Source organism: Petromyzon marinus, assembly GCF_048934315.1.
Source record: "Petromyzon marinus isolate PM22_M1 ecotype Great Lakes invasive population chromosome 68 unlocalized genomic scaffold, UKy_Petmar_22M1.pri1.0 chr68_unloc.1, whole genome shotgun sequence".
In the NCBI taxonomy this organism is placed as follows: domain Eukaryota; kingdom Metazoa; phylum Chordata; class Hyperoartia; order Petromyzontiformes; family Petromyzontidae; genus Petromyzon; species Petromyzon marinus.
Genome location: NW_027422597.1, coordinates 6,013,159 through 6,085,247, shown reverse-complemented (window position 1 = coordinate 6,085,247; position 72,089 = coordinate 6,013,159). Strand labels below are relative to the sequence as shown.

General features: G+C 48.9%; 2 protein-coding genes across 2 annotated transcripts; both read left to right on the top strand.

Annotated features, from left to right (window-relative positions):
- Positions 1–5,363: 5,363 nt before the first annotated feature.
- Positions 5,364–6,717, top strand: LOC116958008 (E3 ubiquitin/ISG15 ligase TRIM25-like). The gene is made up of 2 exons (XM_076058184.1): positions 5,364–5,971; positions 6,514–6,717. The coding sequence occupies exons 1-2, from the start codon at positions 5,414–5,416 to the stop codon at positions 6,634–6,636; spliced, it is 681 nt and encodes a 226-aa protein (XP_075914299.1). The 5' UTR covers positions 5,364–5,413; the 3' UTR covers positions 6,637–6,717.
- A 29,022-nt stretch (positions 6,718–35,739) lies between these two features.
- Positions 35,740–46,109, top strand: LOC116958004 (E3 ubiquitin-protein ligase TRIM11-like). Its single transcript, XM_032980470.2, has 6 exons — positions 35,740–36,297; positions 36,846–36,941; positions 39,588–39,821; positions 39,941–39,963; positions 40,386–40,489; positions 45,562–46,109. Exons 1-6 carry the CDS (start codon positions 35,740–35,742, stop codon positions 46,107–46,109), a joined length of 1,563 nt encoding a protein of 520 aa, XP_032836361.2.
- The last annotated feature ends 25,980 nt before the right edge of the window (positions 46,110–72,089 follow it).

Genomic DNA, 72,089 nt, shown 5'->3' with positions numbered 1-72,089 from the left:
GACCCTGACGCCTGTATATTTGGTGTTTGCATGTTCTCTCACTCCCTCTGGTCATGTGGATTCCGCAGGTTTTTCACTCCATATTTAGAATAACAAAAATGCTCAGAGTAATTAGCTGCTGTAAATTTCCATTTTTTAAGCCTTCGTTGTGCTATCATATGTGCTAGGCAGGTTGCTTCATTGAATTAGCTTAATAGCTCAGTGGCTCTTACCTGGTAAAAAAACGAAAAGGGAAATAATTTGCAATGTAATTTTGAGCATTTTAAAAAATAGAATAAGCAGGGAATAGAACAAAAAGAATACAAAGAAAATCCCGTCACGACCGCAGCGGATAATGCTGAATGGGCAAATAAAGTGCAACCATACGCAATTAATATATAGCGTGAGACATATAACGTCGCAAATCAAAGAAATAATATGTAGTTAAACCGTTGAAAAACAATCAAATTGGGATGCAAGTGGTGGGCGAGTTCTCCTTGTTGGAAGTACATTTGCTCCCATCGCGTATTTCTGTGCTCCTTAACGGATGTAATTGCATTTGGTACAAGCTGAGCCAACTTGTTTTTGGCCCCGATGCAAGTTTTCTGCCCTTTGTACGACCACCATTCTCAAAGCAGTGGGTGTAGCAACAATATTCAAATATTTCACCTGGGAAATTTCCCTCTAGGTGGAACTTCATTAGCAGGTGTTGTATATATATAGGCTTTTTCCCAAAAATTTATATTACCAAAAATTCTGCCAATATATATACATATTTTTAAAATACTTATCAATCGGGGTGAGCATGGGGCATGAAAGGGTGATGCACACCCCACCCCTCACACCCAGCTGCCTTGCCACATTAAAAGAAACTCGAGGGAGGAGGCTATTAAGAGCCATTAAGTATAAACCTCCGGGGCAAAGGGAGGTTAACGATGATCTGATGAATCTCCACGGTACGAGACCAAGGGGAGAGAGAGAAAGACGCAAACTTTAAATATAAAGCAGCCGTAAGGCGAGCGAAATAACATATAGCCACGGTGGCACCCAATCCATTGCTCTGTCTTTCCATCGACACCAACTTGTGCGCTGAGCTCTGGAAGGATGAGTTTATCTCTCGATACTCATCTCACGAATGAGCTTTCGCAGCTGAGTCTCTTTTATTAATGTTAATATCAACTTATTTTGTTAAGTGTTATTTTTCTTTTTACGCGGTTTTTTAAAAGAGTAGATTCATTTGATATATTCTGTTCATTAAAGTTAAATGCCAACAGGTGAGTACAGTAGCCGTGTGCATTGTGTTTGTGCAAATAGGATGCAGGTTCACATTCCAGGCAGTGTCTCATCATGTCAATAACGACCATGCAAATATTCTAAGTATTTTACTTCCTTCTTTACCATCGCTATAAGAAAGAGGTCCTGGTCCAGCGTCTCTCTGAGCCACACAGCGAGCGATCCGTGTGAAGCCAACCACCCTTGCACCAGCCTGCTCATCCCACTCCAATAACTCCTTGCTCCCAGCATGCGCTGCTGCTCCAGTGCAGCGTTCGTCAACGGGTCTCCACAAGACTACGGGTTCCTCTGAGTGGATCTTAGAGACTCGTTCTGTTCTATGGGTCTGTGCACGTGTGGGGGTCAACGTAAATCTAGGTTGGTGGCTACTCTCGTAGCCTCTTTACCCACAATATCTGGAACATTTCAGGTAACTTCACCTGTCCCCTGCTAAAATATTGTTGGAACCCTCCTCATCAACTGTGCCTCCGTAACCCCCTTGATATATTTCTGATTGTCACCAGGTGGGTACGTGAATAGGTATTCAAAGTTTAACCTGCCGTGAACTGGAGAGACCAGAATGAGTCTCATCTGCAAGCATAAATTGGTGCAGGAGTCTGCCAGTAGCAGGCGATGATTGCAGCTGCTGTGTGTAATCACAATTGAGATGAAATCTCACCGTGGTGGTGAGATGCTAACTCCCTTGCCTAGTGTGCACGATGTCGTGGGTTCGATCCCGACCCTGACGCCTGTATATTTGGTGTTTGCATGTTCTTTCACTCCCTCTGGTCATGTGGATTCCGCAGGTTTTTCACTCCATAGTTAGAAAAAAAAATGCTCAGAGTAATTAGCTGCTGTAAATTTCCATTTTTAAGCCTTCGTTGTGCTATCATATGTGCTAGGCAGGTTGCTTCATTGAATTAGCTTAATAGCTCAGTGGCTCTTACCTGGTAAAAAAAAGAAAAGGGAAATAATTTGCAATGTAATTTTGGGAATTTTAAAAATTTGAATAAGAAGGGAATAGAACAAGAAGAATACAAAGAAAATCCCATCACGACCACAGCGGATAATGCTGAATGGGCAAAATAAAGTGCAACCATACGCAATTAATATGTAGCGTGAGACATATATACGTCGCAAATCAAATAAATAATACGTAGATAAACCGTTGAAAAACAATCAAATTGGGATGCAAGTGGTGGGCGAGTTCTCCTTGTTGGAAGTACATTTGCTCCCATCGCGTATTTCTGTGCTCCTTAACGGATGTAATTGCATTTGGTACAAGCTGAGCCGACTTGTTTTTGGCCCCGATGCAAGTTTTCTGCCCTTTGTACGACCACCATTCTCAAAGCAGTGGGTGTAGCAACAGTATTCAAATATTTCACCTGGGAAATTTCCCTCTAGGTAGAACTTCATTAGCAGGTGTTGTATATATATAGGCTTTTTCCCAAAAAAATATATTACGAAAAATTCTGCCAATATATATACATATTTTTAAAATACTTATCAATCGGGGTGAGCATGGGGCATGAAAGGGTGATGCACACCCCACCCGTCACACCCAGCTGCCTTGCCACGTTAAAAGAAACTCGAGGGAGGAGGATATTAAGAGCCATTAAGTATAAAACTCCGGGGCAAAGGGAGGTTATCGATGATCTGATGAATCTCCACGGTACGAGACCAAGGGGAGAGAGAGAAAGATGCAAACTTTAAATATAAAGCAGCCGTAAGGCGAGCGAAATAACATATTGCCACGGTGGCACCCAATCCAATGCTCTGTCTTACCATCGACACCAACTTGTGCGCTGAGCTCTGGAAGGATGAGTTTATCTCTCGATACTCATCTCACGAATGAACTTTCGCAGCTGAGCCTCTTTTATTAATGTTAATATCAACTTATTTTGTTAAGTGTTCTTTTTCTTTTCACGCGTTTTTTTTTAAAGAGTAGATTCATTTGATATATTCTGTTCATTAAAGTTAAATCCCAACAGGTGAGTACAGTAGCCGTGTGCATTGTGTTTGTGCAAATAGGATGCAGGTTCACATTCCAGGCAGTGTCTCATCATGTCAATAACGACAATGCAAATATTCTAAGTATTTTGCTTCCTTCTTTACCATCGCTATAAGAAAGAGGTCCTGGTCCAGCGTCTCTCTGAGCCACACAGCAAGCGATCCGAGTGAAGCCAACCACCCTTCCACCAGCCTGCTCATTCCACTCCAATAATTCCTTGCTCCCAGCATGCGCTGCTGCTCCAGTGCAGCGTTCGTCAACGGGTCTCCACAAATCTACGGGTTCCTCTGAGTGGATCTTAGAGACTCGTTCTGTTCTATGGGTCTGTGCACGTGTGGGTGTCTACGTAAATCTAGGTTGGTGGCTACTCTCGTAGCCTCTTTACCCACAATATCTGGAACATTTCAGGTAACTTCACCTGTCCCCTGCTAAAATATTGTTGGAACCCTCCTCATCAACTGTGCCTCCGTAACCCCCTTGATATATTTCTGATTGTCACCAGGTGGGTACGAAAATAGGTATTCAAAGTTTAACCTGCCGTGAACTGGAGAGACCAGAATGAGTCTCATCTGCAAGCATAAATTGGTGCAGGAGTCTGCCAGTAGCAGGCGATGATTGCAGCTGCTGTGTGTAATCACAATTGAGATGAAATCTCACCGTGGCGGTGACATGCTAACTCCATTGCCTAGTGTGCACGAGGTCGTGGGTTCGATCCCGACCCTGACGCCTGTATATTTGGTGTTTGCATGTTCTATCACTCCCTCTGGTCATGTGGATTCCGTAGGTGTTTCACTCCATATTTAGAAAAAAAAATGCTCAGAGTAATTAGCTGCTGTAAATTTCATTTTTTAAGTCTTCGTTGTGCTATCATATGTGCTAGGCAGGTTGCTTCATTGAATTAGCTTAATAGCTCAGTGGCTCTTACCTGGTAAAAAAGAAAAGGGAAATAATTTGCAATGTAATTTTGGGAATTTTAAAAAATAGAACAAGAAGGGAATAGAACAAGAAGAATACAAAGAAAATCCCGTCACGACCGCAGCGGATAATGCTGAATGGGCAAAATAAAGTGCAACCATACGCAATTAATATATAGCGTGAGACATATATACGTCGCAAATCAAATAAATAATACGTAGATAAACCGTTGAAAAACAATAAAATGGGATGCAAGTGGTGGGCGAGTTCTCCTTGTTGGAAGTACATTTGCTCCCATCGCGTATTTCTGTGCTCCTTAACAGATGTAATTGCATTTGGTACAAGCTGAGCCGACTTGTTTTTGGCCCCGATGCAAGTTTTCTGCCCTTTGTACGACCACCATTCTCAAAGCAGTGGGTGTAGCAACAATATTCAAATATTTCACCTGGGAAATTTCCATCTAGGTGGAACTTCATTAGCAGGTGTTGTATATATATAGGCTATTTCCCAAAAATTTATATTATGAAAAATTCTGCCAATATATATACATATTTTTAAAATACTTATCAATCGGGGTGAGCATGGGAAATGAAAGGGTGATGCACACCCCACCCCTGACACCCAGCTGCCTTGCCACATTAAAATAAACTTGAGGGAGGAGGCTACAAAGAGCCATTAAGTAATAAAATCCGGGGCAAAGGGAGGTTAACGATGATCTGAGAAATCTCCACGGTACGAGACCAAGTGGAGAGAGAGAAAGACGCAAACTTTAAATATAAAGCAGCCGTAAGGCGAGCGAAATAACATATAGCCACGGTGGCACCCAATCCATTGCTCTGTCTAACCATCGACACCAACTTGTGCGCTGCGCTCTGGAAGGATGAGTTTATCTCTCGATACTCATCTCATGAATGAGCCACCGCAGCTGAGGCTCACCGATTTATATCAACAACAACACTCATTTCTTTAAATTAATATATTTGTTAAAATATTACATTCATTTGATACATTTTGTTCGTGTCAAGGTGTGTACTGTAACAATGTTAACCTTGAAGCTGCTGTTTGCACACCAAGGACACGGGTTTACATTCCAAGCAGTGTCTCGTGATGTCAGTGACAACAATGAAAATATTTTAAGAATTTTACTTCCTTCTTCACCGTCGCTATAAGAGAGAGGTCTTGGTCCAGAGTCTCTCTGAGCAACACAGCGAGCGATCCCAGTGAAGCTCATGGGTCATGGCAAGCGCGACTCCCATTGAGAGTGTGGATAGTGAGCTGCGCTGCTCCATCTGCCTGGGCACGTTTGTCTGCCCCTCCACACTGAGCTGCGGACACTCGTTCTGCCTGCTGTGCCTGGAGGCCGCCTGGGAGACGGCGAGCAGCTTCAGCTGCCCGCAGTGCCGAGCGACCTTCCCTGTGCGACCCCAGCTGAGGAGGAACGTGGCCATCGCCAACCTGGTGGAGCAGCTCAGAGTTGGAGACGGGATGGCCGCGGTCGTCATGTGTGACATCTGCGGTGACGGCCACACTCCTGCAGTGAAGACCTGCCTGAGATGTGAGATGTCCTACTGTTTTTCTCACTTTAGGACTCACGTGGAGAATCCCAGGTTGAGAGACCACGCCGTGGTGGATCCCACTGCGAGCTTGGACGAGAGAAGATGCCGTAATCACAAACGGGAGCTGGAATTCTACTGCACAGTAGATAGAAGCCTGGTTTGCTCGTCTTGCACCATCGCAGGTGAACACAAAGGACATGATGTCACCATGCTGAAGGACGAGCACGAGACACGGAAGGTGAGGCCCTCAGAGTGAGACACCATAACATGATCTGATCAATTCTGTCACTCGGCTACACAACATCTGATGAAAAAAACTTTCGAGTGTTCATGCTCTCTTGAACATCTGCCTCTCTGCCTGTGTAGGTAATTTTCTGGTTTGCATTTCAGAAAAGAGCCTCAGGATGTATTAAATCCTAGGCTTTCATCAAACATAATTGCCGTATAAAGAAATTAAGTGAACAGAGATTTGAGACTAATATTACATCCACCTGATAGACAATTATATCAAATATATCTTCTAAACGAGACAGCTGTGGGCACATGGGCTCTTGGGTCCGAGTCGGTAGGGTCACCAAGCCAGCACGGATCCCACTGGCTGCTGCTACAACGAGGCATCAGCTTGCCCACTCCCCATGCTTCCGTCTCAGTCGCCATAGAAAGGCAGCGTGGAAATGAGGGCCATTCCTGTAGAGGGGTCGGTGTGGAGGGAAGGGTGGTGTGAGGGGTGGCTCAGGGGGCTGGAGTCTCCCCATGGTGACGTCTCGTCTCTCTCTACAGACGCGTGTAGGGGAGGAGACGCGAGTGGTGGAGGAGAAGAGGAAGGAGGCGGAGGAGTCCGTGAAGCAGATGGAGGCCGCTCGCAAGGAGGCTCAGGTACCGTGTCCGGGCCGGGCTCCTTGACCCCCGGGACCTCCACCTAGTGTGGAAGTCGTGGAGGTCAAAAATAATTCAAGCGAACTTCGTGCAGCTTCATAACTGTGATGCGTCTTACTATAACTATATTTGACTTACAAACTCAACATTAACTACAAGGGGGTTCCACATTTTTCTGCATTCGATAACCGCATTGGCGAGTCTGCCGCGAGGTCGGGTTACTCGGCATCGCGTCTTCAACTTCTGTGGCAAAAAAAGTGTCGAGACTGCCACGGATTGTCGGGGTGGAGCTGTGGTGCAGCTGTTGAGCTGCACTGGAAGTCGCGGAACCGGCACGGAAGCAGAGGCACGAAAACCGCACAGCTGCACCTCATGCCATCCCTAATCTACAACTATTTTTATTTTACCAGGTAAGGCCCCATTGAGCTGTGTAGATTTTTTCAGAAGCGACCCTGGCTGTCACAAGCAATAGCAGCTCAGCAAAGTGGCTGGCATCATCATCATCAAGTGAAAATATAGCAGCAGACCCATAGAGATACATAGAGACCCATATAGATACATAGAGACCCATATAGATACATTGGGAGAAATAGAGGTACAAAAAGACCCAAATAATTACCTAGAGACCCATAGAGATACATTGAGATACATAGAGATACATAGAGACCCATATAGATACATTGGGAGTAATAGTGATATATATGGACACATAGAGAAACATGAAGACTCATAGAGATATATAGAGATCCATAGAGATACATAGAGACCCATAGAGATACTTTGGGACAAATAGTGATACATAGGGACACATAGAGATACATGGAGACCCATAGACTAAACTATTTCAATTTCCTTGACATAATGCTTTCATGACTGAAGGAATTCTTATGCTTTGGGTCTTTCGGTAAAGTCACGTAGATAATATATATTTTTAATAACAATAAAATAATACAAATAAAAAGCTTAAAATAAAATAAAGTGAGTAATAAACTCCTTAATATAAGTTTTGGAAAAACAACGGTTATATTTTAAAGTGCACTAAAAAGTAAATAACTCGATTGGACAACGGGAAGTGGACGATAACTTGATGACAAAAGACATGTGGCACCTGCTTCTTGGGCGAGGCGATTCCAGAGTTTAAGGACCGCGGCGTTTTTGACCTGCACAAATTGATATTAAATTAATAAGCCGTCCATACAAATTGTTAATTGCTTTAAAAGAGCCAATTAATTGATTTATTGATGCCCATTTTGATACAGGCATGTATTGTCACCAGATATGAGTACGTGTGCGAAATTTGGAATTGATTGCACAACAGGAAGTAGACAAAATGGTGATTACAAGATTTGACCACGACAAACATAGGAGTCCAGTTAAGTAAAACCGTTGAGAAAATAATTAAAACATCACGACGTTTCGATCGCAACACAAGCAACCATCATCAGCTAAGGCTCCACTGAGCCTTGCAACTCTTTTGCAGATGGAACCTGAATTTCCCAAATGTTAGGTCAATGAAATGGCTTAACAGGTGTAAATTGATAGCAGCCAAATACTCTAAATACTGCACTCTAAACGCTGCTTGAACCCGGAGATGCTCTCTTGGGCTCTGTGGGTTGTGCACAACAGATAAGGAATGCCTTGGATTATAAACCCGAGTCGGACTTGTGAGAAAACCCTACCTTGATTACTCCGATTTTAAATGTGGAGGAAAAGCCGGAGGACTCGGAGAAAAATCCACACAGGCATCAGGGTCGTGATCAAACCCACGACTCCCTGTACACCAGGCCAGGTAGTTAACATCTCGCCACATCTCGTCGGACCCACGAGGGGGCCCCCACCGTACTCCGAGTGCCCGAGTCTCAACATCCACGAACCCAGCCCCCTCTAGGGGAGAAACAAGAAGAGAGCGGCGCCCCTCTTGCCCCCTTGGCATGGATCGACTCAGTCCCATGCGTGCCTCGTCACTGGGGCATGATTCACTACTAGGGAATATTATTTTATTATTTTACCAGGAAAAGCCCATTGAGCTGTGTAGCTCTTTTTCAGAAGCGACCTGCCAATCACAAATTACAGATCAATCAAATTGCTGATATCACCATTATCATGTGGAAATGTATAGCAGCAGCAAAATATACAAAGAGACTCAGATCGATCCATAGACACCCATATACATACTAGACCCATAGAGATACCTCGACACCATAGAGACACACAAATAAACAGAGACATATAGAGAGACCCCGAGAGAGGCCGAGAGACCCATAGAGACCCATAGACTAAACTAATTTTTATTTTACCCAGAACGGCTCCACTGAGCTACGTAGTTCTTTTTTCAGAAGCGACCTGGCTACTACAAATTATAGCTCAACAAAGTGGCTGATTGTAACGTGGATTTTGATAGCAGACAAATACTCTAAATGTGCGACGTTGACCCTAAATGTTGAGGCAAAAACAGGAGGACCCGGAGAAAAATCCATACGACTACAGGGAGAACAAACTCCAAATATACAGGCGTCAGGATCAGGATCGAACCCCGACCTGCTGTATACCAGGCGAGGGAGTCAACATCTCCTAGCCACCACGGTGCCCCCACGCACACACGGAGTGGCTCATGGCTCAGGGGGCCAACCGTGGTGCTCGCGTCTCCGCAGGAATCGGTGGCCGGGATCAGGGGTCGCATCACGGGCAAGTTCGCCCGCCTAAAGAAGGCTCTGGACGAGGATGAGAAGGAGGATCTCCAACGCGTGGCCATGAAGGAGCGCGAGCTGCTGTCCCGGATAGACGAGGACATCGCTCGTCACAAGCAGGAGATTAGCGAGCTCCAGGCGGCGGCCGCTCGCCTGCTCACCCTGCAGCACGAGAGGGACTCGCTCGCCTTCCTGCAGGTGAGGAGCGCCCCTGTGGAGACGCCGTTTGGGAGTCCAGAACAACAGAGCGGGCAGTGGCAGAGGGACTCGTGGTGCAAGGTTAAAGACGTCACTCATGATCTCTCTCTCTCTTCCACAGGGGCACCTGGAGGAGACGCGCAGGTACAGATCCTCAATGTCTCACGGTTAAACACTCACAACACAGGATGTGTGTGTTAGGCACACGGGCTGTGTGTGTAAGACACACGGGCTGTGAGTGTTAGACACATGGGCTGTGTGTGTAAGACACACAAGCTGTGTGTGTTATACACACTGGCTGTGTGTTAGACACGGGCTGTGAGTGAGACAGGGGCTGCGTGTTAGACACTTGCAATGTGTGATATGGATGCTGAGTGTTCCAATGCTGTGGTTAAACAAGGCTGTGTGTGATGCTGTTGGTGGTTGTCCCAGGAGAGAGATCCCAAAGAAATCTGCACCCCCACGTCCCACTTCACTGGACGTCACCACAATCTGCTCCCTTGAAATGGTCGTGAACAGATTCCTACCTTTCGCTTGTGAGTTCCTCAGTCTTGCACCCGCAATGTCCCACTCTGTTGCACTGCACTTCTGTGCTTCCCACCTTCAACAACATTTTATTTCACCAGGTAAGGTACCCACTGAACCTTGTCGCTCTTTTGTCGCATGCGACCTATCATAAATGACAGCTCTACGAAAAGTGGCTCATCACGTGGGTATTTACAGCAGCAACCAAATCCTCTGAATGCCAATTGATTATACACGTGGAGGGAAAAACGTGAGTAGCCAGGGAAAAATCTACGCTACCACGGGGGAGAGACGCAGATTCTGAAAGAGAGCGACATGGATCAGTGGGCCCTACCTGGTGAAATAAAATTAGTTTAACATTTTAAATATTCTTCTAAACCCTACTGCTGGGTACTGGGGCAAGTGCTGTCAGCCAGTAGCACCACCTATGAATGCCGGCACGGCACACGAGGGAGTGGGTGGCCAGCACCACGCCCGGCCGCCTTTGTATCCCTAGTGCCGAATGTTTACACATCACACCAGCAGAGGGCAGTGCAGAGTGAACCATTGTTGTACTGTACCTCCACGATTCTACGTTCACGATCCACACCATCGCCAACGCGCACCGACGAGATTGGTTAAGTATGGTCAAATAACCCCCCAGGACGCGCACGGCGTGGGGAGGCGCTCATCCAGCAGCGGAGTGACACACAATGTGTGTGTGTGGGTGTCAGAGTGTGCGAGGCTGTGACACACAATGTCTGTGTGTGGATGTGAGACTGGGCGAGGCTGTGACACACAATGTGTGTGTGTGGGTCTGAGAGTGTGTGCGAAGCTGTGACACACAATGTCTTTGTGTATGTGTGAGAGTGTGCAGCCCATGGGCTTATAATTACCAACACGCTGTTCCAGCATCGGCGCATCCACACAACATCATGGATGTATGCCGGGTCCAAGCAAGAACATCTGCTGGACTACATAGTGACGGACCAGCGGATGCGAGCCCATGTCCTTGACACCAGAACCTAACCGTGGAGCTGATCTGCCCTCTGACCATCGACTAGTCATCTGTAAGATGCGCCTGCCATTCTTCCACTCCGGTGGTGGGTGTACACCCAGGACCCCATTCCAACCTAAAGTGGCCTGGTCTCAGTTATCTGATGAAAGTTGCAAGCGAGAATTTCATCATCGCTTGCGGCTGGGATTGGCATCGTCCCCAACTCCTCCTGATGTCGAGGGTAAATGGGTGAGGTTTAGGACTGTGACTCATGCAGCTGCAATGGCTGCTTTGGGTACGCAGTCCAGACCTCCCCAGAGACCCTGGCTGACAGAGGAGGTGTTCAGGATGGTTGAGAAAAAGCTACAGGCCCACTGTCATCGGCTACAGAATCCCACGTCAGAGAATGAGGAGGCTTACCGCAGCCTTCGCTGGGAGGTTCGGAGAGCCGTGAGGCGCTGCAAGGATGGGTGGTGGTCGCGGGTTGCTGAGGAGATGGAGTCTGCCTCAGTGGTCCGTGATCATAAATCTCTATTTAACTCCATCAAAAAAGTAACCTGCAGCGCCACACCTATTACCATAATTAGGGGAAAAAACGGTGATCCAATCTACGACCCCCAGGAACAGGTTTTCAGATTTGCTGAGCATTTCTGTGAGGTTCTGGGGGAGGGAAAATCCCTCAGCCAGGAAAACATCGTGGCACAAAGTGAGGATGACCCTGCTGAGGCTGCGGTGCCTCAAATATTGGAAGAAGTCACCCCCTGTGAGTGGCTGGCTGAGGTGCCATCTGTTGAGGAAGTACTGAAGGCATTTCGGAGTCTGAGACCAGGAAAGGCAGTGGGGAGAGATGATCTCCCAAGCGAAATGCTGAGGAAGGGTGGCGTTTGTGCACAGACTGCCCTATATGACATCATAACAACGGTCTGGACCACTGGACGGGTTCCGCAGGATTGGAAGGATGCCTTGGTGGTCCCCCTTTTTAAGAAGGGGGACCGCAAAGACTGTAACAACTACAGGGGCATCTCACTCCTCAGTGTGCCGGGAAAAGTCCAGGCAAGGATTATTCAGCATCGCCTTGCCAGGCACGCAGAGGAGAGGCTTGCGGAGCCCCAATGCGGTTTCAGGAAAGGGCGGTCCTGCACAGATGCCATATTTTATGTCCGTCTGCTACAGCAGAGGTGTAGGGAATTCCAACAAGACCTACATCTCTGCTTTATTGACCTGATCAAGGCCTATGATACCATCAGTAGGCCTGGGCTTTGGGTTGTTCTTCGTGCTTTTGGAGTACCTGACCCTTTGCCCACGATCATTAAGGACCTTCATGATGGTGAGCGGGCCCGGGTAAAACTACGTGGCCGGGAGTCAGAGCCATTCCCTGTACACCTTGGGGTGCGACAGGGATGTCCTCTAGCTCCCACATTATTTAACATCTATTTTGACCACGTAGTTCATGAAGCCTTCAATAGCTGTACCGGGGGAATCTCCATATGGTACAGATATAATGGGAGGCTGATCGATGCCTGGGTGCGGTCAAGGGATGGCTCCCTATTGCTCAACCACGTTATGTATGCTGATGATTTGGTAATAGCTGCTCATTCAGAGGAGGAATTGGAGACGCTGCTGCTGAGACTGAAGCGTGCCACTAAGAGGTGGGGCCTTACCATCAGCCCCACCAAAACTAAGCACCTGCCTGGGTATTTTGTACCATCGGACATTTCACTCCCACAACTCCCAATCGGTGATGGGGCAGTTGTGGAGAGAGTGGAGAGTTTCCCATACCTGGGCAGTGTGCTTATGACCGGCTCCAATTTAACAGCAGAGGTCTCACTCCGAATCAGTCGAGCGGCAATATATTTTCATCGGTTGCGTAATGCTGTGTGGAAGCTACCTGGTCTATCGCTCCACGGTCATTCCCTCCCTTCTCTACGCTTGCGAAACGTGGACCCCCTAATGGAACATCTTCGCCGGTTAGAAACATTTAGGCTGGCCTGCCGATGATCCATCCTGGGTTTAACCAGACTGGATTGTGTGAGGAGCTCACAAATCCTTGAAAGATCTGGGCAAGGTCCCATTGGTGAGCTCCTCTGGCGGGGAAGGCTGCGATGGCTGGGTCATGAAGCCCGCATGCCCAGCCACCGCATGCCGAAACAGCTTTTGTTCAGCCGGATTGAGGGGGCTAAGCGGGCGCGGCACGGGCTAGAGAAGAAATGGAGTGATGTGGTACAGGAGGACGTGGAGCTGAGTGGACTTGCCGATGACTGGTACCAGCGGTGTCAACATCGGCCTCTGTGGAGGAGGCTCGTGAAGGACGCTACTGGGCAGTTGGAGGTAGTCGCCCTCCAACAACAACGGAGGGCGGAGGAGCGATGCTCACAACAACGAGCGGAGCGCCGGGTGGCTAAAGCACAGCAGGTTGGCACAGTAGGGGGCACAGGTGGTGCATCAGCCAGTCATCTCAGTCAGTCGACCCGTGGCACCTGGGTCTGCCCGTGACCTCCTGCCAGCGGGCGTTCGACACTTCACGTGGCCTCAGGGTGCACATAGCCTGGCACAAGCGTCGTGGTGACGTCACCGCCACTTAGTGGCGAATGGCGGTTGTTGTTGTTGTTGAGTGTGCGAGACTGTGAAACACAATGTGTGTGTGTGGGTGTGAGAGTGTGCGAGGCTGTGACACACAATGTGTGTGTGTGGATGTGAGATTGTGCGAGGCTTTGACACACAATGTCTGTGTGTGGGTGTGAGAGTGTGCCAGACTGTGACACACAATGTTTGTGTGTGGGTGTGAGAGTGTGCCAGGCTGTGACACACAATGTCTGTGTGTGGGTGTGAGAGTGTGCGAGGCTGTGACACACAATGTGTGTGTGTGGATGTGAGAGTGGCGTCAACATCGTCGTGCTGGAATCATCACAGCTGCTCACTACCACTGCACACACACCCATGGTCAAGTTAGTGTAGCACTTTTATTATTAATTAATGGTTATTATTTATTATAATTAACTAATTATTCACAAGTGATAGCAGTATGTGTACATTTATACTAACGAATATTAGTTTGTGTACACTAATACTAACTAATATTAGTATATGTACACTAATACTAACGAATATTAGTGTATGTACACTAAAAGTAACTAATATTAGTGTGGGTACACTAAACTAACTAATATTAGTATGTGTACACCAATACTAACTAATATTAGTATGTGTACACTACAACTCACCACAGATGGACGATCACCGACTCTGGACACAAACTCAGCCTGCGACTACCTCCAGATTTCCTCGGATCTCAGGACGGCAACGTGGAGCGATGTCCCCCAGGGTCGCCCCCATTACCCACACCGTTTTGAGTGCTGGCCACAAGCGCTGTGCTCTGAGAGCTTCTCGTCGGGTCAGCACTACTGGGAGGTGGACGTGGGGAGCGCGGATGAGTGTCTGGTTGGAGTCGCGTATGCGACAATCCCACGGAGAGGGGATGGTGCTGAGTGCCTCCTGGGAGTGAGTGACGTCTCCTGGTGTCTACGGAAACAAGGCGACAGCTTCTCAGTGCTGCATGGTGGGGTAGAGACATCACTGTCGGTGCCGCAGCCTCCGAGGAGAGTCGGGGTCCACCTGGATTGGGACGCGGGGCTGCTGTCGTTTTACAGCGCCACTTCCATGGCGCCGTTGCACTCGTTTCACCAAACATTCACTCAACCCCTACATCCTGGGCTGTGGGTGAAGGACTCAGTGAGGATTGTGGATCTGAGTGGTGCGTCCTGAGAGAGGTGAACGTGAACAGCGCAGAGGGCAGACGCCACGACGCCCTGCGCTCGCCACCCTCGTCACCGTCATGCGCAGCGCCACGCCCTTGACTGGCTGGTGGCTGTTGGTGGCTAAGGGCTTCGTGGCTCTCCATCACAACGGAGGGGCTGAGAGTAAACAATCCTCACAACTTTCGATTTAAAGCTTTCGTGACTGCAGGGATTCATCTTCTTGGTTCTTTCGGTAAAGTCACGTAGAATTGAAATAAAATAATAAGAAAACAGAATAAAAGTAAAATTATCACGACGTTTCGGCCACAACACAAGTAGCCTTCTTCAGGTGAAGGAACAGAACTGTCGGGACGACAGCGCTTCAATGAACGCTGCTAAACTTCGCAGCGTCTTTTAAGCTAGGTGGGAGGAGCAGAGCGCCTTGACAAAGGAGTTTAGATATCAACAGGATATTTTAGCATTGAAATAGCTGTGTAAAAGTGTTGGATTAGCAGCGTGTTAAAGTCAGAAATTTGCATGTAACTGGGAGATTAGCATGATGTTAATGTGAGGGATTAGCATGTAACTGGTCACGGAAATAGCTATGTTAAAGTCAGAGTTTACATATCAACAGAGGCATTTAGTATATTGACGCTAAAGGACTGCAACTACCCAACTATTATACAATAAACCGATGTGAAAAAAACTAAGTATAAACTACACCAATATAATAAATGTACTCGTTGTTTTTTTCGGTAAAGTCGCGTATAAATAAGAAATAATAAAATAACATAATAGCGTACGACGTTTCGGTTGAAACACAAGCAGCCATCATCAAGTACAGAAGAGCTAAATTTACGAGAGGGGGAAACATAACCTCAGATGTATATACAGACACCCAAGTAGGAGGGACTAACACAGATACAACAGGGGACACAGAGAGAGAAGCATACCAAACAGACAGGGTTTAGCAAGATTTGGAAACCATATAAAGCAACACAGACGGTCGGTCAAAACACAATTAACACATAGTCCGGTTGATCACGCTATTTCAAAGATTGCTAAATTGCAAGTTAAGTATATGAAACTCAAAAATACAGACCGCACACACACACAGACATCCAAGTAGAGCGAACCAGCACAGAGACAAGCACACAGTGAAGTCGCCTTAAATAGGCAGAGAAGGTAAGGCTGAGAGACAATGGGACAAAATAAGCATGAGGTATGCATGGAGCAAAGTGGGGCGCGGCAGCACACAATGGGACAAATCAGCATGAGGTATGCATGGAGCACTCAATATATTCTTCAATAAGTTGAGCTATTAACATAAAGTAACTGGGTATGCACTACACTATATAATGAATACCATATATTAAACTGATAAAAAAACTAAAATATAAACTACATCAATCTTATCAATAAAATCAATATACTCTCGAGTCAGCTGAGCTACTAACAATAAGTCGTTATACATTACAATTCTATGTTGAAAAAAAAGACAGTGGCGTTTTTTTTCTTTTCAACGTTAGCACCACGGAAAGCGACGAGCTTTGTTCAGGCGGACGAGTCCATCTATGCTCGGAACGGAGGAGGGGGGACAAACAGCCACGATGCGCTGCTCTGTCCTGTGTTGCGTTACAACTATGTTCTAAAGTAGACTACTATACATTGCAATGTTATACCTTCCAATCTAAAACTACATTTTATAATATCGTATACACAGCCCAATGCAAGCTCTAACATTATGCATTATATTGATATGTCTCCAACTAAACTTTTTTTCTACATTATACGACTATACACCGTAATATACACTACCATAGACAAACCCACCTTTGAATTGTACAATGCATTACTATACACTACCCTATACTTTAGACTGTACAATATTAGACTTGTAATATTACACTTTGTATTATTCTACCAACCCTACTGTATACCACACTGCTGTATATTCACTATACAAATACGATACTATATATTGCCTTATGAATTATGTTAAACATTACACTGTTATACTATTTATTATTATACAACATGCTATAAACCATACCATTGACCTTCGTGCGAAAGGTATTAAGAGGCAGTGCCAACGAATTGACTGCAGTCTGAAAGTCACCGTAAAATGCAATCAATTAAGGACCGAAATGGTTTATAACGTCTTTCCAATGGTTACTAAGCCAGAATCCATGTTCTCGGTTGAATTTGTCTCTGTGTTTGTATATGTGGATGGCCTCATGAACGAATCTCTCATGGTAGCCGGATGGCTTGCAGAGAACTTCCGTCTTAGAGAAGTCAATGTCATGTGAGTCTACTAAATTATAACAGTGATCTGCCACGGCCGAGGTGTTGGTCCTACCATGTTTCAAGTTTGCTTTATGTTCACGGATGCGGTCCGAGATATGTCGTTTCGTTTCTCCAATGTAGCTGCTACCACAGAGGCATCTTAGTTTGTAGACGCCCGGGTACTGTATGTCTGGAACCACATCTTTACAGACGGAACCAGATCACGTATTTTATGTACTGTGTTGAATCGGACTTGGATCTTGTGTTTATTCACGATTTTGGAGATATTTTTTGTGACCCCCGCAATGTAGGGTAAGGTGATGTTTTGAATGGCTCCTCAAGAGGATCCTTCTTCATGGCATGTGTGATGGCTTTGTGGATTGTGTAGTCGGAGTAACCATTAGCCTTGAGAGCTTGGTGTACGTGCTTGAGTTCAATGGCAATGTGTTCCTGGTCGGAAATGCATTGGGCTCTCTGGTATAGAGTCTTGATGAGGGAATTCTTCTGGGTTGGAAGGTGGTGGGAATCCGGTTTTAAGTAAGCATCCGTATGGGTAGCTTTCCTGTAGACAGAGTAGCTCATTGAACCATCAGATCTCCTTTTAATTACGACATCCAAAAAGGGTAGCTTGCCATCTTTTTCGACTTCCATGGTGAATCTGATGGCTGGGTGTATGGAATTGATGTGGTCGAGCAAATGGTCTAGAGCAGGCCGGCCATGTGGCGAGATGACAAAAGTGTTATCCGCGTACCTCTTCAATAAGGTCGGGCGTAGAGTGGCAGTGGATGGCGTCAGTTTCAAATTTATCCCTGAAAACGTTGGCTACAACCGGAGATAGGGGGGAGCCCATTGGGGTGCCCTCAGTTTATTTGTAGAAAGTTCCATTCCCGGTAAAGTATCTCTTGGTTAAGCAGTGTCTCACCAGGGTGGGGGGGGGTACATCAGTATGCAGTCCTTGATTAACCAAGTCTTCAATGATTGCGATGGTGTCAGGTACAGGAACTTTGGTGAATAAGTTAACCACATCAAAACTGACAAGCAGGTCGACTGGGGACAGGGAAATACCCTTGATTGTCGATACCAGGTGAGTAGAGTTTAGTACCACAGAGGTGGTTTTTCCAGTAAAAGGTCGCAGGATTTCAGACAGAAAATGAGCCAGTTTGTAGGTGGGGGAGTTGATAGTAGAGACGATGGGACGAAGGGGTGTATCTTCTTTAAGTATCTTTGGAAGGCCATATAATCTTGGTGGACTGGCCGCAGAAGGTTTCAACGAGAACTGTTTGGTTTGATCAATTAATGCTGTTGAATCAGAAATTATTTTGTTAGTTTTAGTAACGAGGCTGTTGGTGGGGTCTCTTCTTATTTTTGTATAGTTGCCATCGTTGAGTAGTTCCTGAATTTTGTTGTTATATTCTATTTTGTCCATGATGACAGTGGCATTGCCCTTGTCGGCTGAGAGGATGACAATGTCATCTCTCTTTTTAATTGAGATAATTCAAAGCGCTCATCTTTGCTGATGTTGCTAGGTGGCATCTTAGCGTTTTTGAGGGTTGCAGCGATTACAAATCTTGCTACGTCTGCAGCGATGTGACCCAGGCCCTTGAGTGCCACGTCGACATGGGCAATGATATAATTAACTGATATGTGTATAGGTGTGACTGCAAAGTTCAGCCCTTTAACTAAAACGGCTTTCAGACCATCAGAAATAGAACTGTTAGTGCGATTAATTACGACTTTGTTAACGTCTAGCTTTTCGGTGTGTGGGTCCGATTTCTTGTTGGAAAGGCGGTTGAATTTGAAATCAAATTGTCCTTACATTTGGTCGACATAGTGGAAGCTGAAGAGGCAGTCATATTGTATACATGTTCCCAATCCGATGTGGACATTGTTGCCGTCAATGATAAGTGTGATTTGTAGAGTGTCTTTACTAATTGATCTAGTTCGTTGCGTGTAAGCTAGTTCTAGATTGAATTCGTTTTGCATTAAAATAAGTTACAGCAGCAGAGGTTAGTGTAAATGCGGTTGGTATTACCTTAGAGTCGCGGCATCTTTTTAGAAAGGTGAGAGACTCGATTAGCTTAGCCTTCTTATCCCGGAGTTTGTTAAAGGATCTCAAGGTTATGTAGAATCCATCCCGGTAGAGGCGGTTAAATTCCGATTTAAAGCTTTCGTGACTGCAGGGATTCATCTTCTTGGTTCATTCGGCAAAGTCACATAGAATGGAAATAAAATAATAAAAATAAAACATAATAAAATAAAATTATCACGACGTTTTGGCCACAACAAAAGTAGCCTTCTTCAGGTGAAGGAACAGAACTGTCAGGACGACAGTGCTTCAATGAACGCTGCTAAGCTTCGCAGCGTGTGTTAAGCTAGGTGGGAGGAGCAGAGCGTCTTGACAAAGGAGTTTACATATCAACAGGAGAATTTAGCATTGAAATAGCTGTGTTAAAGTGTTGGATCAGCAGGGTTTTAAAGTCAGAAGTGAGCATGTAACTGGGAGATTAGCATGATGTTAATGTGAGGGATTAGCATGTAACTGGTCACGGAAAAAGCTATGTTAAAGTCAGAGTTTACATATCAACAGAGGCATTTAGTATATTGATGCTAAAGGACTGCAACTACCCAACTATCAATAAATAAACCGATGTTAAAAACTAAGTATAAACTACATCAATATAATACATGTACTCAATATATTCTTCAATAAGTTGAGCTATTAACATAACGTTACTGGGTATACACTACACTATATAATGAATACCATATAGTAAACTGATAAAAAAAACTAAAATATAAACTACATCAATGTTATCAATAAACTCAATATACTCTCCAATCAGCTGAGCAACTAACAATAAGTCGTTATACATTACAATTCTACGTCGAAAAAAAAAGAGTGGCATTTTTTTCTTTTCAACGTTAGCACCACGGAAAGCGACGAGCTTTGTTCAGACGGACGAGTCCATCTGTGCTCGGAACGGATGAGGGGGGAGAAACAGCCACGATGCGCTGCTCTGTCCTGTGTTGCGTTACAACTATGTTATAAACTAGACTACTATACATTGCAATGTTATACCTTCCAATCTAAACTACATTGTATAATATCGCATAGACAGCCCAATGTAAGCTCTAACATTATGCATTATATTGATATGTCTCCAACTTAACTTTTTTCTACATTACACGACTATACACCGTAATATACACTGCCATAGACAAACCCACCCTTGAATTATCCAATGCATTACTATACACTACCCTATACTTTAGACTGTAAAATATTAGTCTTGTAATATTACACTGTGTATTATTCTACCAACCCTACTATATACCACACTGCTGTATATTCACTTTACAATTTCGATACTATAATTGCATTATGAATTTTGTTAAACACTACACTGTTATACTATTTATTATCATACAACATGCTATAAACCATGCCATTGACCGTCGTGTGAAAGGTATTAAGAGGCAGTGCCAGCGAATGGACTGCGGTCTGAAAGTCACCAATAAAATACAATCAATTAAGAACCGAAATGGTTTATAACGTCTTTACAATTTTTACTAAGCCAGAATCAATTTTCTCGGTTGAAATTGTCTCTGTGTTTGTATATGTGGATGGCCTCATCAACAAATCTCTCATGGTAGCCGGATGGCTTGCAGAGAACTTCCGTCTTGGAGAAGTCAATGTCGTGTGAGCCTACTGAATTTTAACAGTGATCTGCCACGGCCGAGGTGTTGGTCCTACCGTGTTTCAAGTTTGCTTTATGTTCACGGATGTGGTCCGAGATATGTCGTTTCGTTTCTCCAATGTAGCTGCTAGAGTCTTGATGAGGGAATTCTTCTGGGATGGATGGTGTTGGGAATCCGGTTTTAAGTAAGCATCCGTATGGGTACCTTTCCTGTAGACAGAGTGGCTCATTGAACCATCAGGTCTCCTTTTAATTAAGACATCCAAAAAGGGTAGCTTGCCATTTTTTCGACTTCCATGGTAAATGTGATGGCTGGGTGTATGGAATTGATGTGGTCGAGGAATTGGTCTAGAGCAGGCCGGCCATGTGGCCAGATGACAAAAGTGTCATCCATGTACCTCTTCCATAAGGTCGGGCGTAGAGTGCAGTCTGGATGGCGTCAGTTTCTAATTTCTCCATGAAAACGTTGGCTACAACCCGAGATGGGGGGAGCCCATTGGGGTGCCCTCAGTGTGTTTGTAGAAAGTTCCATTCCAGGTGAAGTATGTGTTAGTTAAGCAGTGTCTCACCAGGGGGGGTACATCAGTATGCAGTCCTTGATGAACCAAGTCTTCAATGATTGCGATGTTGTCAGGTACAGGAACTTTGGTGAATAAGGAAACCACATCAAAACTGACAAGCAGGTCGTCTGGGGACAGGGAACTACCCTTGATTGTCGATACAAGGTGAGTAGAGTTTAGTACCACAGAGGTGGTTTTTCCAGTAAAAGGCCGCAGTGTATATTACGGTGTATAGTCGTGTAATGTAGAAAAAAGTTTAGTTGGAGACATATCAATATAATGCATAATGTTAGAGCTTACAATGGGCTGTCTATACGATATTATACAATGTAGTTTAGATTGGAAGGTATAACATTGCAATGTATGGTAGTCTAGTTTATAAGATAGTGGTAACGCAACACAGGACAGAGCAGCGCATCGTGGCTGTTCTCCCCCCTCCTCCGTTCCGAGCATTGATGGACTCGTCCGTCTGAACAAAGCTCTTCGCTTTCCGTGGTAGAATTGTAATGTATTACGACTTATTGCTAGTAGCTCAGCTAATTGGAGAGTATGTTGAGTTTTTTGATAACATTGATGTAGTTTATATTTTAGTTTTTTTATCAGTTGACTGTATGGTATTCATTATATAGTGTGGTGTATACCCAGTTACTTTATGTTAAGAGCTCAACTTATTGAAGAATATATTGAGTACATTTATTATATTGACGTAGTTTATACTTGTTTTTTTCACATCGGTTTATTGTATGATAGTTGGGTAGTTGCAGTCCTTAAGCATCAATATACTAAATGCCTCTGTTGATATGTAAACTCTAACTTTAACATAGCTATTTCCGTGACCAGTTACATGCTAATCCCTCACATTAACATCATGCTAATCTCCCAGTTACGTGCAAATTTCTGACTTTAACATGCTGCTAATCCAACACTTTAACACAGCTATTTCAATGCTAAATTCTCCTGTTGATATGTAAACTCCTTTGTCAAGGCGCTCTGCTCCTCCCACCTAGCTTAAAAGACGCTGCGAAGCTTAGCAGCGTCCATTGAAGCACTGTCGTCCCGACAGTTCTGTTCCTTCACCTGAAGAAGGCTACTTGTGTTGTGGCCGAAATGTCATAGTAATTTTATTTTATGTTTTATTTTAATTATTTTATTTCCATTCTATGTGACTTTACCGAAAGAACCAAGAAGATGAATCCTCACAACCTTCATAAGGGGGGGGGGGGGGGTGATAAAATGAGTACCACTCTGTGTGTGTGTGAAGCCAGTGTGGATGTATTCACCCTGGCAGAGGAGTGTGACTGTGGTGTAGGGTGCAGTGATTAGCAATGGTGGGATCTGTTTATACACTGGTGATGTCTTGTGTTGTGGGAGAGATACAACAACAATAGTATTAATTTTAAAAAGTATAAATGTACGCGTACGACAGTGGCATTGTAACGCTTCTACTGTCATTTCTACAATACAAATACAAAACACAAACAACAATGTAGTTGTGTACAACGTCATTTGTGCTCACTGCATCCTGCAACGCTGTTCCTTAATTAAACACGAGGACCAAATCCTCTACACAGCCACTGCCAAGCAAATTAAATCTACAAATTAATAAACAAATAGAGAGACGGCACCAAACACAAAAGGCACCAACAATGTCCCAGTTTCATCATTAGACCTCCTTTGCCAGTATCAATATGTAATAATAGGGTTTTTCCACTTTTTCTGGCAAGTTCAAGTTGTCTGCTGCTGCAGCGTCATGGACGTAGTGACGTCACCACGCACGCTCCCCCAACAAGGTGACGTCGCCAGGCACGTTCCCCTAACGTGGTGACGTCACCACGTCACCCCTCTTCCCCACCCCCCCACGCCCTCCCCCCACGCCCGCCCCTTACCACTGCACAATCTGTGAACACAAAGAGCTTCACAGCTCATCGGATTCCTCCTCCTGCACAACAGATTCTGACATTCTGGATTCCCGCCACTGGGGGAGTCCTGCTGTGACGTCACCACGTCACCGCACTGGCGACAACAAAAACAGAGGCCCTGAGGGGCACCCTGCAGCCTCACTGGATCACTGCTGACGCTGCTGTGCCACGTGGCCCTGGTGCTCGTCAGAAGGCGGTGGAGCAGCAACAACAACAACCATCACAACAACAACCACCACAACAACCATCACCACCACCACAACCAACACAACAAAAACCACAACCACCACCACCATGCATGAACTTCTCCCAGTAACAGGGACTGGGAACTAACAAGAAAATCGGCCCCCAGGCATTTTGTAAACACGCCGCACACAAATTCGGGCCACGGGCAATATATTTTTTATAGAGGGTGCTTCAATAATTATTATCAATACAGGGTGCTTCAATAACTATATATAATTATATAAACAATAATTAGATATAAACAGGGTTCTTCAAAAAATGTGAACACTTCTGGGACATTTAAAAAATTCCGTAAGACATGTGCCTCCACCTGGAGAAGATTCCAGGCAATGTGTTGACAATGATCGCGAATTAACATTACATTTGTAATTTTCCCATACAAGACCAGCCCACCAGTGCCTCCGAATGGGAATCTACTCCCTCCTCCCTCCAACCCTCCCCTTCCTCCGGGTTCTCCGTTCTCCTCCCATAACTTTTAAGCCCCTAATAAGAAAAAATCGTTACGCCACTTTAATTTGAAGTGGAGGAGCGCAGAGCTCGGGGCAATTGTTGGTGGGGCCGGCTCCTCACCGCCTGGCTGCTGCCTATCCCGCTCCTTCCTCCTGGCGCCTCTGAGGTCGTCCTCTCTGCACGAGAGCGAGCGACTTACCGTGCAGCATTCTACAAGTTGAAATCATCGTTCTTGTTGTTGTTATTTTTGTCAACCCACCCTGGACTCACGCACCTCTGATTAGCGCAGTTGGCTACGTATGGTGCTAAAGAAGTTCACACGTACGTACGTAGATATGTACACAGACGGAGGCCACTTATGCCGTGCGGGTCTAGGGGAGTTCTTTGACCGGACTTTGCCACGCTGCCAAGCGCGGGTTGTGAAGACGGGACACGTGGACAGACGTTGGGAGTCTATCACAGTGCAGGGACAGCCACGGATGTCGCTGCACTGCCCCCTGCTGCCCACGACGTCGTCTCAGCGTCGCAACCGCAGGGAGCGTCACGGAGATGAAGGCGAGGAGCGTCAAGGAGGGTGTCACGAACCTACTCCATGTGTCGCCATCTGGCCACCTCGCAGCCCCTAGCGTGACCCTCGCCTTCAAAAGGCTTCGTCACAAGCCGGGTTCCATCATCAATATGGTCGTGAAGCATGCTCAGTGATTTCATTCCACTGCCATCACTACGCTTACAGAGTGTCTCCCCCCTCCTCCTTCCCACTCCTCCCACTCTACCCCCTCCCCATCCTCCCCCGTCTCCCCTTCCCCCCTTAATATTTTATGATCTTCAGAAGTTAACAAGCAAGTGTTTTGTTTCTGTTCAGGATACCGACAGCGATCTAAAGGGTGACAATAGGATGAGAAGTATCTTGGTGCACAAGACACTGACACGAGGCTCAAAGCATCATTCCACATCAAAGCGCCATGGCGGCTAGGAGATGTTAACTACCTCGACTGGTGTACAGGAGTTTGTGGGTCCGATCCCGACCCTGACGACGCCTGCTGTATATTTGGAGTTTCTGTGTTTCTCTCTCCCTGTGGTCGCGTGGATTTTTCCCCGGGTCCTCCGGTTTAACCTCCACATTTAGAATTATGAATATTTGTCTGCTAAAAATTTCTACGTGACAAGCCACTTCATTGAGCTGTCGTCACGTGTGGCGAGGTCACTTCTATGAGTGGAACTATAAAAGAACCGCATAGCTCAGTGGGCCTTGCCTGGCAAATCGCCCGATACAGCTGCTTGTTGTTGTAGTCACCAGCGAGACGTCACGGAACTCAAATTGTCAACGTTGTAGTGGGTTCACTCTCCAACACACAGCCGGGTAGTGCTGAAGTAGTCACTGATTCTCACGTGTTGTGCGTGGTGACGTCACACGCACGTCGCCATGCATAGCGACTGTGGCGCGCATCTCCATAGCATCCAGCCTATGTATTAATCAGCTGCTTGCATTTATGACGGTAAAAAAGTTACATCGATCTTTTGTATCACTCGATTACAGCACAGCCCAGGCTAGTGAGACAACGACAAAGATCCCCTGTGTAGCCTTAACAGACTGTTGGGGCAAGTGCTGTTAGCGAGTAGCAGCACCTATGAAGGCCGCCATTGTGGCACACGAGGGGGTGGGTGGCCAGCACCACGCCCGGCCGCCTTTGTCTCCCTAGTGGCGATGTTTACTATACACCGCACCAGGTACACATTTGAGGCCGAGTCGATCTCGGGGGAGAGGGGGGGGCAGGACCGGTGTTCAGATCATTCGTTGCCGGCGTTGGCAGTCGTGCGCGGGAATCCAACTCGGTCGGCCTGGGTTCGTAGCGCAGCGCGCCGCTAACCGCTGCGCCACCGCTCCCCACACCGGGTGGCAGCGCAGCCCTGAGCGGCAGAGACGCGGACACCGTGGGGCTCCCATCACGAGGAGACCCCACGTGGAACGCCGGCACGGGATTCCTCGCCAGCTTCACGGCCGAGAGGCCCGCGCAGCCCACAAGATGGCCGCCTGAGGCGCGCGCGGCCAGCAGCGGCTGGCGAGGCCGTTTGTGAGGGGGCCGACGGAGCCGGGGGGGCCGGGGGGGCCGGAGGGGGGCCGACGGAGCCAGGGGGGGCCGACGGAGTCGGGGGGGGCGACGGAGCTGGGGGGGGGGGTGAGGGAGCCAGGGGGGGCAACGAAGTCGGGGGGGGGGCCACGGAGCCGGGGGGGGCCGACGGAGCTGGGGGGGGGCGACGGAGCTGGTGGGGGCCGACGGAACCAGGGGGGGGCGATGGAGTCGGGGGGGTGGGGCGACGGAGCCGGGGGGGGGGCGATGGTGACAGGGGGGGGCCGACGGAGCTGGGGGGGGGGGCGACGGAGCCAGGGGGGGGCCGACGGAGCCAGCGGGGGGGCGATGGAGCTGGGGGGGGCGACAAAGCCAGCGGGGGGGGGGCGATGGAGCCGGGGGGGGGCCGACGGAGTCAAGGGGGGGGGCGGGGCGACGGCGCAAGTAGAGGGAGCCGACACTGACTCACTCACACATCATACACTGACTCACTCATACATCATACACTGACTCACTCATACATCATACACTGACTCACTCACACCATGCACTGACTCACTCACACCATGCACTGACTCACTCACACATCATACACTGACTTTCTCACACATCATACACTGACTCACTCACACCATGCACTGACTCACACATCATACACTGACTCACTCACACCATGCACTGACTCACACATCATACACTGACTTTCTCACACATCATACACTGACTCACTCACACCATGCACTGACTCACACATCATACACTGACTCACTCACACATCATACACTGACTCACTCACACATCATACACTGACTCACTCACACCATGCACTGACTCACTCACACCATGCACTGACTCACTCACACATCATACACTGACTCACACACCATGCACTGACTCACACATCATACACTGACTCACTCACACATCATACACTGACTCACTCACACCATGCACTGACTCACTCACACATCATACACTGACTCACTCACACATCATACACTGAGTCACTCACATCACGCACTGACTCACTCACACATTATGCACTGACTAGCTCATCATGCGCTTACTCACTCACACATCATACACTCGCACAACCACTGACCCATTCACTCATCATACACAGGTTCACTCATTGTTTGCTGGCTCACTCGCACATCATACACTGACTTACTCATCATGCGCTAACACATCGTGCGCTGACTCACACATCATACACTCACTCACGCTGCTGCTGACTCACTCATCATTTCGCTGACTCGCACATCATACACTCACTCTGCTGCTGACTCACTCACACATCATACACTGGGAGTGTCGTGCTGCCAGCTATGGCTGCAGTTTTTTTGTCGTACGTGTTATGTATATCGTTTATTGTTAAATTTAAATTCACAGTTCCTATGATTACTATTGTTACATTGTTTTTACAGCTTTATTTTGGTGATTCGAAAACATATGGATAATCTAAATTGTCATATGGTTGTTGTTGTTGGCTTGTACCACATTGATTTTTGCACACAGCGTTTTAATACGTTTTTTTGCGTGGAATATTTGCTGGTTTATTCCAGGATGTTTCTGTTACGCGTTGTCGCTTTAAGATGTTCTGTGTTCAAATTTTGTATGTTGCGGTTGCACCCGACTCAAGAGCCGCATGGCTCACAGGGCTATACCTAATAAATGAAACTTGAAAACTTGAAACTCAACGTGAACTCGCGCCCCGCTGACGTCGCTCCTTCACACCGTTGCCGTGGTCCAGGATGCCTCTAACACGACGCGTTACGTTGAGTGAGCGAGCGGCCTGGCTGAGCGGCAGCGATGGACCGCACGGAGGGATCCGCTGAGCGGGATGCGAGGAGGGGGGGGGGGTTAGGGGTTTTGGGAGTGGTAGGGGGATGGGTAGTGGGAGGGGTTGCGGAGTGGGCGGGTTAGTGGGAGGGGTCGTGGGAGGGGTCGGGGGAGGGGTAGGGGGATGGGTTGCTGCGGGTTGCGAGGGAAGGATGCTTGAGGTGGGGGGGTTGTCTGATTGCGGGGGGCTTGGGGCTTGTCACGCGAGAGGAGGGACCCGTAGGGGGTGGGGGAGATGGGGATGTAGGGGGTCACGTGGGGTTCATTGTTTTACTGCCGGCACTGGTCCAGAGTTGCGGACCAAGTCACGAATCGCGACCGATTCCCAGACGTTGTTTGGGTCCCGGCGGTGCCTGGAGCGGTGTTGGTGCGCGCCACGCGAGGGCGCTGCCACTCTACCGCTGGGATTTGCGGGGCGCGCTGAACAATGAAAGTGCACGGGAGATTTCACAAGAGGCTGTGGCCAAATCAACCCGGAATGTAGATTTTTCTTTTTCAGATCTCGGAAGCTGCGCAAGGTTGAGCCTGGACTGTGGCGCTTGGATTGGTGAGCGGCGTGCACGTCGGAGTGCGGTGTGCAGGTTACGCATTGTGCCTCTCTCCGATGCGCTTTCAGGTTCTGCCCCTTGTTGATCAGCGCGATGTCTGTGACGTTCCCTCCACGTGCTGCGACCATCGTCAAGATTTGAATCTTCTTCAGTTGAAAGTGGAAATGTTAAGAGCATTGACAGCTTTCATTGTTTGTTCGGGTGGAGCTGAGATACCAATAATAATTGTTAAGTTATTTAATGAGCTTCAGGATACTCCTCGAGCCATGGGTAAGGTTTTACATTTTTTTTCAAGTAACGAGACATTGACTGGACTTGAAGGGATTGCATTTGTCCTCTTCAATCGATCTTCAGTCTGCGTGCCAACATCGCCCTCACTAAAGTGGGCATCGGTGCACATCACAGCAGCATGGGAAGGGTACCAGGGCCACAGAGCAACAGGAACGGAACAAAACAAACCTATCACGACCTCACCGGGTCAATTTGCAACTGCGCACAACGAATAGTAGAAGAACCTTAAGTAGCAAATAAAGTGAATAATAAGTAAAGAAAATGTATGAATAAAGAAATGTAATAATTAAATTAATAATGAATAGTACAATTAGTATAAATGAAATGTGCAAGTAACATGAATAGACGCATTTGAATTATTTTTTTATAATGATAAAAACAATTCATAACGTGAATTATTTGTGAATAATAAGGTAATAATAAAATTTATATTTAGTATTTATGTAATTATTTAAATAACATAATATTTAATAAAAAATAATATTGATACAAATGCATGTGTGAATAATACGTGAATATTCTTTGGGTATTTCGGTATGCAGTCACGAAAGCTTTAAATCAAGATTGAATACATGAATAGCAAAATAAACAACAAGCAAATTAAAATAATAATAAAATACCAGTCCCCCCTCCGCCCTGTTAAATGGTGGATGTTAGGGGCAGGCGAGTGTGAGTAGATGCGTCTTGTACAGAGCACAGAGTAGAGAGACACCTGGGCGCGTTGTGGACGTCCTGTGGGCATGGCGTGCTCGTGACGGCTCGTCCCTGCAGCGTCGGGTGAACAATCCCGGTGCGGTTTGGATGAACTTTTTCACTCGCACGAAGGCCACTCACCCATTGTACATCACAAAGAACAGGGAAAACACTGCTGTTTGGAATATATTTTTAAATCAAATGAACCATGCGTGACAGCATCCTCTGCATGTAGGCACACGAGCTACAACATCAAAGTGGAGGAGTGTGCGCACGTCAATGAGAATGGACGTGAGGGGTCGTGAGCAGTGCCACTTAATGGTGCACGCCGATGGCCGTTCTTGCTCTAAGCAGTCGGTGAGGCTTTGAATGGTGATTAGTCGGCACGGGAATCTCCAGTCTCGGAAAAGGTGAGATACGGTGACATCGCAAACAGTGGGTGTTGGATGAAGGTAGAATGGGTGATAAATTCACACTGCAAGCAAAAGCCTCAAGATTCCATGATGGGTCACGGGAGTCTGTGACAAATTCCATCTAAGATGTCACAATGACATTCAAGCAACTCATTACATTGGGATAATTACGCGGAGATGGAATTACAGAACATCACATAATATCTACAACTACAATTTATTTTACCAGGTAAAGCCCACTGAGCTCTTTTTCAGAAGTTACCTGGCACAAATGATTGCGCAATGAAGTGGCTTATCAGGTGTAAATGGATTGCAGCCAAGTACTCTAAACTTGTGATGTTGATTATAAATGTGAAGGGAAAAACCGGAGGAACCGGAGAAAACTCCATGCGACCACGCGGAGAGAGATGCAAACTCCAAATATACAGCCAGCATCAGATAAAACCCAGATCCTCCTGTACATCAGGTGAGGGAGATAACATCTCTCCACTGTGGCACGCAATCCATTGCTCTGTCTTACCATAGACACCGACTTGTGCACTGAGCTGTGGAAGGATGAGTCTATCTTTTGGTACTCATCTCACGAATGAGCTTTCGCAGCTGAGCCTTTTGATTTATGTTAATATCAACAATAACAAATTCTTTATTTAAGTGTGTTTTTTCTTTGCATGCGGTTTTTTTTTTAAAGAGTAGATTCATTTGATATATTCTGTTCATTAAAGCTAAATCCCAACAGGTGAGTACAGTATCCGTGTGCATTGTGTTTGTGCACATAGGATGCAGGTTCACATTCCAGGCAGTGTCTCATCATGCCAATAACGACAATGCAAATATTCTAAGTATTTTACTTCCTTCTTTACCATCGCTTTAAGAGAGAGGTCCTGGTCCAGCGTCTCTCTGAGCCACACAGCGAGCGATCTGAATGAAGCCAACCACCCTTTCCACTTGCCCGCTTTTTCCACTCCAATAACTCCTTGCTCCCAGCATGCGCTGCTGCTCCACTGCATTGTTCGTCAAAGTTTCTCCACAAGTCTACGGGTTCCTCTGAGTGGATCTTAGAGACTCGTTCTGTTCTATGGGTCTGTGCACTTGTGGGTGTCCACGTAAATCTAGGTTGGTGGCTACTCTCGTAGCCTCTTTACCCACAATATCTGGAACTATTCAGGCAACTTCACCTCTCCCCTGCCTAAAATATTGTTGGAACCCTCCTCATAAACTGTGCCTCGGTAACCACCTTGATGTATTTCTGATTGTCACCAGGTGGGTACGTGAATAGGTATTCAAGGTCAAGGTTTAACCTGCCGAGAACTGGAGATACCAGAATGAGTCTCATCTGCAAGCGTAAATTGGTGCAGGAGTCTGCCAGTAGCAGGCGATGATTGTAGCTGCTGTGTGCAATCACAATTGAGATTAAATCTCACCGTGGTGGTGAGATGTTAACTCCCTTGCCTGGTATACACGAGGTCGTGGGTTCGATCTCGACCCTCACGCCTGTATATTTGGTGTTTGCATGTTCTCTCACTCCCTCTGGTCATGTGGATTTTTCTCTGGATTCGGCAGGTTTTTCACTTCATATTTAGAATAAAAAAGTGCTCAGAGTAATTGGCTGCTGTAAATTTCCACATTATAAGCCTTCGTAATAGCTCAGTGGCTATTACCTGGTAAAAAAAGGGAAATCATTTGCAATGTAATTTTGGGAATTTGGAAAAATAGAACATGAAGGGAATAGAACAAGAAGAATACAAAGAAAATCCCGTCACGACCGCAGCGGCTAACACTGAATGGGCAAAATAAAGTGCAACCATAAACAATTAATATATAGCGTGAGAAATTCATAATAAATGTTTGCGTGCATGCTCGCGTTACTCTGAGGAATTAACCGATTGTTCTGTTACCCAGTTTAAAAAACGTGATCATTGAGGGTTAAATGTACGGATCAATGAGGAGGACATCTCCAGGAGTCCTGTGACATTCCTAGCATAAGAGTTCCCTTATTAGAGTGTTATGTTTTTGTTTACAGAATAAAGTTGCTTAACACAGACGAGTATGAGTGGTGCCTTCCTAAGTTCATGCTTAATAATCTTAATTATAAGAACTGTATCCTGCGGTGAGATCTGAATTTTAAGACCAGATATGAAAAACACTAAGACCCTCTCCTGGACCCCCTTCAGTTTACCTACAGATCCAACAGGTCTGTGGACGACGCAGTTAGCATGGCCCTCCACTTCACCCAACAGCTTCTGGACTCCCCAGCATCCTACGCCAGGATCCTGTTTGTGGACTTAGCTCTGCCTTCAACACCATCATCCCTGCCCTGCTTCAGGACAAGCTCTTCCAGCTGAACGTGCCCGACTCTACCTGCAGGTGAATCACAGACTTCCTGTCTGACAGGAAGCAGTGCGTTAAGCTGGGAACACAAGTCTCTGACTCCAGATCCATCAGCACCGGAACGCCTCAGGGCTGCGTCCTTTCCCCACTGCTCTTCTCCCTGTATACCAACAGCTGCACCTCCAATCATCTGTCCGTCAAACTCTTGAAGTTTGCGGACGACACCACCCTCATTGGGCTGATCTCTGGTGGGGATGAGTCTGACTATAGGTGTGAAGCTGACAACTTGGTGACCTGGTGTAGCCGGAACAACTTTGAGCTAAATGCTCTAAAGACAGTTGAGATGGTTGTGGACTTCAGGAAAAATACAGCCCCACTCACCCCGATCACCCTGTGCGACTCCCCAGTCAAAATTGTAGAGTCCTTCCGCTTCCTGGGCACTATTTTCTCCCGGGACCTCAAGTGGGAACTGAACATCAGCTCCCTCACCAAGAGAGCACAACAGAGAATGTACTTCCTATGGCAGCTGAAGAAATTCAACCTGCCAAAGACAATGATGGTGCAATTCTATACAGCAATCATTGAATCCATCCTCACCTCCTCCATAACCGTCTGGTACGCTGCTGCCACTGCCAAGGACAAGAGCAGACTGCAGCGTATCACCCACACTGCTGAGAAGGTGATTGCCTGCAATCAACCAACCCTCGAGGACCTGCACACCACGAGGACCATGAGGCGAGCGAGGAAGATTGTGGCAGATTCATCCGACCCTGGACACTCTCTGTTTCAGCAACTCCCCTCCGGCAGAAGGCTGCGGTCCATCAGGACCAAAACCTCACGCCATAAAGACAGTTTCTTCCCATCTGCTGCTGGCCTGTTAAACAAGGCCAAGTGCTTACACTGACTTTAACATTTTATCCACAAAATGACACCTTGCCAATATTAACTATGTTACCCTCTTTGTATTTTTAATTTTTATATTGTATGTTATAGCTATTTTATATTCGATATTTATTCAATTTTATATACTTTAGCCCCTTGGTGTTAGTTATACTTTGAACCATTATTATAGTAAGACTTGTTTACCCCTTATTTAAGATTTTAGATTCTTATATGTTTAATGTATGCACCATCCTGCCAAAGTAAATTCCGTGTCTGTGTGAACTTTCATGGCGAATAAAACCCTTTCTGATTCTGATTCTGATAATCAGTAAAAGTTAAAGCGAGAATCATTGTATTATCCCGATTGATAATACAACCCTGGACAACGAGGCAGAGCGTAATGAGCATAATTACATACATTAGCATAATCGCATACACTTGCATAACTTAATACAATTACACCTCCATGAATATCATACATTTTTGCATTATTACATTAATTTGCATAGTTTCGGAAAATTACAAATTTCTCAATTTCCATTTATTTATTTTTATAAAATTTTCAAGACCCGATATATAGAGCACAGGAGAGGGTGTCCAGGGTGCCGATTGAAGTATGGCAAAAAAAACCAAGAATGAGCATCATGGAGATTGAAAGAAATGCCTTCAAAATGCAATCCATCAACTTGATTGCAACAAAACCACCCCCATACAGAAATACAGGTCTCGCCAGTTCTGCCACTCGTACAAGTCATGCACAACGCATCCCACCCGCTGCCACCTGAGTGCAAGACTGATCCGGTTCAGTCAGTAAGCTACCAGAGCTTTGCACTTTGAAATAATGAAAATTGACAAATTAATTTCTGTAGAACTGCTACTTGTTCTGTTTAGTTTGTATTTTTATAAACCTCCGATTAGTACGGTTGGCTACGTTCCATGTGAAAGAAGTTCAACACGTACGTATAAATACACGTCTCATATTTACATTGTTATTTTAGTTGCCCGGGTCTTTCGTGCTGGACAGAGAGTTGGGGAGGGCCAAGCCACCAAAGACAAACTTGATCACATCTGCAGGGTCCTAGTGGGCTCTCGTCAGGGAAGTAAACTTATAATTCTTCTGATTCTGAAGTGTGTGTGAGAGTAGGTGAGTGGGAGGGTGGATGAGTGTGTGGGTGTATTAGTGCGTGGGAGAGTGTGTGTGTGAGTGGGTGTGTAATTGTGGTCGTTCCAGCGCTGTTCTATGAACCTGGATACCCGGGTTCGATTCCCGCTCACGGCCAACACCAATAACGATTATCTGAACTGATGCTGGGCCTCCCCTAGGTCAACTCAGCCTCAAATTATTACCTGGTGTGGTGCGTAAAAACTCGAGAGACAAAGGCGGCCGGGCGTGGTGCTGGGCACCCCACCCCTTTGTGTGAAGTGCCGACCTTCGTAGGTGCTCGCTAACAGCACTTGCCACAACAATCTGATAAGGTTATACAGGAAATCTTTGTTTTTGTGTACTTGTGGAATGCTTTGATGATGTCTGCCAGTTAAAACCCCCTTGAAAATTTACGTGTTAGCTCAATGGGCTCGACTTAGGGAATTTAACTTCTGGTTCTTCTGATAAACCTTTAAGAGCAGCCATCAGGCTTTGTCTAGCTGCCAAGATGTTTGTACATCGCACCACGCTGTGCCTCAACACGCTGGAGGGGCATCGTGGTGTGATGAGCAAAGCCCGGACCACTTAGTGAGGGGGGTGTAGAAAGACGGATGGAGGACGCATGTGCAATAGCCGTACCTGCGAATATGAAACAACAACGCAAGTGAAATAGGTGGTGGGTGTGGCTGTGAATAGTCGGAATGGGAATCTCCAATCTCGGACAAGGTGAGAGTGAGAGATGGTGACATCGCCAGCAGTGGGTGATGGAGGCAGGTAGAGTTGGTGATATATTCACACTGCTAGCAAACATTTCAAGATTCCAGGATGGGTCACGGGAGTCTACAGACAAATTCCATATGGGATGCCACAATAACATTAAAGCAATTCGTCACGTTGGGGTAATTACACTGAAATGGAACTAGAGGACATCATGAGATATCAACAACTACACAAACTCTTAATTTTAAAAGGTAAGGCTCACTGTGCTATGTGGCTCTGTCAGAAGCGAAGTGGCTTTTACAAATGAGAGCGCAATGATGTGGCTTATGTGAAAATTGATTGCAGCCAAATACTCTGAATGCGTGATGTTGATTCTAAATGTGGAGGGTAAACCGGAGGATCCAGCTACAAATTCCCGAGAACAAGGGGAAAGAGAGAAAGACGCAAACTTTAAATATAAAACAGCCGTAAGGCGAGCGAAATAACATATAACCACGGTGGCACCCAATCCATTGCTCTGTCTTACCAGCAACACCAACTTCTGCGCTGAGCTATGGAAGGATAAGTTTATCTCTCGATACTCATCTCATGAATGAGCCACCGTAGCTGAGGCTCACGGATTTTATATTAACAACATCAACAACTCATTTCTTTAAATTAATATATTTGTTAAAATATTACATTCCTTTGATACATTTTGTTCGTGTCAAGGTGTGTACTGTAACAATGTTAACATTGAAGCTGCTGTTTGCGCACCAAGGACACGGGTTGACATTCCAAGCAGTGTCTCGTGATGTCAGTAACGACAATGAAAATATTTTAGTATTTTACTTCCTTCTTCACCGTCGCTATAAGAGAGAGGTCCTGGTCCAGGGTCTCTCTCATCCACACAGCAAGCGATCCCAACGAAGCTCATGAGTCATGGCGTACGCGACTCCCAGTGAGAGTGTGGATAGTGAGCTGCGCTGCTCCATCTGCCTGGGCACGTTCGTCTGCCCCTCCACGCTGAGCTGCGGACACTCGTTCTGCCTGCAGTGCCTGGATGCCACCTGGGAGACGGCGAGCAGCTTCAGCTGCCCGCAGTGCCGAGCGACCTTCCCTGTGCGACCCCAGCTGAGGAGGAACGTGGCCCTCGTCAACCTGGTGGAGCAGCTCAGAGTTGGAGACGGGATGGCCGCGGTCGTCATGTGTGACATCTGCGGTGACGGCCACACTCCTGCAGTGAAGACCTGCCTGAGATGTGAGATGTCCTACTGTTTTTCTCACTTTAGGCCTCACGTGGAGAATCCCAGGTTGAGAGACCACGCCGTGGTGGATCCCACTGCGAGCTTGGACGAGAGAAGATGCCGTAATCACAAACGGGAGCTGGAATTCTACTGCACAGTAGATAGAAGCCTGGTTTGCTCATCTTGTACCATCGCAGGAGAACACAAAGGACATGATGTCACCATGCTGAAGGACGAGCACGAGACACGGAAGGTGAGGCCCTCAGAGTGAGACACCATAACATTATCTGATCAATTCTGTCACTCGGCTACACAACATCTGATAATTAAAAAAAAAACTATCGTGTGTTCATGCTCTCTTGAACCTCTGTCTCTCTGCCTGTGTAGGTAATTTTCTGGTTTGCATTTCAGGAAAGAGCCTCAAGATGTATTAAATCCTAGGCTTTCATCAAACATAATTGCCGTATAAAAAAATTAAGTGGACAGAGATTTGAGACAAATATCACAGCCACCTGATAAACAATAATATTAAATTTATCTTCTAAACGAGACAGATGTGGGCACATGGGCTCTTGGGTCCGAGTCGGTAAGGCCACCAAGCTTGCACGGCTCCCACCGACTACTGCTGCAACGAGGCATCAGCTTGCCCACTCCCTATGCCCCCGTTTCAGTCGCTATAGAGAGGCAGCGTGGAGATGAGGGCCTTTGCTGTAGAGGGGTCGGTGTGGAGGGAAGGGCGGTGTGAGGGGTGGCTCAGGGGGCTGGAGTCTCCCCCTGGTGACGTCTCGTCTCTCTCTACAGACGCGCGTAGGGGAAGAGACGCGAGCGGTGGAGGAGAAGAGGAAGGAGGCGGAGGAGTCCGTGAAGCGGATGGAGGCCGCTCGCAAGGAGGCGCAGGTACCATGTCCGGGCCGGGCTCTTTGACCCCCGTGACCTCCACCCAGTGTGGAAATCGTGGAGGTAAAAATTAATTCAAGCGAACTTCGTGCAGCTTCATAACAGTGATGCGTCTTACTATAACTATATTTGACTTACAAACTCAACATTAACTACGAGGTGGTTGCACGTTTACGGCATTCGATAACCGCATCGGCGAGTCTGCCGCGACGTCGGGTTACTCGGCATGGCGTCTTCAACTCCTGTGGCAAAAAAATGTTGAGATTGTCACGGATTGTCGGGGTTGAGCTGTGGTGCAGCTGTTGTGCTGCACTGGAAGTAGTGCACCGGCACGGAAGCAGAAGCACGAACACCGCTCAGCTGCACCTCACGCCATCCCTAATCACATCCCCTGAGTTTATTGAAACTACAACTATTTTTATTTTACCAGGTAAGGCCCCACTGAGCTGTGTAGATTTTTTCAGAAGTGACCCTGGCTGTCACAAACAATAGCAGCTCAGCAAAGTGGCTCGCATCATCATCACGTGAAATATAGCAGCAGACCCATAGAGATACATAGAGACCCATAGAGATACATAGAGACCCAAAGAGATACATAGAGACCCATAGAGATACATTGAGATAAATAGTGATATATAGGGACATATAGAGATACATGGAGACCCATAGAGATATATAGAGACCCATAGAGATACTTTGGGACAAAAAGTGATACAAAGGAACACATAGAGATGCATAGAGACCCATAGAGACCCATAGAGACACATAGAGATACTTTGGGACAAATAGTGATACATAGGGACACATAGAGATACATGGAGACCCATAGACTAAACTATTTCAATTTTCTTGACATAAAGCTTTCATGACTGAAGGAATTCTTATCATTTGGGTCTTTCGGTAAAGTCACGTAGATAATGTATATTTTTAATAACAATAAAATACAAAAAAGTGAGTAATAAACTCATTTTAAAATGTTTTTGAAATACAACGTTTTTATTAAGAAAATGCACTAAAAAGTAAATAACTCGATTGAACAACGGTAAGTGGACGATAACTTGATAACAAGAGACATGTGGCGCCTGATTCTTGGGCGAGGCGATTCCAGAGTTTAAGGACCGCGGCGTTTTTGACCTGCACAAATTGATATTAAATTAATAAGCCGTCCATACAAAATGTTTATTGCTTTAAAAGAGCCAATTAATTGATTAATTGATGCAGGCATGCATTGTCACCGGATCTGAGTACGTGTGGGAAATTTGGAATTGATTGCACAACAGGAAGTAGATAAAATATTGATTACAAGATTTGACCTAGACAAACATCAGAGTTCTGTTAAGTAAAACCATTGAAAAATAATAAACAAATCACGACGTTTCGATCACAGCACAAGCAATCATCATCAGCTAAAGCCCCACTGTGCCATGTAGCTCTTTTGCAGATGGAACCTGAATATCACAAATGATAGCTCAATGAAATGGCTTATCAGTTGAAATTGATAGCAGCCAAATACTCTAAATACTGTACTCTAAACGCTTGCTTGAACCCGGAGATGCTGTCTTGGGCACTGTGGGTTGTGCACAACAGATAACAAATGCCTTGCATTATAAACTCGAGTCGGACTTATGGGAAAACCTGGCCTGGATTACTCCAATTCTAAATTTGGAGGGAAAAGCCACAGAACTCGGAGAAAAAACCACGCGACCACAGGGAGAAAGACGCAGACTCCAAATATGCAGAAGGAATTATCGTCGTGATCGAACCCACGACTCCCTGCACACCAGGCGAGGTAGTTAACATCTCGCCACATCTCGTCGAACCCACGAGGGGGTTTCCACCGGACTCCGAGTACCTGAGTCTCAACATCCACGACCCCAGCGCCCTCTAGGGGAGAAACAAGAAAATAGTAGCACCCCTCTTGCCCCCTTGGAATGGATCGACTCAGTCCCATGGGCGCCTCGTCACTGGGGCATGATTCACTACTAGGGAATATTATTTTATTATTTTACCAGGTAAAGCCCACTGAGCTGTGTAGCTCTTTTTCAGAAGCAACCTGCATATCACAAATTACAGATCAACGAAATTGCTGATATCACCATTATCATGTGGAAATATATAGCAGCAGCAAAATATACATAGTGACCCATATCGATCCATAGACACCCATATACATACCAGCCCCATAGAGATACCTAGACACCATAGAGACACACAGATAAACAGCGACATATAGAGATACCCTGAGAGAGGCATAGAGACCCGTAGAAACCCATAGACTAAACTAATTTTTATTTTACCAGGAACGGCTCCACTGAGCTACGTAGTTCTTTTTTTCAGAAGCGACCTGGCTACTATAAATTATAGCTCAACAAAGCGGTTGATTGTAACGTGGATTTTGATAGCAGCCAAATACTCTAAACGCGCGACATTGACCATAAATGTGGAGGCAAAAACAGGGGGACCCGGAGAAAAATCCATATGACTACAGAGAGACCAAACTCCAAATATACAAGTATCAGGATCGAACCCCGACCTGCTGTATACCAGGCGAGGGAGTCAACATCTCCTTGCCACCACGGCGTCCACACGCACACACGGAGTGGCTCATGGCTCAGGGGGCCAACCGTGGTCCTCTCGTCTCCGCAGGAATCGGTGGCCGGGATCAGGGGTCGCATCACGGGCAAGTTCGCCCGCCTAAAGAAGGCTCTGGACGAGGACGAGAGGGAGGTTCTCCAACGCGTGGCTGTGAAGGAGCGCGAGCTGCTGTCCCGGATCGACGAGGACATCGCTCGTCACAAGCAGGAGATCGGGGAGCTCCAGGCAGCGGCCGCTCGCCTGAGCAACCTGCAGCACGAGAGGGACTCGCTCGCCTTTCTGCAGGTGGGGAGCGCCTCTGTGGAGACGCCGTTTGGGTGTCCAGAACAACAGAGCGGGCAGTGGCAGAGGGACTCGTGGTGCAAGGTTAGAGACGTCACTCATGATCTCTCTCTCTTCCACAGGGGCACCTGGAGGAGACGCGCAGGTACAGATCCTCAATGCCTCACGATTAAACACTCACAACACAGGATGTGTGTGTTAGACACACGGGCTGTCTGTGTTGGACACACGGGCTGTGTGTGTTAGACACACGGGCTGTGTGTTAGATACACGGTCTGTGTGTGAGACGCAGGGTGTGTGTGAGACAGGGTGTGTGTGAAACACAGGCTGTGTGTGAGACACGGGCTGTCTGTTAGACACACGGGCTGTCTGTGTTAGACACACGGGCTTTGTGTTTTAGACAGGGTGTGTTTGTGTGTTTTAGACATGCAGGCTGTGTGTGAGACACGGGCTGTGTGTGAGACAGGGGCTGCGTGTTAGAACATTGCTGTGTGGGCTATGGCTGCTGAGTATTCCAATGCTGTGGTTAAACGAGGTTGTGTGTGATGCTGTTGGTGGTTGTCCCAGGAGAGAGATCTCAAAGGAATCTGCACCCCCACCTCCCACTTCACTGGACGCCACCACGATCCGCTCCCTTGAAATGGTCGTGAACAGATTCCTGCCTTTCGCTTGTGAGTTCCTCAGTCTTGCACCCGCGTGTCCCGCTCTGTTGCACTGCACTTCTGTGCTCCCCACCTTCAACAACATTTTATTTCACCAGGTAAGGAAACCACTGAACCTTGTCGCTCTGTTTTCGGAAGCGACCTGACTATCACAAATGACAGCTCTACGAAGTGGCTCATCACGTGGATATTTACAGCAGCAACCAAATCCTCTGAATGCAAATTGATTCTAAACGTAGAGGGAAAAACGCTAGTAGCCAGACAAAAATCCACGCTACCACGGGGAGAGAGACGCAGACTCTGAAAGAGAGCGACATGGATCAGTGGGCTCTACCTTCTGAAATAAAATAAGTTTAACAGTTTAAATATTCTTCTAAACCCTACTGCTGGGTACTGGGGCAAGTGCTATTAGCGAGCAGCAGCACCTAGGAAGGACGGCACGGCACACGAGGGAGTGGGTGGCCAGCACCACGCCCGGTCACCTTTGTCTCCCTCGTGCCGAATGTTTACACAGCACACCAGCAAAGGGCAGTGCAGCGTGAACCATTGTTGTACTGCACCTCCATGCTTCTACGTTCACGATCCACACCATCGCCAATGCGCACCGACGAGAGCAGTGAAGTATGGTCAAATAACCCCCTAGGACGCGCACGGCGTGGGGAGGCGCTCATCCAGCAGCGGAGTGACACACAATATCTGTGTGTGTGGGTGTGAGAGTGTGCGAGGCTGTGACACACAATGTCTGTGTGTGGATGTGAGAGTGTGCAAGGCTGTGACACACAATGTCTGTGTGTGGGTGTGAGAGTGTGCGAGGCTGTGACACACAATGCCTGTGTGTGGATGTGAGAGTGTGCGAGGCTGTGACACACAATGTCTGTGTGTGGGTGTGAGAGTGTGCGAGGCTGTGACACACAATGTCTGTGTGTGGATGTGAGAGTGTGCGAGGCTGTGACACACAATGTCTGTGTGTGGGTGTGAGAGTGTGCGAGGCTGTGACACACAATGTCTGTGTGTGGATGTGAGAGTGTGCGAGGCTGTGACACACAATGTCTGTGTGTGGATGTGAGAGTGTGTGAGGCTGTGACACACAATGTCTGTGTGTGCGGATGTGAGAGTGTGCAAGGCTGTGACACACAATGTCTGTGTGTGGGTGTGAGGGTGTGCGAGGCTGTGACACACAATGTCTGTGTGTGGATGTGAGAGTGTGCAAGGCTGTGACACACAATGTATGTGTGTGGGTGTAAGGGTGTGCGAGGCTGTGACACACAATGTCTGTGTGTGTGGGTGTGAGAGTGTGCGAGGCTGTGACACACAATGGCTGTGTGTGAGAGTGTGCGAGGCTGTGACACACAATGTCTGTGTGTGGGTGTGAGTGTGTGAGGCTGTGACACACAATGTCTGTGTGTGGGTGTGAGTGTGTGAGGCTGTGACACACAATGTCTGTGTGTTGATGTGAGAGTGTGTGAGGCTGTGACACACAATGTCTGTGTGTGGGTGTGAGAGTGTGCGAGGCTGTGACACACAATGTCTGTGTGTGGGTGTGAGAGGGTGCGAGGCTGTGACACACAATGTCTGTGTGTGGGTGTGAGAGTGTGCGAGGCTGTGACACACAATGTCTGTGTGTGGGTGTGAGAGTGTGCGAGGCTGTGACACACAATGCCTGTGTGTGGGTGTGAGAGTGTGCGAGGCTGTGACACACAATGTCTGTGTGTGGGTGTGAGAGTTTGCGAGGCTGTGACACACAATGTCTGTGTGTGGGTGTGAGAGTGTGCGAGGCTGTGACACACAATGTCTGTGTGTGTGGGTGTGAGTGTGTGCGAGGCTGTGACACACAATGTCTGTGTGTGGATGTGAGAGTGTGCGAGGCTGTGACACACAATGTCTGTGTGGGTGTGAGAGTGTGCGAGGCTGTGACACACAATGCCTGTGTGTGGGTGTGAGAGTGTGCGAGGCTGTGACACACAATGTCTGTGTGTGTGAGAGTGTGCGAGGCTGTGACACACAATGTCTGTGTGTGTGGGTGTGAGTGTGTGCGAGGCTGTAACACACAATGTCTGTGTGTGGGTGTGAGAGTGTGCGAGGCTGTGACACACAATGTTTGTGTGTGGGTGTGAGAGTGTGCGAGGCTGTGACACACAATGTCTGTGTGTGGGTGTGAGAGTGTGCGAGGCTGTGACACACAATGTCTGTGTGTGTGGGTGTGAGTGTGTGCGAGGCTGTAACACACAATGTCTGTGTGTGGGTGTGAGAGTGTGCGAGGCTGTGACACACAATGTTTGTGTGTGGGTGTGAGAGTGTGCGAGGCTGTGACACACAATGTCTGTGTGTGGGTGTGAGAGTGTGCGAGGCTGTGACACACAATGTCTGTGTGTGGATGTGAGGGTGTGCGAGGCTGTGACACACAATGTCTGTGTGTGGGTGTGAGAGTGTGCGAGGCTGTGACACACAATGTCTGTGTGTGGATGTGAGAGTGTGCGAGGCTGTGACACACAATGTCTGTGTGTGGGTGTGAGAGTGTGCGAGGCTGTGACACACAATGTCTGTGTGTGGATGTGAGAGTGTGCGAGGCTGTGACACACAATGTCTGTGTGTGGGTGTGAGAGTGTGCGAGGCTGTGACACACAATGTCTGTGTGTGGATGTGAGAGTGTGCGAGGCTGTGACACACAATGTCTGTGTGTGGATGTGAGAGTGTGTGAGGCTGTGACACACAATGTCTGTGTGTGCGGATGTGAGAGTGTGCAAGGCTGTGACACACAATGTCTGTGTGTGGGTGTGAGGGTGTGCGAGGCTGTGACACACAATGTCTGTGTGTGGATGTGAGAGTGTGCAAGGCTGTGACACACAATGTCTGTGTGTGGGTGTAAGGGTGTGCGAGGCTGTGACACACAATGTCTGTGTGTGTGGGTGTGAGAGTGTGCGAGGCTGTGACACACAATGGCTGTGTGTGAGAGTGTGCGAGGCTGTGACACACAATGTCTGTGTGTGGGTGTGAGTGTGTGAGGCTGTGACACACAATGTCTGTGTGTGGGTGTGAGTGTGTGAGGCTGTGACACACAATGTCTGTGTGTTGATGTGAGAGTGTGTGAGGCTGTGACACACAATGTCTGTGTGTGGGTGTGAGAGTGTGCGAGGCTGTGACACACAATGTCTGTGTGTGGGTGTGAGAGGGTGCGAGGCTGTGACACACAATGTCTGTGTGTGGGTGTGAGAGTGTGCGAGGCTGTGACACACAATGTCTGTGTGTGGGTGTGAGAGTGTGCGAGGCTGTGACACACAATGCCTGTGTGTGGGTGTGAGAGTGTGCGAGGCTGTGACACACAATGTCTGTGTGTGGGTGTGAGAGTTTGCGAGGCTGTGACACACAATGTCTGTGTGTGGGTGTGAGAGTGTGCGAGGCTGTGACACACAATGTCTGTGTGTGTGGGTGTGAGTGTGTGCGAGGCTGTGACACACAATGCCTGTGTGTGGGTGTGAGAGTGTGCGAGGCTGTGACACACAATGTCTGTGTGTGTGGGTGTGAGAGTGTGCGAGGCTGTGACACACAATGTTTTTGTGTGGGTGTAAGAGTGTGCGAGGCTGTGACACACAATGTCTGTGTGTGGATGTGAGAGTGTGCGAGGCTGTGACACACAATGTCTGTGTGGGTGTGAGTGTGTGCGAGGCTGTGACACACAATGCCTGTGTGTGGGTGTGAGAGTGTGCGAGGCTGTGACACACAATGTCTGTGTGTGTGAGAGTGTGCGAGGCTGTGACACACAATGTCTGTGTGTGTGGGTGTGAGTGTGTGCGAGGCTGTAACACACAATGTCTGTGTGTGGGTGTGAGAGTGTGCGAGGCTGTGACACACAATGTTTGTGTGTGGGTGTGAGAGTGTGCGAGGCTGTGACACACAATGTCTGTGTGTGGGTGTGAGAGTGTGCGAGGCTGTGACACACAATGTCTGTGTGTGTGGGTGTGAGTGTGTGCGAGGCTGTAACACACAATGTCTGTGTGTGGGTGTGAGAGTGTGCGAGGCTGTGACACACAATGTTTGTGTGTGGGTGTGAGAGTGTGCGAGGCTGTGACACACAATGTCTGTGTGTGGGTGTGAGAGTGTGCGAGGCTGTGACACACAATGTCTGTGTGTGGATGTGAGGGTGTGCGAGGCTGTGACACACAATGTCTGTGTGTGTGGGTGTGAGAGTGTGCGAGGCTGTGACACACAATGTCTGTGTGTGGATGTGAGGGTGTGCGAGGCTGTGACACACAATGTTTGTGTGTGGGTGTGAGAGTGTGCGAGGCTGTGACACACAATGTCTGTGTGTGGGTGTGAGAGTGTGCGAGGCTGTGACACACAATGTCTGTGTGTGGGTGTGAGAGTGTGCGAGGCTGTGACACACAATGTCTGTGTGTGGGTGTGAGAGTGGTGTCAACATCGTGGCGCTGGCATCATCACCACTCTTCACTACCACTGCACACACACAAAGTTAGTGTAGTGCTATTATGATTTATTATTATTATTCACAAGTGATTAGCAGTATGTATACATTTATACTAACGAATATTAGTTTGTGTACACTAATACTAACTAATATTAGTATGTGTACACTAATACTAACTAATATTAGCGTGTGTACGCTAATACTAACTAATATTGGTATGTGTACACTAATACTAACTAATATTAGCGTGTGTACGCTAATACTAACTAATATTAGTATGTGTACGCTAATACTAACTAATATTAGTATGTGTACGCTAATACTAACTAATATTAGTATTTGTACACTAATACTAACTAATATTAGTGTGTGTATACTAATACTAACGAATGTTAGTATGTGTACACTAATACTAACTAATTTTAGTATATGTACACTAATACTAACTAATATTAGTTTGTGTACACTAATACTAACTAATATTAATATGTGTACACTAATACTAACTAATATTAGCGTGTGTACGCTAATACTAACTAATATTAGTATGTGTACACTAATACTAACTAATATTAGTATGTGTACACTTATACTAACTAATATTAGTATGTGTACACTAATTCTAATATTAGTATGTCTACACGAATACTCACCACAGATGGACGCTCACCGACTCTGGACACTAACTCAGCCTGCGACCTCCTCAAGATTTCCTCGGATCTCAGGGCCGTGACGCAGAGCGGTGTCCCCCAGGGTCGCCCCCATCACCCACACCGCTTTGAGTGCTGGCCACAAGCCCTGTGCTCTGAGAACTTCTCGTCGGGTCAACACTACTGGGAGGTGGACGTGGGGAGCGCGAGGCGGTGTCGGGTGGGAGTCGCGTACGGGACGATCCCACGGAGAGGGCGTGGTGCTGTGTGCGGCCTGGGAGGGAGTGAAGTCTCCTGGTGTCTACGGAAAGATGTCGACAGCTTCTCAGTGCTGCATGGCGGGGTAGAGACGCCACTGTCGGTGCCGCAGCCTCCGCGGAGAGTCGGGGTCCACCTGGACTGGGACGCGGGGCTGCTGTCGTTTTACAGCGCCGACTCCATGGCGCCAATGCACTCGTTTAATCAAACATTCACTCAGCCCTTACACCCTGGGCTGGCGGTGGGGTGGGAGGATGGTGACTCAGTGAGGATTGTGGATCTGAGTGGTGCGTCCTGAGAGAGGTGAACGTGAACAGCGCAGAGGGCAGACGCCACGACGCTCGGCCTTCACCACCCTCGTCGGTAAAGTCACAAAGATAAAAAAATAAAAATAATAAACACTAAATAAAAAATACAAATAAAAAACCCAAAACTCATGACGTCTTGATCGCAACACAAGTGGTCGTCATCAGTCAAGAAAAGTTTTAAGTCAAAACAATAATATTAATGATTTTAAAATGTATAAATGTATGCGTACGACAGTGGCATTGTAACGCTTGTATCGTCGATTCTACAATAAAATTACAGAACACAAAAAAACAACAACAATGTAGTTGTGTACAGCGTCATTCGTGCTCACTGTTCATTAATTAAACACGAGGAGCAAACCCTCTACACAGCCACTGCCGAGCAAATGAAATCTACAAATTAATAAACAAATAAAGAGACGGCGCCGAATACAAAAGGCGCCAACAATGTCCCAGCTTTGCATAAATTTATTTTGAAAACGGCATATTTATTTATTTATATAAAAAATAACGTTTGCGTCACGCGCAACGATTGGCTGTTTGCCAGGACTAGTCCATCTATTTTTTGAAAAGAGGAGGGGGGAGACGAAATTTGTTTTTATGTATGCTGTCTGAAAGGCACTGTAAGCGTGAACAATCAATCAAGAACTGAAATGATTTATCAAATCTTTCCAATGATTGCTAAGATAGAATCCATCTTCTCGGTTGAAATTGTCTCTGTGTTTGTATATGTGGATAGCCTCATGAACGAATCTCTCATGGAAGCCATATGGCTCACATGCCATTGACTTTTCCAAGACGGAGGTTCTTTGTAAGCCATCTGGCTTCCATGAGAGATTCGTTCATGAGGCTATCCACATATACAAACACAGAGACAATTTCAACCGAGAAGATGGATTCTATCTTAGCAATCATTGGAAAGATTTGATAAATCATTTCAGTTCTTGATTGATTGTTCACGCTTACAGTGCCTTTCAGACAGCATACATAAAAACAAATTTCGTCTCCCCCCTCCTCTTTTCAAAAAATATATGGACTAGTCCTGGCAAACAGCCAATCGTTGCGCGTGACGCAAACGTTATTTTTTATATAAATAAATAAATATGCCGTTTTCAAAATAAATTTATGCAAACCGACACACCTGATGATGACCGTTTGAGTTATGGTCGAAACGTCGTGAGAATTTTTTATTGTTTTATATATATTTTGTTATTTTGTTGTTTCTCTTCAACGTGACTTTACCGAAAAAACTAAGAATATGAATTACTGCAGTCACGAAAGCTTTAAATCAAAATTTAATGTCCCAGCTGTTCAAGTCGTCTGATGCTGCTGCGTCATGGACGTGGTGACGTCACCACGCTCACTCCCCCAACAACCACCACCACAACCACCACGACAACCACCACAACAACCACCACCACAACCACCACCACAACCGCGACCACTACCACAACAACCACCACAACAACCACCAAAATAACTACAACAACAACCACCACAATAAACACCACCACCACAATCGCCACCACCACAACAACCACTACAACCGCCACCACCCTATCAACCCCCACAACAACCACCACAACCACCATAATACCCACTACAACAACCACCACAATAACCACAACAACAACCACAACCACCACAACAATCATCACCACCACAACCACCACCACAACAACCACCACAACCGGTACCACAACCACCACCACAACCACCACGACAACCACCACAACCACCACCACAATAACCACAACCACCACCACAACCACCACCACAACCGCCACCACAACCACCATCACCACAGCAACCACCACCACAACAAACACCACAACCACCACAACAACCACACCCACCTCCTCAATAAACACCACAACAACCATCACAAGCACCACCAACACAACAACAATCACAACAATCATCACAACAACCATAACGACCACAATCGCCACCACAGCCACGACAACAACCACCGCCACCACCACAACCACCACCACAAGCAGCACCACAACAACCACCACAACCAGCACCACAACAACCACAACAACCACAACAACCACCACAACCACCATAATACCCACTACAACAACCACCACAATAACCACAACAACAACAACAACCACAACCACTACAACAATCATCACCACCACAACCACCACCACAACCATCACGACAACAACCACCACAACCGGTACCACAACCACCACCACAACCACCACAACCACCACCACAACAACCACAACCACCACCACAACCACCACCACAACCGCCACCACAACCACCATCACCACAGCAACCACCACCACAAGCAGCACCACAACAACCACAACAACCACCACAACCAGCACCACAACAACCACAACAACCACCACAACCAGCACCACAACCAGCACCACAACAACCACCAAAACAATCGCAACAACAACCACAACTGCTACAACAACCGCCACAACAACTACAACCACCACAACAATCACAGCCACAACCGCCACAACAACCACCACAACCACCACAACAACCATCACAACAATCACCACCATAACTAGCACCACAACAACTAACACAATCACCACAACAACTACCACCAGAACAACCACCGCAACCACCTCCACAATCACCACCACAGCAACCACCAACATAACCACTACCAACACAATAACCACGACCACAACCACCACAACAACCACTACATCCTCCACAACAACCAGCACCACCACCACAACCGCCACCATAACAACCACCACGACAACCACCACCCTATCAACCACCACAACAACCACCACAACCACCCTAAAACCCAGCAAAACAACCACCACAATAACCACAACAACCACAAGAACCACCACAACCTGCACCACAACCACCAACATAACCAGTACCACAACAACCACAACAACCACCACAACCACCACAACCAGCACCACAACAACGACAACAACCACATCAACCACCACAACAATCGCAACAACAACCACAACCGCCACAACAACCACCACAACATCTACAACCACCACAACAATCACAACCACAACCGCGACAACAACCACCACAACCACCACAACAACCACCACAACATTCACCACCACAACTACCGCCACAACAACCACCACAATCACCACCACAGCAACCACCACCACAACTAACACGAAAACCAGCACAACCACCACAACATCCACCACCACAACCACCACCACAACCACCACCACAACCACCACAACAACCACCACCACAACCACCACCACAACCACCACGGCAACCGCCACAAACACCACCACAACCACCACCACAACCACCACCACAGCAACCACCACCACAACCACCACTATAACCACCACAACCACCATCTCAACAACCACCACAAACACCACAACAACCACCACCACAACAGCAACCACCACAACAACCACCACAACCACCACATCAACAACCACCATAACCACCACAACATCCACCACAGGCACCACCACAACAACAACAACCACCTCCACAACCACCACCACATCCGCCACCACAACAACAACCACCACAACAATCACCACCACAACTACCACCACAACAACCACCACAACCAGCAGCAAAACAACCACCAGAACAACTACCGCAAGCACCTCCACAACCACCACCACCACAGCAACCACCACCACAACCACAACCAACACCACAACCACCACCACAACTGGTGTGGTAGTGGTAGTAGCTAGACGGTACCACGTGATGCACCGTGGTGCTGGTGTGATGACAGCGTTGTGGTAGTGGTAGTAGCTAGACGGTGCCACGTGACACGCCGTGGTGCTGATGCGATGGCAGCGGTGTGGTAGTGGTAGTGGCTAGACGGTGCCACGTGACGCACCGTGGTGCTGGTGCGATGACAGCGGTGTGGTAGTGGTAGTAGCTAGACGGTGCCACGTGACACACCGTGGTGCTGGTGTGATGACAGCATTGAGGTAGAAACTAGACGGTGCCACGTGATGCACCGTGGTGCTGGTGCGATGACAGCGGTTTCGTTGTATATGTGGGTGTGTGAAAATTGATGAAAAATAATGAAAATTTAATTAGATTTCATATTTGCATAATCATCCGAAATTATGTTAATTTGGGTAATTATGCGTACAATTATGCAAATTCGAGAGGTAATCGTATTAATTTATACGAGTGGGTGTGGTTATGTTAATGCCAGCCTTAATGATAATCAGGCCCCGCCTCGTTGACGAGGTGGGGTTATCAATCGGGATAAATGCAATCAAGTCGTATACAGTTATGCTAGTGTCAACCCGGCTTCGTTGTCTCCCCTCGTATTATCGATCAGTGTCATGCAATTATTCTCACTTTAACGTTTATTGAGTGGATTTAGTGTGTTTATATTTTAGGTCCCAAGTTCATATCATTCTCGCTTTAACATTTACTAAGTATGGATTAGTGCGTTTATGTTTTGTCCTCTGGTTCATATCTCATCGCAGGATACAGATCTTATGCAGAAATTTCAGGACAGAATCACACAACCACTTCTGCATGAATCAATTTATTTTCTAATTAAACCTTAACTATAAAATAGTATGTGAACTCTCAATCTCGGAACTTCAACACGATATCAATACAGTATCATCAACGACTGTACGATTTCACTTTGAGAACGACACATTGATCCCGCATAAAGCGATTGTTGTTAGTGACAGAGAGAGTCATTAAAACATGCTTGCAAGCTATTCTAACAAAAACCTTATGCATTATAATTTGAACGATTATTATGCTTGGAATCGTCAGCACAGTGCCACAGGCAATTGATTAACATGCAATGGTATTCATATAAAAAGACGATCAAACAGTTATTATTTCCAAAGGCATAAACGTGTTGAGGAGTAGAGGCATGACGGAATGTCACACTCGCCTCGGGAGGAGTGACGTCATGTCCCCTCGGGGTATTTGAGGGGGGACCGGTGACGTAGAGGGGGTCTTCGCCAGGAGCCGGGTTCGTGAGCGGTAGGGAAGTGGGGACCCAGGGTAGGGGACAACGAGCTCCAGGCTAGGGGGGCTACTTCACCCGGCTGGCCGAGTTGGATAACCCATCGGTCAGCGCAGTGGGAAGAGCATGTTAGCCTGGGAGTCGTAGAGATTCCCAGTACCCTTTCCCCTGGGGAGATTTAGCTTACCCAAGTCTTGTGTTAGCCCTTCCCCAAAAGCTAGGCGACAGCCCTTAATAAACTGTTGGCGTCAGCCCCGCCAACATCTGCCTTCGTGTCGTCATTTACTACACAACAAATGTAACAACAGATCCACCGGACAGATTATAGAATTACCGAAATGGCTTAGTGTGTAGGAAGCCACTTCTGGTGTCAGAAGTGGCTTCTGTGCTTGCGACCATGTCCAAATCTGGCGCGAGAGGGAAGACCGTGCCTGGTGTACCGGCGCACAAAGGGGAAGACGGTGACGCGGCCCTGGTGAAGACCCTGGAGGTCGTCGCCCCGGATATACGCCCCGTGGAGGTGCTCGAGGTGGGCGTGCGCACACACGCGGGGGCGATGGGGGGCACGGCCATCACAACGTTGCCGAGGCCGCGCTTCCCGCCGAACTCCCGGTTGGCGCCAATTCACCAACCACCGCAGCGGGACAGGGCGCCGCCATTTTTTCTGCGACGCCGCCAGCGGGCGCCATTTTTTCTGCGATGTCACCGGCGCCACCATGGATTACGCGACGCCACAGGTCGCCGCCATGACACCTGCCACGCTGCGAGCCGGGGCGGCGGGGGAAGCTGCGGGGGAGGCGGCGGTCGCGGGACGGGGGGCGATATGCCCGCAGCCTGCCAGGGCCCCGGGTTCGGGCGAGTCAGCTGCGGCCGCTGCGACGCCAGCGATCGCTGCTGTGGGTGAGTCTGGGCCGGGGGTTGGGTCGGCTCACCTTCGGCTGTGATGGCTGCCCCCTGTGGCGCCGTTCGTGTCCACAAAGGGGAACTGGCTAGATTTCCAGGCCAGGTTTGATGCGGCCTATCAGTCCGTGCACTGGCCGGAAGAAGAGGCGCTGCTTGCACTGCCCACATGCTTGGACAATAGGGCACTGCACACCTTTCTGAACATCCCACCGGCAGAGAAGACGACGCTGCAGTCGGCCTATCAGCAGATGGCCGAGGTGCTCGAGCCGCCCGACAAAGCGCGCCTCAAGTTCACCGCGCGCCGCAGGGAGGAAGGGGAGTCGCCTCTTGCGTTCTGCTGCTCCCTCCTTGAATTGGCTCGGGCCGCATATCCCGACGTAAAAGGAACTGCGCTGGACTCCCTGGTCCTGGAGAGGCTGCTGGTCCTCGCATTGGAGCTGGGGATTGTTATGTCCATCGGGGTAGGGGCCAAGGCCACTTCGCTGGCCGTCGCGCAAAATATTCAGGCCCACCTTGCGCTGCGTCGGCCTCCAGTGATGGCGGCGTGCGTGGGTGCCCCAGCGCCGCCAGCGGTGGCGCCGCCCAGCGGGGAGGATGCCCTCATGGCCGCAGCGGCCTATGACCGCCGAAAGGATGGTGGGTATGCTCGCCGGCCAGGGGGGCCGGGGCGGACGGGACCTCACCGTTCGCAGGCCCGGGGGCGGGCCACCTGCTTTCGTTGTGGCCAGGTGGGCCACTTTGAGAGGGGGTGCAACAACGAGCCCGGGGCCTTCTCCAAGGCCTCTCCTCCTGCGGGCGTCCCTCCAGCAGCGGAGCCTCCCAGGCAGCAGGCTAGTCGCGATGCATCCATTGCACGCCCGCTCTCTCCTCCTCAGGCACCTCGTAGGGTTAGGGTCCATCTTCATGGGCCCATCTCTGGGGGTTCCGGTTCGGGGCACACGGGGGTGCGCCCGACAATCGGGTGGCCCAGAGGGACTTGTCAGTGGCGGGCCCTCGCGCATCACGTTGTGGCCGCCGCTGTCGGGTCCTCGGCCGTGGTGGGGCGCGTGCAGGGGGTCGACGTGAGGATCCTGGTGGATACGGGGGTGTCCGCCACCATTGTGCCCGAGTCGCTGCCGCACAGTGTGGGGCCGTTGCGGCCGGTGCGCGGGGTGTGCGTGGCTGCCAACGGGGGTAGCCTCGGTATTTTGGGCCATGTCGTCGCGTCTGTGGCGATAGGGGAGATTGTGTTGCGGGGACCTGTTTTGGTCTCTAGGACTCTGGCCGTACCGTGCCTATTAGGCAACGATTTTTTGGCCAAGATGCCCATTCAGATCCTGGTCGACCAGGGGTGTGTGGAGATGCTGTCGGGAGACCGGCTGCATTTCCTGCAGTCCCCCTTGGTCATAGCTCCCCTGGCTGCCAGTGTACGGGCTATGACCACAAAATCTGTGACGGTTCCACCCGGGTCGCAGATCCTGCTTCCCCTCAGGCTGCGCAGGCCGTTGACGTTGGTGTCCCCAGTTGCAGGCATCCTCCTGTCTCCTTCCAATTATTTTGCGAGATTCGACGGGCTGGTGGGCGCTTTCAGAGCTGTGGCTGCGGGCCAGGAACGTTTTTTGCAGGTCCTAAATTCGGGGCCCGCGCCGATCGCTGTCCCTGTTGGTGCTGTGTTGGCGCATGCCACCCCAGGCCCTCCTCCCGGCATCCTTGAGCCGCCGGGAGGGGTGCTGGTGGGAGTACTGCCCGTGGGGGGGGGGGGGGGGGGGGCGACGCTTCTTGGATTGATGCGTTGTGCATTGAGAACGCCTCGTTGTCCTCCCAGGAGCGCCAGCGGCTCCGCGATCTCATCGTCAGATTCGCCGATGTGTTCAGCCAGGGCAAATTCGATTTGGGCCGTACCACTCTCCTGGAACATCATATCGACACGGGTGACTCGGCTCCTATTCAACTGAACTTACACCGCTTAGCCCAGCGGAAAAGGATCATGTCCGCTCCGCAGTTGATGACATGTTGGCGGCAGACATTATCTCTCCTTCCACTAGCCCTTGGGGAGCCCCAATCGTGCTACTCAAGAAACGGGACGGGAGTCTCTGCTTCTGCGTCGACTTCCGTGGCCGATGCATATCCCTTGCCTCGCATGGACGATTCCCTCGACGCCCTCTCGGGTGCGCGGTTCTTTTCAACCCTCGATTTGCTTTCGGGCTTTTGGCAGTTACCATTGGATGAGGCCTCCAGGCCAAAGACCACATTCCGCACACCCCAGGGGCTGTTCCAATTCAATCGGCTCCCTATGGGTCTTCATTCGGCCCCGGCCACCTTTCAGCGACTCATGGAATTGGTCTTGGCGGGGCTGCAGTGGGAGTCTTGTTTGATTTACTTGGACGACGTTATCGTTTTTGGATGTACGTTTGACGAACACTTGCAGCGGTTGGAGGCGGTGTTCGCCAAAGTGCACGCTGCGGGCTTAAAATTCAAACCTCAGAAATGCCACCTCCGGCAACCATTGGTGAAGTATTTAGGCCACATTGTTAGCGCATCAGGTGTGGCCACGGATCCGGAGAAGACTGCTTGTGTCTGAACGTGGCCGACTCCCACATCTGTCGCTGAGGTGCGTAGTTTTGTGGGCTTTGCATTGTACTATCGCCAGTTCGTCCGCGATTTTGCAACTATTGCGAAGCCACTACATGCACTCTCTGCCAAGGGACAGAAATTTCGCTAGGGGAAGGAGGAGGAGGCCGCTTTTGCGGCACTTCGCACGGCCTTAGCGGATGCGCCGCCCTTGGGGTACCCGGATTTCTCCCGGCCGTTCCTCCTTGACACCGATGCCAGTGACACGGGCATTGGGGCCATCCTGGGTCAGGTTGTCGATGGGGTGGAGTGGGTGGTGGCCTACGGTAGCCACGTTTTGTCCCCCACTGAGCAGCGGTACTGTGTGACCAGGAGGGAGCTGCTGGCCATTGTTTTCTTCGTCCAATTGTAAAGGCCATATCTGTATGGTCGCCGGTTTACCGTCCGGACCGACCATGCAGCCCTGCAATATTCCCTCCGAATTGACCAGCCCTCGGGTAAGCTGTCACGCTGGCTCGAGGTTCTCCAGTAGTACCCCTTCGATGTCATCCACAGGAAGGGGACTCTGCATGGGAATGCGGACGGCCTTTCCAGGCGGCCCCCGGTGGGCGAGTGCGCCTGCGCCCTGGGTTCCAGCCGCTGTAAGGCCCCAGTGGATACCGTGGCCCAGTTGGTTGCATCAGCCGACGCGGCGCCCTCTCCGGGTGGGGCGTTGCCTGGGGATTTACCTGGGGATTTTGGTCTGGGACTCCCCCGGGAGGTATGGTCCCAGATGCAGATGGAGGATTCCTCTCTGCTGTGGCTGCGACGCCGGGTTGGGTCTAAGGCCCGGGGCTCGGCTCCGTCGGCTGGCCCAGTGGTCGCCATGCATGACGGACTCCTCGTGCGTTGGGATGCTCATTTGGAACGATATTGTGTGGTGGTGCCCATTGGCTTACGAGGTAAATTGACCCGAGCCATTCACGAGAAGCTTATGCACCTCGGCTACCACAAGACCCTCTTGACCCTTAAACGGGACTACTATTGGCCGGGTGTGGAGGATGATGTGGCACTGATTTTGAAGGGTTGCCATGACTGTGCGTGGAGGAAGGCCCCAGTGGGTCAAGATCGGACCCCCCTGCAGTCCATCCGGGTTTCCCGTGTGAATGAGCTCGTGGCACTTGATATTTTGGGACCATTCCCGACATCCCAATGGGGACACAAATACCTCTTGGTGGGGTGGAATACCTCACACGTTGGCCCATGGCGTGGCCCCTGGTGGACCAATCGGCCTCGTCCATCACGGAGGCATTCGTTCAGGGGTATGTTCTCGATAAGGGGGCACCAGAACAGCTCTTAACTGATCAGGGGCGGAATTTTTCTTCCCGTTTACTCAAGGAGGTCTGTGACCTCCTTGGGACGAAGAAAGTCCACACCTCGCCCTACCATCCCCAGTCCGAATCGGACTGGGACCTGTTCATCCCGGGGGTGTTGGCCGTGTAAAGACTGGCTCCTCATGCCTCGAAGGGGTTCTCCCCCTTTTTTCTTATGTACGGGAGGGAGCCCGAGCCCCCGGTGCTCGTTCAATTGGACCTCGGCACAGTCAAGAAGGGGTCGTCCATTCCCCTTCCAATGAAAATCGCGCTGGATTGGCTGTGCGAAGCGCGGCAGGCAGCTTTAGAAAATTCAGCCAGGCGGCCACAGAGCGCTTGCCTAAACATCAGGCCTTTGGGTTGCCATGGAAAATGGGCCAGTTGGCGTGACTGCACTGCCCTCAGGTGCCGGTAGGCACGTCCCCTAAACTACATCGGCCATGGCAGGGCCCTGTCGAGGTAGTGGGGTGTCCGTCGGCCTCAGTGTGTCTGCATCCGGTGGGGCCGGCGTCACTGGACCGTGCACCCAGCGCGGCTCAAGCGGGTGGCGCCGCCCGCTTTCCCTGATTCATGCCCAATTCCGGGGCGGCCGGCGGTAAGATGCGTCCGACGGGCCGGGTCCTGGGGGCGGGGTGGATGTTACTATTGCCTTGCCCTTCTGTGTGTCCTCAGAGCTATCGCCGTTGATGCCGCCGATTGCGGAAACGGACGCCGCGGGGGGCATAGGGCCGATGGTGGAGGCGCCGGCTGCACCGCCGCCGGCGGCGTCACCTACGGCGCCTTGTCCTGGCCAGGGTCCATCTGGGCCGTGGCGGGACGGTGCAATGCTGGCTTCGGCGGCTGCCGCCGCGCGAGGGAGTGGACAGGCGGCAGGCACACGCGCGCGGGGCAGGCGCATACGCTGAAGGATGGCGATGCCGTCCTCTTCCCTCCCGCCCTTATCGCCACTTGCCGTTCCAGGTGGCATCTATTCCTGGACTTTGGCTTGTGCCGCCGTGCCCTAATGTTCAGTTTCTAGCAGCCGGTCAAGCTTCTACGTTCGGGGGGTTGCATTCGTTGTGTTGCGTTTGTGGTGTTATCGTGGCTTCCCGAAAGGGGAGGGGGGGCACCGCTCACAGAGTAGTTGCAGCCGGGTCGGCTGACTTTTTTTTCACGGGGGGGGGGGGGTGATGTTGAGGAGTAGAGGGATGACGGAATGTCACACTCGCTTTGGGAGGAGTGATGTCATGTCCCCTCGGGGTATTTGAGGGGGGACCAGTGACGTAGAGGGGGTCTTCACCAGGAGCCGGGTTCGTGAGCGGTAGGGAAGTGGGGACCCAGGGTAGGGGACAACTAGCTCCAGGCTAGGGGGGCTACTTCACCCGGCTGGCCGAGTTGGATAACCCATCAGTCAGCGCTGTGGGAAGAGCCCGTTAGCCTGGGAGTCGTAGGGATTCCCACTACCCTTTCCCCTGGGGAGATTTAGCTTACCCAAGTCTTGTGTTAGCCCTTCCCTAAAAGCTAGGCGACAGCCCTTAATAAATTGTTGGCGTCAGCCCCGACAACATCTGCCTTCGTGTCGTCATTAACTATGCAATAAATGTAACAACAGATCCACCGAACAGATTATAGGATTACCAAAATGGCTTAGTGTGAGGGTGTGCGGCGGGACGTGCGGGAGATTAATTTATTCGTGAACAAGATTGTATGATCAGAAAATCGGTTTAGCACGATTCCTCCCCGGGAGTGTAGCTCCGTGGCGAAGGTGCCAAGGATTAATTCGTATTGATGGATCGGTTGGTAACTTATGCGATTAGAAGTACAGTCCAAAACAAAATATTAAGGAGGAAATATTACGAATATACTTATAAGCGACGGATGGTTATCACTCGGTCTCGTTGTGATGCCTTCACAGTCAGTACGTTTTACAGACTTGAGTGTGTTTATGTCATGAAATGTATGGAGTAGTCAGTGTTCGGAATTAATTATTTGCGTTAAGCAGACGTCGGATTGGTCGAGTAGTGGGGGGCATAGCGCATCATCATATCGTTGAGTTCTTTTTATAGGGTAATGTGTGAGTGTGGTTGGTCTTCTTGCATTAACATACGCCGACGTGGGGCATCCCTTGTATTAAATCGAAAAATGAAAAGTATACTCGCTCCCTTTAGAGCGGTGAGGGTGCGTGGGGGTGTGCATCATACGGATAACCGGCACTCCTCCACACGGCGGCCAGCCTCTGTCCACGGCTGGGTGGGAGAGTTGGCAGGCTGCCAACTCCTGGTGCAGCTCGAATATGCGCAGCACGGGAAGCCGCAGGCAGCAGATTCTCTTCACTGCTGGATGGCTGTGCTGCTCTCTGGTGGCTGACGACGCTCTGTGGCTGACGGCTCTCTGTGGCTGACGGCGCTCCGTGGCTGACGACACTCTGTGACTGACGACGCTCTGTGGCTGATGGCGCTCTGTGGCTGACGACACTCTGTGACTGACGACGCTCTGTGGATGACGACGCTCTGTGGTTGATGGAGCTCTGTGGCTGATGGCGCTCTGTGGCTGACGACGCTCTGTGGCTGATCGCGCTCTCTGCCCTGCTGGCAGATGCCGAGCTGGTAGAAGCCCCTCTGGCTGATGAGCCGAGCTTCTCTTAGCCCTTGCTGATTACGAGGTCGTAGCAGAGTCGAGCTGACCCGCCGGTCGCAGCTCGCTCCTGTGCCGACCCGCAGGTCGAACTCTCTGGTGTGCCGACCCCCCGGTCGAACTGATGAGTCGAGCTGACCCGCCGGTCACAGCTCGTTCCTAAGCCGAACCGCAGGTCGAACTGATGAGTCAATGCTGCGGGGTCCTCTCTTTATGCCAAAAATCCCTTCAATTGGATCCTGCCCACAAGGCGGAGCTTCTTCCGATTTTGCAGTGTCATCATCTGTCCGTATGTGTGTGTCCATACGTGTTTCAGTGTGTGTCCTTGTGTGTCACCCACGGCCTATACCGCTGTCCTCCTCCTTCCATAACCATCAAAAAGTAAAACAACCAGACATTACCAATTGTCTCGAAGGCGTCTCTCGGTCTGCCTCTCTGTCTGCTGGTGCGAGAGGGAGGGCAAGCTTCCCTCCCTGCATCATGTCCCTGACACACAAGGGAATGGTTAAACAGTTTTAAGTTAACAATTCATTTCACCACCGTTCCACAGTTATGGTTTGGTATGTAACCCCAAAGTCTGTGTCAGCTCTCCGTTGTGGTGTTTGACTTTATGTCAAGGGAAGGTGTTTTCCCGAGCGTATACACACTCCTATCCCGCGCTGTGGGGAGACAAAGACGGCCGGGATCTCCCTTCCTCTCCGATCCTGGGTTTAACATCGCCCAAGTCATGATGCAGTTTTTGTTAGTGTAAGCTTAGTATAGTTCACGGTGAATAGCGCCAACATGAATGTTATGGATGAAAAATGTATTGTGAATTTTAATTAACTGTGCCTGGTTTGTCACTGACATGCGGGCATTCCAAGCATCTCTTCCCCCCTCGCTTATTTCTGCTCGCGCGGTGTCTGCCACCCTTTGCCCTCATTTTCTCTACCCGCCCGTTGTTGCCAGGCTCTTTTAGCTTACGTTGCAGTTTTGCTGTGCGCTTGTTTTTTTCCTCTCTAACCTTATATTAACTCTGTTTATTATTCGCGTATGTCTGGAGGTTAGAACATTCATTTTGACTTAGGAAAATTCTGACTGTCATATGCTTCGGGTAAAGTTGTACAAAAATTATTAAAATATGGAAATAACATTTAATATTGAATCAATAGATGGGTGATGGTTCACGAACGTAGCTTGTGGCCTGGTTTAATTGGAGTGGGTGTGAAGATCAATACTTTAGCCTACCCTGTTGTTAACTTGCGACGTTAACATTACTTTAATAGAAATACAGAATAAATTAGCTTTCTGACTTAACTATGTCTCGGCTAACGCGAAAATTTGGTGACCCTAGGCTCCGCTTACGTCAACCCCGCAGCTTTGTGCTGTTCAGCTGAGTCTGCGTCCTTGAGAGATATACAACACTCTTATTCTTGTCTCAACATGGCCATCCCACCCTCTGCTCTGGGAGTTATTATTCTTAATGTCAGGTCAACGGCCTTTTCACGCTCAGACGTGCGGTTGTTTAAATTCGCTCCCCCCTTGCACACAGCCTGTGATAATGGCCTGGCCTTCGGGTGTTCACCTCAGTCTCGTGGAATTCGATGTCCAGCTTTTGGTTGGTGACCTCTGACCCTGGGAGTTATTATTTATTTAATTTGACCTGCACATGCTGTTGCAGAGGTCTTGGGACTGTTTTATTCATTATTAAAATAAAATAAAAACAATAGAAATATGTATCTATATGTATCAGAAAATAACTTGTTAATATTAAGATGGAAAAGGGGGCATATATACAACAGTGTGGTAGTGGTAGTAGCTAGACGGTGCCACGTGAAGCACCATGGTGCTGGTGCGATCACAGCGGTGTGGTAGTGGTAGTAGCTAGACGGTGTCACGTGACGTACCAGGGTGCTGGTGTAATGGCAGCGGTGTGGTAGTGGTAGTAGCTAGACGGAGCAACGTGACGCACCGTGGTGCTGGTGCGATGACAGCGGTGTGGTAGTGGTAATATCTAGACGGTGCCACGTGACGCACCGTGGTGCTGGTGCGATGACAGCGGTGTGGTAGTTGTAGTAGCTAGACAGTGCCACGTGACACACTGCGGTGCTGGTGCGATGACAGCGGTGTGGTAGTGGTAGTAGCTAGACGGTACCACGTGACACACCGTGGTGCTGGTGTCATGACAGCGGTGTGGTAGTAGTAGTAGCTAGACGGTGCCACGTGACACACCGTGGTGCTGGTGTGATGACAGCGGTGTGGTAGTGGTAGTAGCTAGACTGTGTCACGTGACGCACCGTGGTGCTGATGTGATGACAGCGGTGTGGTAGTGGTAGTAGCTAGATGGTGCCACGTGACGCACCGTGGTGCTGGTGTGATGACAGCGGTATGGTAGTGGTAGTAGCTAGATGGTGCCACGTGACGCATCGTGGTGCTGGTGTGATGACAGCGGTGTGGTAGTGGTAGTAGCTAGATGGTGCCACGTGACGCACCGTGGTGCTGGTGTGATGTTTCTGCGTGATCCTCAATTGGGACGCTTGGGGCTGGGTCAAAAAAAAACACAAATGGAGGGGGGGCAGTGAGGAAGAATCTTTGGGTAATGCGGAATTAATGGATGGGGACTTTCTGACAACTGAGAGCGTTAATAAGCAATTGAGCGTGCACATTGGTGATGATAAAATATTTTAATTACCAAATAATTTAAAATTAATTTATATATTTTACTCTGATCACATTCCCTACACAAGACCGGCCACCGGCCCCTCGGAATGGAGATCTATTCTGTCTGTGTGGGATAGAGTGTCTCCCCTCTCTCCCTCCCTCAACACCTTTCACTACCTCCTTCTCTCCGTCCTTCCCTCCACTCCACTCCCTCCCTCTCTCCACTCTCTCCACTCCCACCCTCAATCCCCCCTCCCTCCTACCTTCCCCACCCTCACCTCCGTCAATCTGAGTTCTCTGTCCTCCCAGAAATGTTTAAGCCCCTAGTAAAAACTTGCCAGACGCCACTTTCATTTGCAGAGGAGGAGCGCAGAATTTGGGGCAATCATTGGTGGCGCCGGCTCCTCGCCGCCTGGCTGCTGCCTACCCCCCTCCACGTCTGTGGATTTCCTCCTGGCGCCTCTGAGGTCGTCCTCTCTGCACGAGAGCGAGCGACTTACCGTGCAGCGTGCTACAAGTTGAAATAATCGTTCTTGTTGTTGTTTTTATTGTCAACCCACTCCTGGACTCACACACTTCCCATTAGCATGGTTGGCGATGTACGGTGCGAAAGAAGTTCAACACACGTACGTAGATACGCACACGGACAGAGGCTGCTCCATGCCGTGCCGGTTATGGGAGTTCTTTGACCGTATTTTGCCACTCTGCCATGCGCGGGTTGTGAAGACGGGATACGTGGACAGACGTTGAGAGACTATCACAGCGCAGGGCAGCCACGGATGTCGCTGCACTGCCCCCTACTGCCCACGACGTCGTCTCAGTGTCGCGACCGCAGGGAGCGTTACGGAGACGAATGCGAGGAGCGTCAAGGAGGGTGTCACGAACCTGCTCCATGTAGCGCCATCTGGCCACCTCGCAGCCCCTAGCGTGACCCTCGCCTTCAAAAGGCTTCCTCATAAGCCGGGTTCCAACGCTCGGTGTTTATCAAGATGCTTGTGAAGCGTGCTCAGCGATTGCATTCCACTGCCATCGCTACACTTACAGAGTGTCTCACCCCCTTCTCGTCCCTCCTCCACCTCCTCCCTCCTCCTCCCCCTCCTCCTACGCCACCGCCTCCTCCTACCCCCTCCTCCTCCCCTCCCCCTCCTCCGCCCCTCCACCCTTCTTCCCCCCTCCCTGTCCTCCCCCTCCACCTGCTCCCTCCTCCTCCTTCATATTTTATGATCTTCAGGATACCAACAGCCAACTAAAAAGTGACACTAGGATGTAAAGTATGTTGGTGCACAAGACACTGACACGAGGCTCAGAGCATCATTCCACATCAAAGCGCCACGGTGGCAAGGAGATGTTAACTACCTCGCCTGGTGTACAAGAGGTCGTGGGTTCGATCCCAACCCTGACGCCTGCTGTATATTTGGAGTTTCCGTGTCTCTCTCTTTCCCCGTGGTCGCGTGGATTTTTTCCGGTTTTTCCTCCACATTTAGAATTGTGAGAATTTGACTGCTATACATTTCTACGTGATAAGCCACGTCATTGAGCTGTCGTCACGTGAGGCGAGGTCGCTTCTGTGAGTAGAACTATAAAAGAGCCGCATAGCTCAGTGGGCCTTGCCTGGTAAATCGACCGATGCAGCTGATTGTTGTTGTAGTCACCAGCGAGACGTCACAGAACTCAAATCGTCAACGTTGTAGTGGGTTCACTCTCCAGCACACAACCGGTTTGTGCTGAATTAGTCACTGATTGTCACGTGTTGTGCATTGTGACGTCACCACGCACGTCCCCATGCATAGTGACTGTGTCGCGCGTCTCCATAGCAACCGGCATCTGCATTAATCAGCTGTTCACATTTAAGCCAGTAAAAACAACTTACATCGATCTTCTTGTATTACTCGATAGCAGCAGAGCCCTGACTAGCGGAGACAACGACAAATATCCCCCGTGTAGCCTTAGCAGACTGTTGGGTCAAGTGCTGTTAGTGAGTAGCAGCACCTGTGAAGGCCAACACTGTGGCACACGAGGGGGTAGGAGGCTTGCACCATTCCCGGCCGCCTTTGTCTCCCTAGTGGTGATGTTTACTACACACCACACCAGGTACACATTTGAGGCCGAGTCGATCTAGGGGATGCCCAGGACCGGTTGTTCAGATCATTCATCACCGGCGTTGGCGGCCGTGAGCAGGAATCCAACTCGGTCGGCCCGAGTTCGTAGCGCAGCGTGCCGCTAACCGCTGCGCCACCGCTCCCCACGCCGGGTGGCAGCGCAGCCCCGAGCGGCAGAGACGCGGACACCGTGGGGCTCCCATCACGAGGAGACCCCACGTGGAGACGTCTCAACTTGAACTCGCACCGCTGACGTCGCTCCTTCACACCGTTGCCGTGGTCCAGGATGCCTCTAACACGACGCGTTGCGTTGAGCGGGCGAGCGGCCTGGCTGAGCGGCAGTGATGGACCGCACGGAGGGATCCGCTGAGCGAGCAGCTGACTGTAATCTACCACGTGAAGAGCACGAGGCCTAGCCCAGCCCTCACCAATTAGAGACCAGCACATGAAGTGTGGTGCGTGGAGAAGGGGGACACCTGGGTTTGGGGGCTGGGTAGGAGTAGGGGGAGGGAGAGGGGCAGTGGGAGGGGTAGTGAGAAGGGTTGAGGGAGTGGGAGGGGGTGTGGGGTGCTAGGGAAAGGTGCATGAGGGGGGGTTGTCTGGGTGGGGGGGCTTGGGGGTTGTCACGCGAGAGGAGGGACCCCTAGGGGGTGGGGGAGATGGGGATGTTGGGGATCACGTGGGGTTCATTGTTTTACTGCCGGCACTGGTCCAGAGTTGCGGACCGAGTCACGAATCGCGACCGATTCCCAGACGCCGTTTGGGTCCCTGTGGGGCCTGGAGCGGTGTTGGTGCACGCCACGCGAGGGCGCTGCCACTCCACCGCAGGGATTCGCGGGGCGCGCTGAGTAATGAAAGTGCAAGGGAGATTTCAAAAGAAGCTGTGGAAAAATCAACCCGGAATGTCGCCGATTTTTTTTACAGATCTGGGAAGCTTCGCAAGGTTGAGCCTGGACTGTAGCGCTTGGATTGGTGAGCGGCGTGCACGTCGGAGTGCTGTGTGCAGGTTATGCGTTGTGCCTCTCTACGATGCGGTTTTAGGTTCTGCCCCTTGTTGATCAGCGCGATGTCTGTGACGTTCCCTCCACGTGCTGGGAGCATCGTCAAGATTTGAAGCTTCCTCAGTTGAAAGTGGAAATGTGAGGAGCGTTGACAGCTTTCATTGTTTGTTCCGTGGAGCTGAGATTCTAATCATAATGGATAAGATATTTAACGAGCTTCAGGATACTCCTAGAGCCATGGGTAATGTTTTTCATATTTATTAAAGTAACGAGACATTGACTGGAAACGAAGGTACTCGCAATTGTCCTCTTCTATCGATCTTCAGTCTGCGTGCCAACATCGCCCTCACTAAAGTGGGCGTCGGTGCACATCACAGCAGCACGGGAATGGTGCCGGGGCCACAGAGCAACAGGAACGGAACAAAACAAACCCATCACGACCTCAGCGGGTCAATTTGCAACTGCACTCAACGAATAGCAGAAGAACATTAAGTAGCAAATAAATGTAATAATGAGTAAAGAATATTTATAATAAAAATTATAATATGAATGCATTATAAAATTAATTGTAAATAAAATGTATACGTTCCGTGAATTTATGCATTTAAATAAAAGAATAAAATATAATTTAAATTGCGTTAATCATTTATGAGTACGTTAATAATGAAATACATGTTTTTTTTTATTTTACGTAATTATTTAAATGAACAAATATTATAAAATATTGTTTTTAAAATATTTTATAATTTTAATAAAATGAAAGATGTATGAGTAATACATGAATAATAAAATAAACAACAAGCAAATTAAAAGAATAATAAATAAACCGGTCGCCCCCCACCCCCCGTGTTAAATCGTGGATGTTAGGGGCAGGCGAGTGTGAGTAGCTGCGTCTTGTACAGAGCACGGAGTTGATAGCCACTCGGCGCGTTGTGGACGTCCTGTGGGCAGGGCGTGCTCGAGACGGCTCGTCCCGCCAGCATCAGGTGAACAATCCCAGTGCGGTTTGGATGAACTTATTCACTCGCACGAACGCCACCCACCCATTGTACATCACATAAAGCAAAGGGGAAATCACTGTTGTTGGGAAATATGTTATTTTAAAATCAAAGTAACAACGCGTGACAGAACCCTCCGCGTGTAGGCACACGAGCTACAACATCAAAGTGAAGGAGTGTGCGCACGTCAATGAGAATGGACGTGAGGGGTCGTGAGTGGCAATGCTGCTGAGCTGCACACAGCGCAGCTGCTCCAGTGGAGAAGGAGAGGCGAGTTTGATGATGAACCCGAGTACCCAGACAGATCTAACGCGATGGAGCAGGTGGAGATAAGTCCACTTGCTGTACTGCCATCTGCTGGCAAGCCAGGGAATAGTGACCTCAGTGCCCAGGGAGAAGGGTGTGATCCACCTGGATTACAGGGATCCATCCTTAATGGAATCCAGTGCTGGATTTCAGGCACGCATCACCACAGCTCGTGCTATGGAGGTACAGCGCAGTAGGTTGTTTGAGGGCGAATAAAGGGTGGTTAGAACATTTGTGGAGAAGTTTATGATTGATACACAAACGAAGGCTTTATCTGGTGGAGTAAAAAGGGTAACTCGTTGAGAGAGATGTGTAAAGTTGGGTGTTTCTACTATGGACGGAGCATAAATCTGCGAGCCACCCATTTCAACGAACGCAGTAATTCAGAATAAATGATTGATAGTTTTCACAGGCCGTGCGGATCGTGGGGGTTGTTTGCCCCTACTTCACCATGTCAGCCAGTACGGGTTGGTGGTAGACGTGAGATCTATAGACAGAGGTACAAATTGCAGTACATCATTGGATTGTTCTGCTCTACCGTCTTCAACTCACAACAGTTTTCAGCCTAGTAACCGAAAATTAAATGATTGACTGAGGCAAGGCACATATAGGGCCACACAGAAGGTTTAACGAACCCGCTTCATGTACAACATTTGGCTACTTTGCAGCCTCAGGTACTTTTGAGTTTCACAAATATTCGTGATCCAGCAACCACTCCCCCCAAAAGGCTTCTACTCAGCTGGGCTCCACCGAGTGATGCTGATCAAGGTGGTGGTGAAGCCTCTTCAGTCTGTGCGCGTGTTCTACTGACAATGCACTGCAATTTACGAATTGTAATCTTCATCGTTTTTCAAAACAACTCAACACATCAATAACACTGCCATATAAATAAATGCGTCTATACACACAATACGCGACGTTTATAGCAATTGACATTCTTCTTATATCTATTATTTATGCTCTCAAAAAGAGCTATTGCTTCAAACGACACCAGTTACGCGTTTCCTATTATCTGGCTATTGTTGTGTTGAGAGTTTGTTATCTTTGCTTCTAGACAACTGCCAACGCAGTGTCACTAGATGAAAAAATATTTAAATCTACAAGTTAAATAAGAGGTTTGTTTTGCGTTGAAGACTGACAGGCAGCTTAAAGGGTAAAATATCTGCGACCTTTGTAGACCAACTAGAAGTGTAATGATTGGGCAAACACTGGATCAACGCTCAGCAGCATTCCAAACGTGAGCGCCTTCTCTCTTAAACAGCTGCAATGCGAATAGTTTAAGCACGAGTTATCATTCCATTGTGCACTTTAAAAAAGCAAACATTTTACGTGACATGTTTCAGCCTATTTGGAGACAAAATAATGGTATAGCCTATCGTCTCAAAAGTTATAAAGACTGCCTAAAAACACAGATATAATATGTTCAGCATGCATCCTTCCTGATATTCCTTGAAGTCTGCCTGACATTTTTCAGATGTTCCTGAATTTCCAGATGTTTTTTAGTCATCGTCTACTGGATGAATGAGGTGCAATAAGCTCCATCAAATGCAAATACTCCACGTGTGGTTGTCTGGGTTGGGCTGCGTGTTGACCGTCACGTCTCTCAAGCATTCTCCAGGTGCTAAAGTGGCCATTTACAGGCGTTAAATACGAAATACAAAGTTACTTCTACTGTGACTCTTTAAAATGTCAGTAGCTCGTTCTTCAACGCACAGCCTAACCGAAGACAATGCACTTGGATTACGAGCGGGTGTGAGCATTGAACATTCAAAAGAACGAACATTGCTTTCTCGCAATAAATACAATAAGAGCATAAAATACAATTCAGGTTGGTGAAGTGGGGTCGAGATCCATTTAATAATCAACTCTTCAATGATGTTAGAAGTGGCCAGATATTTAATTCACATCACCAGATTAGCCTTGACATCTCTTCACCATGGACACTGTTATCCACTCTCCTCCTTTCACTGGCCTCCTGGAATGTCACTTCATTATCAGCGGTCCAGCCCTATGGTAGAGGACGTCCAACTGCTCAGGCTGCCGGGGTTTCTCGGTCAAAGCGGGGAGTCTTTGTCTGTGGGAACCGAGCTCCCATGGAGAGTCTCTCACGATTCTGACCTCGGCCTCATGCTGCTTACCACTTACGCATCTCCTATTGGCCGCCTCATTAAGAGCTTTAGCATCAAACACCATCGCTTGCGGGCGGCACCAGATTCCTCGCCTTATTTTATTACACGGAAGATTAAAAGTAACAATATTGATAAGCAGTCACTACGACCCCTTAATACAGTTATTGTTTTTAATCTGAGGTGCATGCATTCCCTAGAGATGCCCTTTCTGGGGTTGTGAGACGTACCAGGTTTTATAGAAGGTAAATAATGGAAACAAATTAAGAACGGACACGTCAGTAACGGAACTACTTTGTTTCATCAAACTCTATGTATTTATTAATATTGTACATTTTTTACGATTATAACCAAATCGGTGCAAAGCTGCAATAAAGGTTAAGAACCACTGCCTTCATATATCTGTCCCTCCAAACAAAAACAACTGTTTATTACAGAACTCATCAATTCCATTACCTTCTGGGAGAGTCACGTGTCGGTAGCATTGATAATTATACAAGCAGATTCTGCATTGGTTTTGACATACAGTGTGTCTACATCATTATACCTCCTTTGCCAGTACCAAAATTTAAAATTCGTGTTTTTCCCTTTTTTATGGCAACAAAACTGAAACATTTTATAAGGAATCATGTCTGCATTAACCACAATACTTGTGGTCAAAATGCAAATTAAAAAAAAACAAGCACCTCCTGGGGGTGCGAGATGCACTTTCTGGGGATGCGAGACATGGCCAGGTTTTTTTAAAGGTTAATCGAAAAATAAATAAAGTACAGGTACATAAGTACAACTACTTTGTTAAAAAAACTATGTATTAATTAACATTGTGATTTTGTTAACGATTAAGAACCAAAGGGGTGCAAAGCTGCAGTGAATGTTAAGATCCACTGAGTTAGAGAGATAGGGATCTACAGATGAGTGAGGAGGGGTTCAGGGTCGGGGTGGCCATACAGAATTCGCATTATGCATGTGTAGAGGTGCTAATTACTCACTGTTCAGTAACCTGCATTGCCACTAGGTATCAAAGGGGCAGCGCAGCGTTACCTCTCTGTGTGAATAACGGTTGGGTTCAGACGAGGTGAAGTGGATCGTAGCTTGGTAAGAACCAATCAGACAGTTCCACGTGGGAATGTGGGATTGGTTAGACCTGGCCACAAACGGGTATAAGGGTGACCGCGCAGAGTGCGGGGAGTTCTCTCCCTACATGAAGACCGAAGCCCGGGCTGAAGATACCCAGGACCCTGGACCCGGCCTCCCAGCCCTTCTGAGGGCTAATGCTCGGCGTAACCAGTGGTAAAGACCCACAGGGCCAGCGGTGGGTCAGATAGCCTCTCCTAGGTCACAGCCGGAGGACTCTTGGATAGCGGTAGACTCGAGAGTAAGTCCCGCCAAGACAGGAGGCTGTACCTCCTTAGGTTATCGGGTGAAGGGACCGTATACCCTTTTGTGTGTTAGGGACTGTGTCAGAGAAGGAAGACAATAAACAGAGTGTGCCTCATAAGAAGTTTATTCGTCATTATAAACACTACAACCAAAGTCAGAAGTGGTTGAAAAATGGAAAAAAGAATTGCAGCCCACGTGCGAGGTCAGAACAGAGAAAACCCTTTAATACAGTTACCCGTGGGAACCGCCAACTCCGCTGAAAATGCCGGCGCATTGCTAGCCGCCCATCCACCGGCTCAGCAGCCGATCACTCCTCATGCCATGGGGGACGGACCCCGGGCAGCACACAGCCATCTCGCCCAACTTCTATATGCTGCAGCCTCCATTTTTGACGAGATCAACTTGGAGGCTGCGGATGGATCAGATCAGCCGCCGGCGGATGTTCCCGACATCGGCCAAGACGGGCATTTTGAATTTCCTGCCGAGGCATCACGTGGTTCCGCTGGAAGCAGAAGCCAAGGGCATTATGGGACTGTTGGAAGCCAATCACACCTCGCAGCGTCATCAGCACACGATGCTGTCAACTCACGCTACTCAGCCGACGCCGCGTCATCACAGTACCGACAGGGTACAGTAGACGCTATCAGCCAGGCAATTGCTGATTTCCAGCTCGAGTCTGTGCAGGCTGATGAAGAAAAGCCGGCCGCTCTTCAACAGCGTCTGCCCATCTTTCGTGAATTCGCGTCTACAGGGGGCGACTGGGCGGTATTCCAGCATCGTTTCCTGAGCCACCAAGAAATGGTGGGCTGGTTGGATGCACAGGCGCTTCGAGCACTGCCGGCCACCCTGGACGATGATGCTCTTACCACGCTCATCACCATCCCCAAGCAACAATGGGTGACTCTTCAATCGGCCCTTCAACGGATGTCCGACGTCTACGGGCCTCCGTCCGACGTCCACAACCGGGTTTATGACAGGCGATACCACCCTAAAGAATCTCCACTCGCATTCCAGACCACTCTAGTCGCGATGGCAAGAGCGGCTTACCTCCGCATGGACGATGAAGCCATCGATGCTCTCGTCCTCCAGAAGATGCTGGAACTGGCGCACGAGCTGTGCATCGTCATTCAAGTGGTGGATGAGGAGAATATGTGCTCGTTACGAACTGCTTGGAGCATCTACGCGCATCTATTGCTCCACACGGATTCGACCAACGCAGCCCCGGCTTCGACATCGGAGCCTGCCAGCAGGGACGACAGATTCTCCCCCGACCAGGGCTTCATGGCGACCACGGCAATGGGCCGGTGATCGTCCGACCACGCCGGTCGCCGCGACGCAACGTGCTTCAACTGTGGCCGACGAGGCCACATCTCCTCCGACTGCCGTGTGCCTCGACGATGCTCCTCGGGATCCTGAGGCCAGGACTACAGGACACCCATGGCATCGCGGCACAATCAGGCAAGTCGCGACGCCTCTCATGCTCAGCCCTCATTCACACCATACACACCGCAACGCACCATAAGAAATTATCGCGACTTGGCGTATGATGCGCGGTGTTCCGGTGATTCTCCGTGGCCGCTCCGACCTGGGCAGTGGTCGGAGCTGGCCCATAGGGTAGTCACGGTGACGGCAGGTTCCTCTGTGGATGTGGGCTCGATTGAGGGTGTGGAATTCCGTGTGTTGGTTGATACCGGTGCGTTGGCTACCATCATTTCGGATTTGATTTATAATATACTGCCCATATCATGCCGACCCTTGGAACGGGTTTCTATCCCGTCTTTCGCCGCTAATGGAAGTTCGCTGGGCATTATTAGGTAAATTCGTGCGCAAATTTCGATTGGTGACATTAAATTGGCGGGTCCTATTTTGGTCTCTTCCTCCCTCACCGTGCCATGTTTGTTAGGCACTGACTTGCTCGCGAAAATCCAGTCGGGTCGTCGGATGACGTTCTTGCCCACGCCCGCACATCCATGCATGGCTAATGCCTCTGTGCAGGCGTTCGTCGCCGGCACAGTACTTCTTCTGCCAGGAGCACAAATGCTCGTGCCCTTGCGATTATAGAAACTGCTAGCCCTGGACGCCTCAGCACATGGCGTTTTGCTGGGGCCTTCGAACGCAGCTGTTAAAGGGTTGGATTTGGTGGCTGCACAGACCCTCGTAGCAGCTGACAAGGAGCCGTTCTTGCAGGTTTTGAATGTCGGGTTGTCCACAACCGTCATTCCGCAAGGAACTGTGCTCGCTCACGCAACCCCAGCGCCCCTGGGGACCGGGGTCGTGGGACAAGTGCTTGACAGGCCACAGGTTCAACCTCCTTCCAAATCGGATGATAAATGGTTGGACGTGCCCTGTGCAGACACGGGTGTTCTGTCCGGTTCGCAGTGAAGAAAATTGTGCGCTCTTCTGCGATAATTTTCTGATATATTCAGTAAATCTAAATTCGATATTGGCTGCACCAAGCTGCTGCGTCACCACATTTATACTGATGACGCCGCCCCTATTCGACAAAACCCGTTTCAGCTTAGCCCGGCGGAGAAGCAGCAAGTTAAATCGGCTGTGGATGACATGCTGGAGGCTGATATCATTTCTCCTTCCACTAGTCCCTGGGGTGCTCCAATAGTGCTGGTCAAAAAGCACGATGGCAGTCTTCGTTTTTGCATTGATTTTCGGCGCCTAAATAAAATTTCGGTAGCTGATGCCTATCTTCTCCCTCGTATGGACGAGTCATTGGATGCCCTGGCAGGGGCGCACTATTTTTCCACTCTGGACCTTCGGTCGGGGTTTTGGCAACGTCCCCTCGATGAGGCGTCAAAACCTAAGACTGCTTTTTCGGACACCACAGGGCTTTTTAAGTTTAATAGATTGCCCATGAGTCTCCACTCAGCCCCATAGACGTTCCAGAGCCTCATGGAGCTGGTCTTCGCTTGGCTCCAGTGGGACTCATGTCTCATTTATCTTGACGACGTCATCGTTTTTAGCCGCACGTTCAGCGAACACCTTGAGCAATTGCGTACTGTCTTTTTGGAAATGCGGGCCGCTAACTTA

Coding starts and splice junctions, on each gene's coding strand:
- LOC116958008 (XM_076058184.1), top strand. CDS start 5,414: ATGGCAAGCGCGACTCCCATTGAGAGTGTGGATAGTGAGCTGCGCTGC. Junction 5,972..6,513: donor ACGAGCACGAGACACGGAAG/GTGAGGCCCTCA, acceptor CTCTCTCTACAG/ACGCGTGTAGGGGAGGAGAC.
- LOC116958004 (XM_032980470.2), top strand. CDS start 35,740: ATGGCGTACGCGACTCCCAGTGAGAGTGTGGATAGTGAGCTGCGCTGC. Junction 36,298..36,845: donor ACGAGCACGAGACACGGAAG/GTGAGGCCCTCA, acceptor CTCTCTCTACAG/ACGCGCGTAGGGGAAGAGAC. Junction 39,822..39,940: donor ACTCGCTCGCCTTTCTGCAG/GTGGGGAGCGCC, acceptor TCTCTTCCACAG/GGGCACCTGGAGGAGACGCG.